General features: G+C 49.7%; 1 protein-coding gene across 1 annotated transcript; it reads left to right on the top strand.

Annotated features, from left to right (window-relative positions):
* Positions 1-24,001: 24,001 nt before the first annotated feature.
* On the top strand, positions 24,002-27,257 carry FAM241B (family with sequence similarity 241 member B). The gene is made up of 3 exons (XM_059170057.1): positions 24,002-24,096; positions 25,348-25,496; positions 26,454-27,257. Exons 2-3 carry the CDS (start codon positions 25,404-25,406, stop codon positions 26,721-26,723), a joined length of 363 nt encoding a protein of 120 aa, XP_059026040.1. The 5' UTR covers positions 24,002-24,096; positions 25,348-25,403; the 3' UTR covers positions 26,724-27,257.
* The last annotated feature ends 43,912 nt before the right edge of the window (positions 27,258-71,169 follow it).

The following is a 71,169-nucleotide window of genomic DNA, read 5'->3' as shown; positions in this document are numbered from 1 at the left end:
GAGATGAGGAAGGACACTATATCATACTCAAAGGGTCTGTCCAACAAGAAGATTTAACAATTTTAAATATCTATGCCCCCAATGTGGGAGCAGCCAACTATATAAACCAATTAATAACAAAATCAAAGAAACACATCAACAATAATACAATAATAGTAGGGGACTTTAACACTCCCCTGACTGAAATGGACAGGTCATCCAAGCAAAAGATCAGCAAGGAAATAAAGGCCTTAAACGACACACTGGACCAGATGGACATCACAGATATATTCAGAACATTTCATCCCAAAGCAACAGAATACACATTCTTCTCTAGTGCACATGGAACATTCTCCAGAATAGATCACATCCTCGGTCCTAAATCAGGACTCAACCGGTATCAAAAGATTGGGATCATTCCCTGCATATTTTCAGACCACAATGCTCTAAAGCTAGAACTCAACCACAAAAGGAAGTTTGGAAAGAACCCAAATACATGGAGACTAAACAGTATCCTTCTAAAGAATGAATGGGTCAACCGGGAAATTAAAGAAGAATTGAAAAAAATCATGGAAACAAATGATAATGAAAATACAACGGTTCAAAATTTGTGGGACACAACAAAGGCAGTCCTGAGAGGAAAATATATAGCGGTACAAGCCTTTCTCAAGAAACAAGAAAGGTCTCAGGTACACAACCTAACCCTACACCTAAAGGAGCTGGAGAAAGAACAAGAAAGAAACCCTAAGCCCAGCAGGAGAAGAGAAATCATAAAGATCAGAGCAGAAATCAATGAAATAGAAACCAAAAAAACAATAGAACAAATAAACGAAACTAGGAGCTGGTTCTTTGAAAGAATTAATAAAATTGATAAACCCCTGGCCCGACTTATCAAAAAGAAAAGAGAAAGGACCCAAATAAATAAAATCATGAATGAAAGAGGAGAGATCACAACTAACACCAAAGAAATACAAACTATTATAAGAACATACTATGAGCAACTCTACGGCAATAAATTTGACAATCTGGAAGAAATGGATGCATTCCTAGAAACATATAAACTACCACAACTGAACCAGGAAGAAATAGAAAGCCTGAACAGACCCATAACCAGTAAGGAGATTGAAACAGTCATTAAAAATCTCCAAACAAACAAAAGCCCAGGGCCAGACGGCTTCCCGGGGGAATTCTACCAAACATTTAAAGAAGAACTAATTCCTATTCTCCTGAAACTGTTCCAAAAAATAGAAATGGAAGGAAAACTTCCAAACTCATTTTATGAAGCCAGCATCACCTTGATCCCAAAACCAGACAAGGATCCCACCAAAAAAGAGAGCTATAGACCGATATCCTTGATGAACACAGATGCGAAAATACTCAACAAAATACTAGCCAATAGGATTCAACAGTACATTAAAAAGATTATTCACCACGACCAAGTGGGATTTATTCCAGGGCTGCAAGGTTGGTTCAACATCCGCAAATCAGTCAATGTGATACAACACATCAATAAAAGAAAGAACAAGAACCATATGATACTCTCAATAGATGCTGAAAAAGCATTTGACAAAGTACAACATCCCTTCCTGATCAAAACTCTTCAAAGTGTAGGGATAGAGGGCACATACCTCAATATCATCAAAGCCATCTATGAAAAACCCACCGCAAATATCATTCTCAATGGAGAAAAACTGAAAGCTTTTCCTCTAAGGTCAGGAACACGGCAGGGATGTCCATTATCACCACTGCTATTCAACATCGTACTAGAGGTCCTAGCCTCAGCAATCAGACAACAAAAGGAAATTAAAGGCATCCAAATCGGCAAAGAAGAAGTCAAATTATCACTCTTCGCAGATGATATGATACTATATGTGGAAAACCCAAAAGACTCCACTCCAAAACTGCTAGAACTTGTACAGGAATTCAGTAAACTGTCAGGATATACAATCATGCACAGAAATCAGTTGCATTTCTCTACACCAACAGCAAGACAGAAGAAAGAGATATTAAGGAGTCAATCCCATTTACAATTGCATCCAAAACCATAAGATACCTAGGAATAAACCTAACCAAAGAGACACAGAATCTATACTCAGAAAACTATAAAGTACTCATGAAAGAAATTGAGGAAGACACAAAGAAATGGAAAAATGTTCCATGCTCCTGGATTGGAAAAATAAATATTGTGAAAATGTCTATGCTACCTAAAGCAATCTACACATTTAATGCAATTCCTATCAAAGTACCATCCATCTTTTTCAAAGAAATGGAACAAATAATGCTAAAATTTATATGGAACCAGAAAAGACCTCGAATAGCCAAAGGGATATTGAAAAAGAAAGCCAACGTTGGTGGCATCACAATTCCGGACTTCAAGCTCTATTACAAAGCTGTCATCATCAAGACAGCATGGTACTGGCACAAAAACAGATACATAGATCAATGGAACAGAATAGAGAGCCCAGAAACAGACCCTCAAATCTATGGTCAACTAATCTTCGACAAAGCAGGAAAGAATGTCCAATGGAAAAAAGACAGCCTTTTCAATAAATGGTGCTGGGAAAATTGGACAGCCACATGCAGAAAAATGAAATTGGACCATTTCCTTACACCACACACAAAAATAGACTCAAAATGGATGCAGGACCTCAATGTACGAAAGGAATCCATCAAAATCCTTGAGGAGAACACGGGCAGCAACCTCTTCGACCTCTGCCGCAGCAACATCTTCCTAGGAACAACGCAAAAGGCAAGGGAAGCAAGGGAAAAAATGAACTACTGGGATTTCATCAAGATCAAAAGCTTTTGCACAGCAAAGGAAACAGTTAACAAAATCAAAAGACAACTGACAGAATGGGAGAAGATATTTGCAAACGACATATCAGATAAAGGACTAGTGTCCAGAATCTATAAAGAACTTAGCAAACTCAACACCCAAAGAACAAATAATCCAATCAAGAAATGGGCAGAGGACATGAACAGACATTTCTGCCAAGAAGACATCCAGATGGCGAACAGACACATGAAAAAGTGCTCCATATCACTCGGCATCAGGGAAATACAAATCAAAACCACAATGAGATATCACCTCACACCAGTCAGAATGGCTAAAATCAACAAGTCAGGAAATGACAGATGCTGGCGAGGATGCGGAGAAAGGGGAACCCTCCTACACTGTTGGTGGGAATGCAAGCTGGTGCAGCCACTCTGGAAAACAGCATGGAGGTTCCTCAAAATGTTGAAAATAGAACTGCCCTATGACCCAGCAATTGCACTATTGGGTATTTACCCTAAAGATACAAATGTAGTGATCCAAAGGGGCACATGCACCCGAATGTTTATAGCAGCAATGTCCACAATAGCCAAACTATGGAAAGAACCTAGATGTCCATCAACAGATGAATGGATCAAGAAGATGTGGTATATATACACAATGGAATACTATGCAGCCATCAAAAGAAATGAAATCTTGCCATTTGCAACAACATGGATGGAACTAGAGCGTATCATGCTTAGCGAAATAAGTCAAGCAGAGAAAGACAACTATCATATGATCTCCCTGATATGAGGAAGTGGTGATGCAACATGGGGGCTTAAGTGGGTAGAAGAAGAATAAATGAAACAAGATGGGATTGGGAGGGAGACAAACCATAAGTGACTTTTAATCTCACAAAACAAACTGAGGGTTGCCGAGGGGAGGGGGTTTGGGAGAAGGGGTTGGGATTATGGACATTGGGGAGGGCATGTGATTTGGTGAGTGCTGTGAAGTGTGTAAACCTGGTGATTCACAGACCTGTACCCCTGGGGATAAAAATATATGTTTATAAAAAATAAAAAAATTATAAAAAAAAAAAGAAAAGAAAATATTACATATGAAAATATGTGGGATGCAGCTAAAGCAATCCTAAGAGGTAAATTTATAAGATTAAATGGTTATATTGGAAAAGAGTAAAAGTTCTCAAACCAACAACCTACATTCCTACCTCAATAAACTATAAAACAAAATAAAAATGAGCCCAAAGCAAGAAGACGAGAGGAGATAATAAAGAACAGAGTGGAAAGCAATAAAATTGAAAAAAGGAAAATGGTTAAGAAAATCAATAAAAAATTTAAAAATCAATTAAAAGGTTGGATCTACATCTAGCAGTACTGATAAAGGTAAGAGGAGAGAAGAATATAATAACCAATGTGAGGAATAAAAAAAAAAGATATGTCTATACATGGTACAAGCATTAAAAGTTAATAAAGCAATATCACAAACAATGTCATGCTCATGTATTCTACTATTTAGAAGATACGTTTCAATCCTTAAAAACAAAAAGCTACCAGAACTCAGCCAAGAGAAATACATAATCTGAATGTTCTACAATAATTTAAAAATAAAAAAATAAAAATTAAAAACAATAATTTAAAAATAATTTAAAAAGTTGAAGTTATAAATAAGAACCTTCTGAAAATGAAATCTCCAGGTTGAATGATTTCACTGGAGAATTCTATCAAACATTTTTAAAAAAGATTTTATTTATTTATTTGACAGAGATCACAAGTAGGTAGAGAGAGAGAGAGATAGAGAGAGAGGAGGAAGCAGGCTCCCTGCTGAGAGGAGGGCTCGATCCCAGGACCCTGGGATCATGACCTGAGCCGAAGGCAGAGGCCTTAACCCACTGAGCCTCCCAGGCGCCTCTCTATCAAACATTTTGAGAAATAACACCAACTTAACACAATTTTTTCTTGAGAATACAAAAAGGACCATTTCCCAACTCAATTTAGAGGTTGGCATTACTCTGATAACAAAGCCAGAAAAGATTATAAAACTAAAACAAAACTATAGACCTGTATCTCTCATGACTTAGTGTCAAACAACTTAAAATAATTTGGCAAATTAATTCCAACAATGTATAAGAAAATTATACACCATGACCAAATATACAAGAGTGGTTTAGCATTTGAAAATTAATCAATATAATACTCCATGTCAACAGACCGAAGAATAAAAATCATATGATAACATCAATCAAGGCAGAAAAATCACTGTACAAAATCCAACAGGCCAGCATGACAAGAACTTCCAGGAAACTAAGATGGATGAGAACTTCATTAAGTTGAAAGAGAGCATCTATGAAAAACCTACAGCTAATGATGAAAAGTTAAATGATGAAAGACATAATGGTGATAAACTAAATGCCTTCCCATGTTTTCACCACTCTATGTAGTATTGGAAGTTCTAGCCAGTGCAATAAGGCAAGTGGAGAAAAGGCATGCAGATTGGAGAGGAAGAATAAAACTGTCCTTATTTGCAGAAGACATAACTGTTTACACAGAAAAAGCCTAAGAAATATGCAAAAACTTGCTAAAACTAATATGTGAATTCAGCAAGTTGCAGGATCTGAGATAAACATACAAAATCAATTGTATTTCTATATATTGGCAATGAACACGTGGGTGCTGAAATTAAAAGTACGATACCGTTTACAATGACACACACCAGACAAATCAAATACTTAGGTAAAAATCTAATAGAATATGTACAGGACTTGTATTTTGAAAACTACAAAATGCTGACGAAAGAAACCAAAGAAGATCTAAATAAATGTAGAGACATATACTGTGTTTATGGATCAGAAAATTCAACATAGTAATGTCAGTGGTTCCCAAATTGATTGACAGGCTTAACACAACTCCCACCAAAACTCCAGCAGGGGTATCTGGCTGGGTTGGTAGGTAGAGTGTGCAAATTTTGATCCTGGGACTGGAAGTTTGAGCCCCATGTTGGGCATGGGGATTACTTTAAAAAAATATTTAAATAAGGAGCAAGATTTTTTGCAGGTACAGACAAGATTATTCTAAAATTAAATGCAAAGGCAAAGGAACTGGAATAGCTAAAACAATTTTGAAAAGGGAAACTGATACTAAGTCTACTTGATTTCCGGATATATTATATAGCTACAGTAACCAAAACTGTGCAGTACCAGTGGATGGAAAGATGCACAAATCAGAGACACATGGAACAGAATAGAGAACACAGTAAACCTGTATGAATATGTCTAGCTGATTTTTAAAAAAAAATTTATTTATTTATTTGACAGACAGAGATCACAAGTAGGCAGAGAGGCAGGCAGAGAGAGAGGAGGAAGCAGGCTCCCTGCTGAGCAGAGAGCCTGATGTGGGGCTTGACCCCAGGACCCTGGGATCATGACCTGAGCCGAAGGCAGAGGCTTTAACCCACTGAGCCACCCAGGCGCCCCTGTCAAGCTGATTTTTGATAAAGGTGTAAAAACAATTCAATAGAGGAAGGGTAGCCATTTCAACAAATGGTGCTGGTACAAGTAGACATCCATAGGCAAACAAAACCAAGCAAATAAACAAAAACTCTCCACCTAAATCTCATGTCTTATACAGAAATTAATTCAAGATGAATTTTGGACTTCCATGTAAACACCGAATTATAAAATTTACAGAAAAAATAATTCCCCAGTCTCAAGGTTCAGAATCCAGACAGAAGCTTTTAGATCTGACCCTAAAGCAAGACTCCTAAGAGGAAAAAGATGGTAAATTGGACTTTATCAAAATGTAAAACTTTCGCTCTATGAAAGGTTCTCTTAAAAAGATGAAAAGACAAACTATAGAGTGAGGAAATATTTGCAAAGCCTAGCCAACAAAAGACTAGAATCTGGAATATGTACAGTACTCAAAACTAGACAGAAAAAAAAAAGAGCAAACAATCCAATTAGAAAGTGGACAAAAGTGGGTGGCTCAGTCGGTTAAGCTCAGGTCATGATCCCAGGGTCCTGGGATTGAGTCGGACATCAGGTTCCCCGCTCGGCGGGGAGTGTGTCTCTCCCTCTTCCTTTGCCCCTCACCCCCAACCATGTGCTCTCTCTCTGTCTCTCAAATGAATAAATAAAATCTTTAAAAAAAAAGAAAATAGATAAAAGACATGAACAGATATTTCATTGAAGAATGTATATACAGATGGCACATATGATATGAAAAGATGTTCAACATTATTGACCATCAGGAAACACAAATTTAAACCACAATGAAATATACCTACACCCCTGTCAGAATGAGTAAAAAATGGCAACAATGCTAAATTTCTGCCAGCAGGTAGAGATAACTTGTCTCTCATACATTTCTGGTGGGAATCTAAAATGGGATAGTCACTTAGGAAAACCGTTTGTCAGTTTCCTATAAAACTATCATGCAACCACAATGCAATCCAGCCACTGCTCTCCTGGCATTCATCCCAGAGAAATGAAGACTTTGTTTACTCAAAAATCTGTACGTGAATCCTTAAAGTGGTGTATGGGAAAACTCTTCTGTTTTCTCTCTCCCCACAGAACACTGTCCTCCACATTTGATACTTCTGGTCACCAAATGTGTGTGTGGGTTTTCCCACACCAAGCAATTCCGTGACTCCCGCTCACCCAATGCGGGACACGATCCCAGGACCCTGGGGTCATGACCTGAGCCAAAAGCAGATTGCTTAACCGACTGAGAAATCCAGGCACCTTGTCTTTTGGATTTTTTAGGAAGCTTCATTACGTGAGCACTATTGATCAAATCATTGGCCATTGGTGACTGTTTCAACCTCCAGCCCATCCCCCTTCCCTGGATAGGGAGGGGTTGGGGCTAATGTACCAATCTTCTGGAGTGGAAAAAGCCAATTCCAAAAGACTATGTACTGTACAATTCCATTTATATAAGATTTTTGACATGATGAAATTGTGGCCATGGCAAACAGACTAGTGGTTGCTAGGGATGAAGGTGGAGGTATGATTCTAAAAGTGCAACATGAGAAATCCTTGAGGTGACATGTTTCGTATCTTGACTGTGTCCATGTCAGTATCCTGAGGTGATATTTATTTGTACCCGATTTCTGCAAAATGTTGTCATTAGAGAAAACTGGATAAAGTATGTAAGAGATATCTTTGCATTATTTCTTACTACAGAATATTGATCTACGATTACTTGAAATATAAGGTTTAATTTAGAAAATACAATATCTGCTTGAATTTACTGGGGATCTAGCAGGAGAGTTATGGTGGATTATAAAATCATTACAAAGTCCTACCATGCACACCTTTTTACTTGGTGACAAGAGTAAATCCATTATTACAAATGTTTCCTGGTGGGTTCTACGTGTCTCACTGAATTCTGACAGATACCAAAGAAATCAATGACTTATTTTAAGAAAATAACTAATGAATTTATGGATGGAACTTCTTTTTAAAAAATTTTTAAGAAGATTTTATTTATTTATTTGACAGAGAGAAAGTTCACAAGTAGGCAGAGCAGCAGGCAGAGGGGGGGGGGGAGGCAGGTCCCCTGCTGAGCAGAGAGCCCAATGCAGGGCTCGATCCCAGGACCCTGAGATCATGACCAGAGCCGAAGGCAGAGGCTCAACCCACTCAGCCACCCAGGTGCCCCTCGATGGAACTTCTGATTTCAGTTTCAACATGTAAAGGGCCTGGAAGTCACCATTCCGTACTTAAAATGAGGGGCGGGGGGGGGGGGGAGATGAACAAATCGAAAACCTTTAGTTCTTCGACCCATGGCGGCACGGAGGTCCCAGGGCAGACCACCACCCTGGTATCTGGGGAGATGGGTGAATGGAAAGAATCACAGTCAGAATCAGCTTCTCTGGAATTGAAGCTGCTAGAGCCACAAACCGGTAGTTGTGTCGAAGTGGTCATTTTGAGCAATTGCTAAAGGCTAAGTACGGATTAGCTTGAGAGTAAGACACTCTAAGTGGCTGCGGGGGTGGGGGGTGGTCCAGGATGAGGGGAGTCCGCATACTCTCATGGGTTTTACCTTCATGAATCCCAGTGAACTGAGAAGATTTCCAAGGGAATTTTTCATAGATCCTTCCCTTGAGAGTCCAGAGGCTTCTCCAGACCAAAGGTCTGCATTCTTGTCCCTACTACATATGTCTGTGCTTTAAAATCACTTGAAATAAGTCTCTGTGGTTAAGCCACAACCTTGATAGATAGTTAAGATCATATACTTCATTTTGTATTTTATTTTTAGCTACTACTTTTAGATGTACTGATTTATTTTGTTTTATAATGATGTCAGACATCTAGATGGCTCCAGACCCAATACCATCAAATAGGGTACTTTCAGTGACGTCTGATTTCCAATCCTGTCTCCTCCTTCCCCTTATTGGAAACCATTTTTATTAGTTTTGGTTTATCCTTTCATTGTTCAACACATAAGCAAATTTATTTATATACTTGGCCATATGTATATTCTTCCTTTCTTAGATGGGAGACGCCATCTGATGCCTTATTCTGTGTTCTGCACTTTGCTTTTTCTCACTTGGCAATCATCATGCCATAGCTGTTATCTGGACCTTGACTTTGAATGAGCTGGATTTGTGCTAAGTTGCAAACAGAAAGCAGCTATACCATTTCTCCCCTCTGTCCTTTCCTTTTTTTTTTTTTTTAAAGAATTTATTTATTTGACAGAGAAAGATCACAAGTAGGCTGAGAGGCAGACAGAGAGAGAGAGGGAAGCAGGCTCTCCGCCGAGCAAAGAGCCTGATGTGGGACTCGATCCCAGGACCCCAAGATCATGACCTGAGCCGAAGGCAGTGGCTTAACCCACTGAGCCACCCAGGGGCCCCTCCCCTCTGTCCTTTCTAACTGGCTGTCCCATCTTAGTCCTCATTTGCCCTGGGTGAAATCTTTGGCCATTCTCGGGGCTTTCGCCAATCACTAATGGGTAATGAACAGCATCAATTTCCAGGGGAATATAAAAACTCCAACTCTATTTAGGGCTTCTCCCTTCCTGCAGCTCACACCCCAGAGTCTTGGGACCCCCTGCAGGGGTGTGATGCACTTCTCTCTTCATTTCCTCCTCCTGCCCACCTGCCCCAGGGTGGGAAGAATCAGAGAAGTTCTTGCTTAACCGCTGTAGCTGTCACTTGGTGCTGAGGCTTTCTGGGCAGGGCTCTTGCCAAATGCTGCCGGTCTTACTCTAGGAACAGCTTTCTGGGTTCTTTCAGACCATCCCTATCCTTCAGGATTTCTCATTTAGAGTTGCCTTGCCACAGATATCACCTCTGTTTGCTGGTTCTGTGTAAGCCATTCTCCGTCCCTCAATTTCTTGGGACCCACCTGGTCCTTCCACACTCTTAAGGTGACCCAGCCTGGCCTCCTTCTTCAGGCTCTGCATCTGACCCTGTCCACACTCTACTCTTCTTCCCTTGGCCAGTGCCCTTGGGACAGAAGCTTACTAATAGACTGAGATTTAATCCTAAGGTTATAGAGTCCTGGCTTGTCTGCATAGCTTATGTTCTACATTCTGACCCAAACAACCCTCGAAGTGTCCTGTCCCACCAGGTGACTCTGGGAGATGGTATTGGTCTAGTAAGCCTTAGGGACAGTTCCCCCCTTCCCGGCTGCCTCTCCTACCCCCCTCCCCAGCCGGCCATAGGGCCAGCGCCATTGAAATCTCATTCCCAAACCTCAGCCAGGCCCTGAACATATGTTTCACCATGAAAGGAACAATAGGACCTCCCGGCTTAATTAAGACCCCACAAAAAGCATTCTGCTGGGCAGGCCTCATTCTCTGCTTTTGGTTCCTTTTTCTGCTCACCCCGCCCCCCTACTCCTTTCTGCTGCTCCCTCTGTGGATGGGATGAAAGGCCTCCCAGACCCCCAGCTCTAGCTTTCTCCGGTTCCTCTTTTCTCATAGTCTGACCTCTCTCTACTCTTCCGAGCCCTGGAGGAAGAGAGGCTGCCTGGGTCCTGGTGCCAGACTGCCCAAAGCCCCAGGTCCAGCTGGGAAAGCAGGCGGCCAGCAAGGACTTGCTTGACTCCCAGTCCTCCTAGGGCTGCCATAGCCCGGACTGCGTGCATAAACTGTGGGCTCACCTAGCCTAGGCTTGCCGTCCGACATGCATTTTAGTGGGAGGCGGCTGCACTGACTCTAAGGGGGAGCCCCAGCTTTAAAAGCTCTGTAGTTCACTCTCAGGCCCAAGTCCACGAGTTCGTGAAGACTTACCAAAGGGCTCAACACCATACAAGCACACAAAGAATTTTTATGTTACCTGAATCTATGAATTTTTATGTATTTAACAAAGCTCACGTGCTATGTACTGTGTGCCTAAGAGCTATCTTCATGTTAGGTAGTATTATCATCCCTATTTCACATATAAGACCACCAAGGCACAGAGAGGTTAAGTAGATTGCACAGGTCACACAGCAAGCAGGTATTGGGCAATAATTTCTTTGCTTCTCTTTATATTTTTATCACCTAAATATTTATCCCTAAACGATATCATTCAATTTTGCCTTCTTCTGCTCTTTATAGAAATGGGACTGTGCAGTAAGATTTATTTTGCTCTGGCTTCTTTTGTTCAATAGAGTATTTTTTTTGTTCATTGACATAGAATTGATGCACAATGTTACATTAGTCTCAGGTGTACAACATAGTGATTCAACCAATGGTGTTCACTGAAATTATAGCCACCGCCTGTCACCATGAAATGCTATTGCAATACCAGCGACTATGTTCTTTATGCTGTGCCTTTTCAATGTAGCATTTGTAAAATTCAGTTACATTGCAGGTGGTTAGAGTTCATAATCTTTACTACTGTATAGTATTCCACTCGATGACACTACTATCATTAGTTTTTCCATTTTAGTTTGATAGACACTTGATTCATTTCCCAGTTTTATTATGAAAAATGCTGTGCACATGACCAGGTGCCTGAGCTTTCACTTTTGTGTCCTGGATCATAAAGAATGTAAAGGTTCACATTTCTTAGGGAATTCTAAATGGTTTTCCAAAATGGCTGTACCAATCTGCAAATCAACCGACTGTGGGTGGGAACTGTCATTGCTGCCCATCGTCACTGATGCTTGGTGTTGTTAGACTTAATTACAGCCTGTCTGATGGGTATGTGGCCCTTTCTCATTATGGTTTTAATTTACATTACCCAGAGTGTCGATGACATTGATAACATCTTCAAAAGTTTATTGGCCACTCGGATTTCTTCTTTTGTAATGTGCTCATTCAAATCCTTTGCCTATATTTTATTGATTGTCTTATTATTTATTTGTAAAGGCTTTTTATATATTCTGGATATTCTGGAAGTGAGTCCTTTGTTGGCTATATGTACTGCAGAAAATTTTTCTTGCGTACTAGACATTTTACTTTTTAAAAAATAGTATCTTGAGGGGCACCTGGGTGGCTCAGTCATTGAGTGTCTGCCTTTGTCTTGGGTCATGATCCCAGGGACCTGGGATTGAGCCCTGGATTGGGCTACCTGCTCGGCGGGAAGCCTGCTTCTCCCTCTCCCACTTCCCCTGCCTGTGTTCCCTCTCTCGCTGTGTCTCTCTCTGTCAAATAAATATATAAAATCTTTAAAAAAATAAAAAAATAGTATCTTGATCAATAGGAGTTCTTACTTTTAATGTAAATCTAGTATAGTAAAAATTATCAACCATTTTCTTTATTGTTGTCACTTGTTATAACACATTAAGAAAATTTCCCCTTCTCTGAGGTCTAGAACCTGTGTATATGTATATATATGTGTATATATATATATATATATATATATATTCACAGATTCTTTATCATTTTGCTTTTCATACTTAGGTCTATAATACACCTAGAATTTCTTTTTGGTTCATGTATAAATATGTGAGGTAAGGGTCCAATTTCATTTTATTCTTCTATGGATACCCAGTTACCACAGCATGACTTAACTAAAAAGATTTTCTTTTCCCGGGGCGCCTGGGTGGCTCAGTGGGTTAAGCCGCTGCCTTCGGCTCGGGTCATGATCTCAGGGTCCTGGGACATTATGTATAAATCAACATAAGGAGTCTTTGAAAGATGGAGACGAGAAGGCAGACTGGCTGGGGACTTTGGGATCTGAGGAATGAGACAGCACAGGGGTAAATTCGCTGCATTTTCCTTTTGTCTTATATATCCCAGATAAGGGATACAGAGGCTGGAGACCTGGAAACAGCTAAAGGTACAGACTGTAAGATCCCTGAAGGAGACTGCTCTTTCTAGCAAAGTACTAGGAAAGGTACTTAGTAGGAGAGAAAACTTTTAGACAAAAACTGCACTGTTCTAGACAAATACCTCAGAAAAAAACTGTGGCTCCATCCACACCTGCAAGAGCCAATGGGGAGCTTAGACCTCTGTCCTCATGATGCTGTAAAAAAGGAGGAGGCCAAGTAGGGAGTCACTTTCATCTTTATTAGCTGGTAATGGGTCCCCCCACCTCCAACCCCTGCTATCTGTGGAGACAGTTTGAGGAATAGAAACTCCCATCCTCACCCAGCAGTGATATAGAATGTTGCTCCTCCATCCTCAGGCCCCTACTTGGGTGCCAGTGAAGGGTGAGTGGGAAACATGGAATTCTACTTCCCTCCTGTCATTAATGAGGCAATGTCCCTCCTTCTCCTGCTGGAGTAGTGTCAGAGAAAGCCAGCTAAAACAGAAAGTTTAAATAAGAGGCAGAGTCTCATACCATAATGCGAAAATGTCCAGATTTCATTTGAAAATCACTTAAAACCAAGAACCAGGAAGATAACAAATGAAAAAAATCTACATTGTAGATGGACAGCAGAATGGAATCAGTAAACTGGGAGGTAGAACAATAGAAATTATCCAATCTGAACAGAAACTACTGGGGGAAAAAAGAGGGGGAAAGAGAGAGAACAGAGCCTCAGGGACCTGTAGGGATTATAATAAAAGATCTAATATATATATATATCATTGAAGTCACAGAAGGAGAAAAGAAAGGAAGTGGGGCTGCAAAAGTACTTGAAGAAATAATGGCTGAAAACTTCCCAAACTTGACCAGAGATGTAAATCTAAAGATTCAAGAAGCAGAATGAATTCCTAAGAGGATAAATCCAAAGAAGTCCATCCAACACACATCATAATTAAACTTCTGAAAACTAAAGACAAAGGAAAAAAAACCCTGAAAGCAGCCAGAAGTAAAACAATACCTGACTCACAGGGCATAATGATTCTAACAACAGCAGATTTCTCACCAAAAAACCATGAGGCCAGGAGGAAATGGCACAATATTGTTTTAAGTGTTGAAAGAAAGCCCTGTCAACCCAGAATCCTATATCCTTCAGGAAACAAGAGGATATGAAGATACTCTAGGGAAAAAAAATTAAAATAAATTGTCACCAGGAAACCTACTCTATAGCAACTTCGTGGCTATACAAAGTTCTCCAAACAGAAAGGAAAAAATAAAAGAAACTTGAAAAATCAAACCTTGAACCTTTCAAGGTTCAACCTTGAACCTTGGAAGAATCTTGAAACCTTCCTTCTAAGAAGGAAGAAATAACATGGTAAGCAAAAATATGGGTAAATAAAATGGGCTTTCCTTTTTCCCTTGACTTTTCTAAATTATCTTTGACAGTTGAAAATAAAATAATAACATTGTTTGATGTGGTTCCAAATATATGTAGAGGAAATATTTAAGACAATTACACTATAATTGGGAGGTTAAAGGGACATAAAGGGAAGTAGATTCTTATACTTCACTCAAACTAGTAAAATGATGCCACCAGTCAGTTATGATAAGATATGTACATGTCATGTAATACTTACAGAAACCACTAAATAAGTTATATAAAGAGATATAACAATATACTATAAATAAGTAAGAATGCTCAAGTAACCCATAGGAGGGCAGAAAAACAAAAACAGAGCAATGAAAAACAGAAAACAAAATAAAATTGGTAGGCATAAGCCCTAACATACCAATAATTACATTAAATGTAAGTGATCTAAATATATCACATAATAAAAGATCAGCAGAGTAGTCTTAAAAATATGTCATCTATAACAAACTCACTTCAAATATAATAATATAGGCAAGCTGAGAGTAAAATTATGGGGAAAAGACATTGTGTAAACATTAATAAAAAGAACAGGATAAGGTAGACTTCAGAGTACGGAATATTATCAGATGACATTATAGATGACAAAACAGCCAATCTATCAAAAAGATACAAAAACCTAAAAATGTACACACCAAATAACAGAGCTTCAAATTTGTGAAACAAAAACTGGTAGGACTGAAAGGAGAAAGTAGACAAATCCACAATTATAGTTAGAAACTTCAATACCTCTTTCCCAATAACTGATAGGAAATCAGCAATAATATAGAAGGACTCAACACCACCAGCAGCCAACTGTACATAATTGAGATTTATAGAACAGTCCATCTGGAAGCTGCAGAACACACGTTCTTTTCAGTCACCTATGGAATATCTACCAAGATAGCTTCCCTGGCAGAAAAGCTGGGGATCAGTAACATCATTTTCCTGGAGGGCAAGCCTTTGTGAGCCTCCTCCATCCCCCTGTTTGGGGCATCTGGCAGCTTCAGACAGGTCCATAAAGGTTGCAGGCTGCCCCCTTCCTGCCAGACTAGAATGGCTGAGAGGGATCTCAGCAGGCAGAGGGTAATCCCTTGACCCTAGTTCTCAAACATCCCTCTCACCCCCTGGACTCTCCTCCTTCCATGATAGTTCTGGCCTTCCCAAACCACCTTTGAGCTTTTGATTCCTCTTGGATTGAGGCAGAACTAGTTCTCTCCAGGCACCCCAAATCTCCACCTGGTCCTCCCCTTTCTCATGCTGCCAACCTCTAACTACACTAGTGAAAAAAAAAAAAGTTTGTTTTTGACTATAAATCAAACCTCAACAAGTCTTTAAGAACTGAACTCAAACAGAGAGTGTTTTCTGATCCCAGTGGAATCAAACAAAACCAGTAATAGGTAACAAGAAAAGTTCCAAACACCTAAAGATTCACTGGCAGCTTCAGACTGCATCAAAGGGGGAATAACAAAGAAATTTAAAAATTCATTGAACTAAATGAAATGAAAATGAGAATACAACATATCAAAATTTGTAGGGCAGAGCTAAAGCTGAGAGGGAAATATAAACCAATAAATGTTTACATTAGAAAACAGGAAAAGCCTCAGACAAATCATCTAAGCTCTTACCTTAAGAACTTAGAAAATGAAGAACAAAATAATTCCAAAGCAAACAGAAGGAAGGCAATAACAAAGCACAGAAGTCAGTGAAATTGAAAACAAAAGATCAATAGAACAGTCAATGAAATAAAAGCAGATTCTTTGAAAAGAACACTAAAATTGACAAATCTTCAGCAAGAGTGAAGGGGAAAAGAAAGAAGGCACAAATAGCAGTATCAGGAATGAAGCATGGGCTATCATAGCAGATCCAGCAGACACTACAAAGATAATAAGAGAAGGGCGCCTGGGTGGCTCAGTGGGTTAAGCCGCTGCCTTCGGCTCAGGTCATGATCTCAGGGTCCTGGGATCGAGTCCCACATCGGGCTCTCTGCTCAGCAGGGAGCCTGTTTCCCTCTCTCTCTCTCTGCCTGCCTCTCCATCTACTTGTGATTTCTCTCTGTCAAATAAATAAATAAAATCTTTAAAAAAAAAAAGATAATAAGAGAATATTACAAACAACTCCACAAATATATATTGCCAATGTAGACAAAATGGACCAATTCCTCGAAAACACATCATTACGATTCACTCAATAGGAAATAGATAATTTGAACAACTCTATAGCCATCAAAGAAGTTGAATTCATAATTTTAAAACTCCCCCCCTCCAATAAATCTCCATGTCTAGATGGATTCACTGGTGAATTCTACCAAACATTTTTTTTTAAGATTGTTTGATTAATTGATTTGGTGGGGGAGGGGCAGAGGGAGAGGGAGAGAGAATCCCAAGCAGACTCCATGACGTGGGGATTCTATCTCACGACCATGAGATTACAACCCTGAGATCACGACTTGAGCCTATACCAAGAGTTGGATGCTCAACTTCCTCTACCACCCAGGCACCCCTTTACCAAACATTTAAAGAATTAATGCTAATTCTGTACAAACTTTTCCAGAAAATAAGAAGGAACACTTACTAATTCATTCTATAAAGGTAGTATTGCCCTGACAATAAAATTAGACAGAGATAGTCTGCCCCCCCCAAAAAAAAAATCCCCAGGAAAACAATCCTCAATATCCTCCATGAAAATAGATGTAAAACCCTAAACAAAATACTGGCAAATACAATTCAGCAATTTATAAAAAGAATTATATAGCATGACTATGCTAGACATGCAAGTCTGATTTAGTATTTGAACATCACTTAATATAATCTAACACACTGACATATTAAAGAAGAAGAATCACACCATCATATCAATCGATACAGAAAAAGCATTTGACAAAATTCAATACCCTATCCATGCTAAAAATGCTCAGAAAAATAGAAATAGAATATTCTTCAGTTTGATGAAGAGCATCTGTGTGTGTGTGTGTGTATGTGTGTGTGTATACACATATTCATACCCTACAATTAATATATTTCATGGGGAAAAACAGTGATTTTCCCCTTAAGTTTGGGAACGAGCAAGGATGTCTACTTTCACCATTATTATTCAATGTAGTATCGGAAGTTCTAGCCAGTGCATTAAGGCAAGAAAAAGAAATAAAAGACATAAAGATTGGAAAGGAAGAAATAAAATGGACTCTATTTGCAAATGACCTGATTGTTTACACAGAAAATTCCAATACATCTACAAAAATACGTAGTACTAGTAAGAGAGTTCAGCTAGGTCATGGAATATAAGACAAATATACAATAATTAATTGTAGTTTACTATACTAGCAATTAACATATGGACACTGAAATGTAAAATATAATATCATTTGCAATCATTTAAAAATGAAATATTTTGGTGTAAATTTAGCAAAACATGTATAGCACTGATATGCTGAAAACTATACTGTGCTGACAGAAGAAACAGAAAAAGATCTAAATAAGCCAAGGGACAAATTGTGTACACAAATTGTGGGAGATACCACAGAGTGAAAAGATGCCAATTTCTCCCAAATTGAGAGACAGGTTTAACACAATTCCTATCAAAATCCCAGTAAGAATTTTTGTAGATATAGACAAATTATTCTAAATTTTATATGGAAAGACAAAGGAGCTATAAAAACTAAAACAATTTTGAAGAAAAAGAATAAAGGGGGAAAGAATCATTCTTACCCAATATCAAGAATTATGATATAGCTACATAATCAAGACTCTGTGATATTAGCAGAAGGATAAACACATAGATGGGTGGAACAGAATAGAGGACCCCATGCACATCTTTAATCTTAGATTACTCCTAGCAGATGTATATATATATATATATATATATATATATATATATATATACACACACACACACATATGTGTATATATACATATATACATATATATACATATGTGTATATATATGTGTGTATATATATATATATATATATATATATATTAAGATTTTATTTATTTGACAGACAGAGATCACAAGCAGGCAGAGAGTCCGGCAGAGAGAGAGGAGGAGGAAGCAGTCTCCTTGTTGAGCAGAGAGCCCGATGCGGGGCTCGATCCCAGGACGCTGGGATCATGACCTGAGCCAAAGGCAGAGGCTTTAACCCACTGAGCCACCCAGGCGCCTCTTGTAATTTTAATTTTTTAACTCTGCTGCCTGTATTTAAGAATATGACCAATTTATAAACAATAATCTTATACTAAAATGTCTTCTAAATTCTCATCATTTATTTTGGATTTTCCAGCTACCTAGATGGATGTCTAGTTACCTGCCAAACCTTAGTGGAGGGGGGGCTCGGTAATGAAAAAACTAAAGGGGGCTATGAATCTGAAGGACATTTGGCTGTGCTTGCTGCGTCAGAGGCAGTGGCTATCTTGCAGTAAATGAGATTAAACTTTCTCCCACTCCAGCAAAATGGGGACTTGTTCTCTTTTGGGTTCTCCAGGAAGCATACTCTTGAGACAGAATTGGGAGTTCAGTAGATTGTTGAGGGAGACAGAGCACAGAGGGTTGAGAAGACGGGAAAACTAAGTTATGATAAAAACCTGACCCCCTCAGCCAACCTCAGGAGAATCTCTGAAGCTGACACAGCCCGCGCATATCTTCTATGTCCCTCATTCATGGACTGTGGGAGGACTTGACCCTGGGGGGAGGGTCCCTCCGCAGCAAAGCAACTTGTGTGAAGGGGTTGACAGCTAAAGGTTCCAGATGCTCTTGCAGAAGTTAGAACAACAAGTCCTTCCCTGGAGGGGGGTCTGGCAAGCTTATCTTCATGTCTCCTATAGCCCATCCATCACACCATTCGAGATCTACTCTCTCAGGATTCCGATGGATCGGTCTTCCGGAGAAATACTAGGGGGACCAACTACAGTCTCCTCCATTGTAGCTGTAAATGATCATCGTCCCTCCCCACCCCTCCCCCTCACCTGGCATCTCTATTGGCCTCAGTGACTCACCTGGAAGTGTGACCCAGACACTTATCCCTGAGGGCTCTGAGCTTCTGGTCACATGGCCTTGTGAGGACAGAGTTGTTGCACTGCCCTTTACCACTACACTCGGGTAAAGGACAACCAAGAGGCATCCAAGTGGACCATCTGGGGGCCGGATATGGTTGTCCTGTCTGCATTAATGTAAGAGCAGCCCTCCCTCCTCCCAGTGACAAGGACGAGTCACTCTTGGACAAGGGCAATGGCTCCTCTTCTTGCCTGCTAATTTCCAGAAACAAGAACCCGAAGTATTCAGGCTGCACCCTTAGCATTTTGTTTGAAAGAACTCCTGTTGTGTTCTCTGGTACTGGTGCTCCCTTTTGGGGTGCAGGACTTCCATCTTTGCAGATCCCAGAGTTGTGGGGATGGAAGACACACATTCCCGAAGAGGGTCGTTGGGCACGATAGTAAGCGGGGCCACTGCTGCTTCCACTTCTGAGTTCCTGAATCCAAGTGTTTTCCAACTGGAGACACACAGCTTGTCTAGGCCTTTGGTTTAAGGTAGAGAATGCATCCCTTGCGGATGGCACAGCATTCTTGCTGAGTATTGTCTCTGAGCTGGCACTGAGCTGGGTCTTCAGGGTGCCATTCGAACACTGTATTAGGCCAGCTGGTGTAGTATGTGATGTAACCTGTGGATCCTATGGTTATGGGTACCCTCTTGCACCTGCTTGGCTGTGATGCCATGGGTCTGATGCCATGTTACATGGGATCCTGGACCAGGAGATTAAACACTTTGTAACATGTGTGATTTGGGCTGAGGCCTTCCAGGCAGGAATGGCAAACATATACCTGGAATGGGTGTCTCTCCCTGCTAGAATGAATTTCTGGCCCTTGGGGTGGAAGGGGCTCAATGAAGTCAACTTGCCACCAGTGAATCAGAGGGTTTCTTTGAGGATTGGTGCCATATTGGAGGCTCGGGGTTGGTCTTTCTTCCTGGCGTTTGGATAGTCAGTGGAGGCAAGGGACTGCCATTGTGGTGTTGTGCTCTGGGCAGTGTTTCCTCTTTGGGGCTTGGGTCTTATTACACAAGCTTATCTTTGTTAGCCTCGTGGAACTTACTGCTTTGTATCTGAAGGAACTCTAAGTTTAGGGGCAGCCGTCCATCCCGGAGGAACGTCTACAGCAGTGTTTTTAAACCGCACATTAGTATCTACAAGCTTGAGTGCTTATTAAGTAACCGGGCATGGAGATGTCCATGCTTCACCTCCTGGAGATTCTGATCCAACTGGTTTGGGCACCAATAGTTGATGAAATTTCCCTTTGGTGATTCTAACATGCAATCAGGGTTGAGAACCACTATATTCATGGATAGCAAAATAGTGTGAGAAATTGATTAGCACTTTTTCCCTTAAAAAATAGAAAACATCACGGTATATTTCATGTAGAAAGGGTAAATACTGTTGTTGAAACTTCTTCACATGAGTGTGGCTACTAGGTCATGATGTAAAATGTACTGGACCAAAAGTGTTTGCAAAGCCACTGGTCTAAAGCAGGGTGGCCCAAACTTTAGCAAGAGTGTGCGATGACAACCAGCAGAGCCAAAAGCATGCTTTAATGGGACACCTGCTGGGATTAAGGCATGATGGCGGGGGCGGGGGGGGGGGCGGCGTTGGCAGTCTCATGCTCATGGCATTGGGTGTGGGAAGCACAAAATAAAGAGGCAGCAGAGAGGGGATGGGCCTGAGGGGGAGGGGAGAACCTGGGCTCATTTGAATCCTGGCACTAACACTGACCTGGAGCTGGCTATGTGCCATGTCTCTGAGTCTCAGTTTCTTTTCTTTTTTCCTTTCTTTCTTTCTTTTTTTTTTTTAAAGATTTTATTTATCTATCTGAGAGAAGAGAGATCACAAGTAGGCAGAGAGAGAGGGGGAAGCAGGCTCCCCGCTGAGCAGAGAGCCTGATGCAGGACTCCATCCCAGGACCCTGAGATCTTGACCTGAGCCGAAGGTAGAGGTTTAACCCACTGAGCCACCCAGGCACCCCTGAGTCTCAGTTTCTTATTAGCAAAATGGAACAATAATACCTATGCTTCCTATGTCATAATCCAAAGAAGAATGATATGGTCTGGAAAAGCACTTTGGAAAGCATAGGGACTCTGCACACACAGGGGTTATTATTATTACATGGAACACTCAGAACTGAAGTTTGTGTTGTTGGTATAAAAGCATGGGAGGATTTAGATTGGGTAGAGAGGACCTTCAGGCCAACTTTCTAGGCCCAAGCCAAGTAGGACTCTGGGTGACATACTTCGGGACCAGGTGGGTGGAGCTGAGTCAGGGAGTTGGTAAGAGTGTGCTAGGGCCAGATTTGGAAGGTTGTCAGAGCCCGCCAATGAGCTGGGTCTTTTTGGAGCAGACAATAGGGAGCCATTGCAGGTTCTTGAGCAGGGGAGACACCTGAAGGGAGTGGAGAGGTGGGAACCTCTCCAGCCTTTTGAGGCTGTTTTAATTGGTACTGATAGGTCTTTTCAAAGTCTAGTCAAACATTACTGCCCCCTAAGGCTGTTCCTGACCTTCTCTAGAGAGACATTCTCCTCTGGGCTCTCATGGTTATCTCTGGTGGGACCAGGTCTCTTTGGCAGCAGTTGCACTGGCGCAAGACCTCCTGGGTACAGAACTTATCTCCTCCCTGGTTCCCCCAGCCCACTAAAGTCTCTCTGTCCTTGGTGATCTCGGGTTGTGAGCCCCACTTGAGTGGATCTCTTCATGGAAGGCAGTGGTTCTCAGCTCAGGCTGCTCATTAGAATCACCTGGAATTCATTTTTGTTTGTTTGTTTTTGTTTTATTTTATTAACACATAATGTATTATTTGCCCCAGGGGTACAGGTCTGTGAATCATCAGGCTTAATCAAAGCACTCACCATAGCACATACCCTCCTCAGTATCCATCACCCAGTAGAATTAGTTTTTTAAAATGTCTCCATACATAGGTTGCATTCCAGATCCAGAGTACTGTCACCTCTGGGGTGGGACTTAGGCATTGGGATTGTTTTTAAACATCCCAGGTAATTCTAATGTCCAGCCACTTTTGAGAGCAGCAGACCACCCCTTCGAATCAGGAATCCTGTCCTAGGGGCATCTGCATGGCTCTGGACCTTATCCCAGGGTCCTGGGAGCCAGCCGCCCCTCCCACTGCCCCTAGTCCCCGCCCCCCCCTTTTCAGCAGGAAGCCTGCTTCTCCCTCTCCCACTCCCCAAGTTGGTGTTTCCTTTCCTGCCTTCTCTCTCTCTCTGTCAAATAAATAAATGAATAAAATATTTTTTTAAAAAAAGGAATCCTGCCCTGGAATCACCCCTTCCACACTAACCCCTGCTTCTGAGTGCAGGAAGAAAGCATTAGGATTTCAGTTTTGTATCTATCTGATATCCTAGTCTTGTGTAGAGTCCATGGGTTACAACTGACTTACCGTAGCAGAGCAGTGGTAATCATCGTGAGCATCAGCAGCCCTGGGCACTTACAGTGACCAGGCTGTACCCCAAGTGCTCAGTGTTCCATGAAGATCCGATGACAAAAGTACTGGTGTTATCCTCATTTTACAGACGAAGGAACTCAAACCAGAAAGGCTGAATAATGGGCCCATCGCACCACTAGAAAGCAGCTGTGCCAGGTTCAAGCCAGGTTGGCTCTAGCAGCTGCTTTTTATCCACAAGCCAATAAATAATACACAAATGAGATATAGATATCAGGGGGACCTGCTTAACATTTTTCACTGATGAGGTTTCATAATCAAAGAATTAAACCATGATAGCAGGTGATGAGTCCTTAGGGCAAGGCCAACATTTCATCCTCCTTTCTGCTTCCCTCACTAGGGGCCAGCGGGCATCTTACTACGGTGTATGTACCCAGTGGGTCTTACTATATACTGGACAAATAACTGCCTCCTTCCAGAAGCATCTATTCCCTGATAGTCACAGCCAATGTTTATCAACACTTGCCATGTGTCGGCAATTCTCATTCTTAATCTTGGCAACAGTCCTGTGAAGTGTGATTATCCCCATTTTGCAAACGAGGAGAGTGAGCAGCCCAGTAACTTGCCAGAGCCTGAAGCCCAAGCTGTGAGACTACAGAACTCATTCTTTCCCACTGGTGAATGGGTTCAAAGGGACCAGCTTATGAAAGTCGGCAGGAGGGTGGAGACACGAAAACATCAGGAAAGAGGCTGAGATTGACTGTTCAGTCCCTTAAGGCGTGGCACTCTTCCCTATTTATCCTAGTTAAACTTCTGGCCCCAACTCAAAGACCACCTCCTCCAGGAAGCCTGCCTTCCTTCAAGTTACAGTTATTTGCACTTGCCTTGTGGTTCACGCCTTATCTTCCCCACTGGAGCTGGAGATCCTTGAGAGGTAGGGTTGGGTCCTACTCGAGAGGCATCCCCGCAGGGGCTCAGCAAACTCTCATCTGTGGGTTTAGTGTGTGCCATCTTTCCACCCAGGGCAGAGGGTTCCTCCATGGGGTCCATTTCCCTTTCTCCCTCCTTTCTCTCCTCCTTCTTCTTTTCTTTCTCCCTTCTCTATCCTCTTTTCTCCCTCCCCCCTCCCTTCCTGGTGGCGCCCCCTTTCTCCCTCCTCCCCGCCCTGCGCCGCCCGGGGGCCCGGCAGCTGCAGTTTCCCCTGCGGCCTGCAGAGGGGGCCGCGCCGCTGCGGCGCGCGCTTCCTGTGAGGTCAGGTGGGAGGAAGCGGCCTGGGAGCCGCCGGGAGTGGACGCCGCTGAGGCCGGGAGCCGCGACCGCAGGTGGGTGTCTCGGCCCTGGGCGAGGGCCAGCGAGCTCGCATGCCTCCCTTCTCCAGGGTCGGGCTCGGCAGCTGGGGCGGCGCCCCCTCCCCGGATCCCCCCGCCCCTGCCCGCAGCACGCCCCCTGCGATCGCCCGCGCGCCCCCCTCCCGGAGTCAGGTGTCCCGCGGCTGGCTGCGGCCTCAGCCCACCCAGCGGGCGCGGGGGCGCAAAGCACCGAGGGGCTGCGGAGCTGCGGACCCGCTTGGCCTTCTGCAGGGAACAGCGGGCTTCAGAAGGGGGACCCGCCTGGCCCAGGCTCTAGCCCAAGGGCAACAGAACAGGGGCTCTAAATCCCTTTTGGCGTGGGTGTCCCAGATGCTTTTCAGAATTTAGGTGAAAACGGTGGCTCGTCTCCTGAGAAAAAATGGCTTTGACACAGACTCGGGGAAAGCCGTGGTAGGACCCCCACCCCCACCTCCAGCGCATGGACACCCTTGCGGTCTCCGGAGTGGAGTCCTCCCAGAGCCACAGCAGCATCCCCCATTCCCAATTTTGGGCAAGTTGGCTCTGCCCGCGATGGCAGAGAAGGCTGGTGTTATCTGAGAGGTGAGGGGCAGGCGAGGGGTGTGCCCTCTGCCAGAAGGGTCTGCCCCTCCAGCCAGCTCCCGGGGCCCTGTGGCCCTGAGTGGGGTCAGCTGCCAGGCCGTGGACCTAAAGTGGCTCCAAAGTGGGCCCAGATCCTCTCTGGGGAGAAGGCCCGGGTCCTTGGCATTTACTCCCAATGGGCCCTTTTTTAACGGATGGGAAATGGAGACACTGGGGAGCTGGGTGCCCTGGACTCCCTGTTCAGATCCCAGAAAAGGGCCTAGCGCCAGAGTTCCCAGCTTCACGTTCTGACTCTGCTGCCTCTAGAAGAGTGGTGCTGGGCAAGCCTGTTACACCCCTGGGGTTCTCTAACTGTCCCTTGCTCCGGAGAGTGTTGGGGGGTGTGAGATGGGGCGCAGCAAGGGCTCTCCTCCCTGTGGTTGCTACGCAGCAGGGTCACGGAGCTTCCATCACCCCGGCTCCCTTTGGTAGTTTTCCCAGTGGCCTCGATGTCTGAAAGGTTTTCATTTAACAAATAACTCACATTTATTTCTCTCCTTGGAATTAATCAGACGCAGGGCCTGCTCTGTCTGGGTAACCAGCGTGGGCACCCAGAATTGCCATTGTTCCCACGGAAGGTGGAAGGCGAGCGTCCCTTTATCTCTGATAAATTGTTTCTTTCAGGTTTTTGAGGTCTGGGGACAGGCACAGCCCAGCAGGGACCCATCGTTCCTGGGAGGATGGTGCGGATCTTGGCCAATGGGGAGATAGTGCAGGACGACGACCCCCGCGTGAGGAACACTCTCCCAGCACGCAGTAGCGCCCCTCGACAGGTGTGTGCCCAGCACCCGTGGCAGGGGAAAAGCTGGGCTCCTGCCCTCCGTGTCAGTTACCCCTTAGCAAGCAGAAGCTCTCTTGCTAGTCATTAGCCTTCTCTAGTCAGAAGCCCTCTTTGCGGAGAGCCGGGCTAAGGAGCATGAGGTGAGGGTCAAGACTTGGGGGAAATTTGCATTCTTGCAATCTGCAATAGGATCCGCCTGCCTCCCCAGTTCTCACTCTTCCCAGCAACCTCCCCAGACCTGGAATCCAAGAGGCTCTCTCCCTTGACCAGGCTAACCCCGCTGGAGCCAGCATCTTTCTTTGAAGAGCCGGCTGGCTGAGAGAGAAGTGGAGAAGGTGGGGAAGAGGAACCCACGGCCACCCAGGAATGGTGTTAAAGGGAGGACCGGGGAGGATTAGAAATGGCTGTTCCCTTGGGGCGCCTGGGTGGCTCAGTGGGTTAAAGCCTCCGCCTTCGGCTCAGGTCATGATCTCAGGGTCCTGGGGTGGAGCCCCGCTGAGCAGAGGGCCTGCTTCCCTTCTTCTCTCTCTCTGCCTATTTGTGATCTTTGTCAAATAAATAAAATCTTAAAAAAGAAAGAAAGAAAGAAAGAAAGAAAGAAAGAAAGAAAGAAAGAAAGAAAGAAATGGCTGTTCCCAAGCTCTGCCCTAGAATCTAGTCCTCCTTGCTCATTTTTCTCTTCTCTGGTCTGGGCACCTTCTCCCTGGCAAGACGTGGGGAGTATAGACTGGCATTTTTTGTATTCTGAGAGCTTGTGACTCAGTGAGGGGGATTCCTGTGGGCTGGCATCCGGGGGATAGCTGAGAAAGGAAGGTGTGGCCCTGGGAGGCGGAGCCTGGACGGAGTGGGGGCGGGGCCTGGCCCAGAAGATTCCCAGGTTGCCTCATACTTCAACTCCCAGGATGCTTTCTCTAAGATTCATTTCTCTCTCTCTGTCTCCACCTTCCAGAGCTTTCTCAATAGGGGCCATGGCGCCCCCCTGGGGGGTTCTGGCCCTCGCCAGCAGCAAGCCGGGGCTCGGCTGGGGGCCGCCCCGTCCCCCTTCAATGACCTCAACCGGCAGCTGGTGAACATGGGCTTCCCCCAGTGGCATCTGGGCAACCACGCCGTGGAGCCCGTGACCTCCATCCTGCTCCTCTTCCTGCTGATGATGCTGGGTGTGCGTGGACTGCTGCTGGTGGGCCTCGTCTACCTGGTATCCCACCTGAGTCAGCGGTGACCTCTGGGAGCGAGCGGGGCAGGCATGCGGGAGAGGGAGTTGGGGAGGCCTTGCTGTGAGGACAGGCACACGGGGCAGGGTCTGGTTGTGCCGGGAAGGTGTGTTCATAGGAGGCCCTCTGCGGTGCGTTGAGCACGAGAAAGAAGAGGCCTCTAGTCCTGCATTTCCAAAGTGTGGGTGGTTGCCTACATTCCCTTGAGATGATTTTAGGTAGTACTGGGCCTGCATTAAGCACAGAGTCAGAGCAAGAAAGGGATTCCCTTTCCAATTCTTTTCCGGTCCTTTTATGCCAAGAAGAAAGTCTCAGCTGGGTGTCAGTATGTTCTCATGTCTCTGAACTCATGCCTGACTTCCCCTGTTACTAGGGAGAAGGCCTCGGGTGTAGGGCCATTGGGAAAAGTTTCCAGACTTTTATAGCTCTGTTTTGTTTTCATGGTATATTTTTAATGGGCTACCTTTTTATTTATGACAAGTCGTACTGGCCTCTACTTACTGTGGTGACATTTTCAATAAATAAATTTAACTAAAAATGAATCCACGTAAAGACATTCATAAGTGATTGTATGACTGTGTGTACCTCTGGAAGACAGGAGGAAGGTGGTTGGGAGTGATTGGGACTGGGAACAGGGTAGAGGTGGGCAGTTGAGCCTGGATGAGCCAACTCATCAATGAGGCTCAACGGTTGAGCCTCCCATTTCCCTTTGTCTGATGCTTGGATGGCTTCTGGCTGACCTGAGATGTCAGCCTGTGGAGGGGATGGGGTGCTCTGGCCAGAATGGCCGATGAGGCTATGGGGTAAGGACAGCTCAAGTGCAGGGCTCCTTTGCCCAGGGGCTCTGCCTAGAGGCTGCTCAGCCTCCCTGCCCTGCCATACTCTGCTTGAAAGCCAGCAGGCCTTGGCAATGTCTCCTCAGTGTGTGTGGATGAGTGGAAGCCTGGAGCTGTGGCTGGCAAGCCGGGGGTCTGTGTGAGGCCCTGCTGGGGGCTGATGAGGGCTCTGGGCCCGCAGTGGTCAGAGGGAGGCTGGGTGAGCCTGAGGCCTTCCCTTGTCTGCAGACCGGATTTTCCATCCTACTCTTAGGATTCTTCTAGAGAGTTGGGAGAGGAAGGCAGGTTTGGGAAGTGCTCCTTGAAGGCCAGGGCTCTGGAGCAAACCATCATGGGGTGTGTGTGGGGAGGATGGGGTGAGTTTGAGATCCAGACTGATTCTGTCCCTCCTCCTGAGAGCCTGGGCGCCTTGCCCAGGAACAGGACGCCGCCTCCCCTCTCCCCCATATACACCCCCATGCTCCTGTGCTTGCCACTGCCCTTGGGCAGGCTGGTGGCCTTTATCACAGACATTCCTGAAGGAACTTCGTGGTGTTGGAACAGGACTCCTTTCTCTGTGTTTTCCTTGTCTTGATTTTTTCCGCAGCTGCTGGAACATGGCTTCCCTTAATGATGGACATATGGAGGGGAGGGTGCTGGGGACTGGGGGGCGTTGCAGACAGGGAAAGGAGGGAAAGGAATGGCTTCTATGGGGCCTGGGCAAGGGGAGGTAGTACCCAGATCTGCCTGGTGTCCCTGCTGTTCCTGTGCTGCTCCCCAGCATCTCTGCCACACACTCACCCAGCCCCCGCATTCCTGTGGCTCCAGCCCCACAGCCATGGGGAAGGAAGGGCCCCGCCCTGTGCTTCCCATTTCATCAAACACCCCCACCCCCACCCCCGCATGGCCCTCTGGGGCCAGGCTCTCCCTTTCTTTTTCCTTTGCAAACCAGTGGGATTCTGAAGAAATAAATCTTGAGTGAACCCTCACTATATAAAGTTTCTTTAAGGGGTAGGAATCTGGGTCCTCAAATTCAGAGCTGAGTGGTCTTTTTTCTAGAATTTAGTTTCTGTTCCCAAAGCCTGAGCCTTCTGAGGAGAACTGAGGGAAAATTCCTCCGGGCCCCTGACTAGAGGGAGACCGGGTGCGGCAGGCCCTGGGAGGTGTGAGGAGCTGGGGCACCGGGTCCACACCTATCCCAGGGCAGAGGCCCCTTAACAGGCTTGTTAGCCTGAGAGACAGGGTTGGGGGCTTGAAGTGGGTCATTTCAGGAAGAAATGCTGTTCCTTGTCCAACACACAGCACAGACCCAGCAGAGCTATTCTGGTTGAATGAGGAGCGCCCCCCGCTCCCCGGCCCTGCTTTCTTCCCTGTGCCCCTGGGCTCTGGGCCGAGTTGGCTACCTGTTGCTCTGCTTCCCTTCTTAAGCCCGGGGTCTGAAACACGCTGCACCAGCCCAGCCCCGGGCAAGGGGAAGGGGGTCCCTGGGTTGTGCAGCCTGGGTAGCAGGAAGTGTCCCCCGCCTTTTGTCTGAATGGCCTTCGGTGAGGCTTTCATCTGCATACACCGAGAGGTCAGGAGAAATCCCTGTGTGAGCAAGTTCTGAGCAGGGAGAGGCTTGTTGCTCCCAGTGGCTCAGTGCAGAGCCCTGTGAGCCTTGGCTGGTCCTGGTCCTAGTCCTCCCGTCTGAGGTGGGTGGGCCTTCTTCTGTGGCCCGCCACACCCCCGCCCTGCCTGCTGTGTGACAGGATCCCCCACACTGGGCAGCTTGGAGGGCAGATTTCAGCAAAGGTTTCCATTAATCTCCAGGGATAATCCTCGAAGCCCTGTGTCTCCCTGTCAGGTTGGATTTTCTGCCTGGCTGCCTTGGGGAGAGCTGCCCTCACAGCACGTGAGCCCCAGCTTGGATCTCACCAGGCCTTTGCTGCCTCTGTGGGGCTGGAAAGGGGAGCCCCCCCTCCCCCTGTGGAGTTATTTTGACTCCCTTGTTGGGGCTACCTGGTGAGGGGAGCTCCCCGGGTCTGACTGCCTGTTCCCACTCCATCTTCCCGATTGTCTGGTCTCCTGGGCCCTCCTTCCATAAGTTCCAAGGCCTTCACTCTCCAGGCCCTACCTCACTTTACCATCTAGCTAGCCTGCAGGTGGAGGCCACATTTCTATCTTCCCACAAGAGACATCAAGCCTGAGACCAGGCAGAATGGCGGCTCCAGTCCTGCCAGCTTCCCCAGCACCTCCCGTTCTTCTGGGGCTGGGACCAGAACCCGGCCCTTTGGCAGAAGTCTCTGACTGGGGACTCTGGCTCTGTGAGTTGAGGAAGAAGCCTCTGTTCTCAGATACGTGACCTTGTGGGCAGGGCAGGCTACCCCACCCCGGCCGCCTGGGCCCCTGAAGAAGCCTGTGCGGGTGCAGGCCTGCTCTGCTTGGTGGGTCTGTGACCTTGGATGGTTCACTTAACCTCTCCAGAGCCTTGTCCTCAACTCTAAGAGGGGATGATCATCTGAGTCTGTCCTGTCCCCGGGAGCCTTGCATTGTGGCTGTGGCCAAGAGATGGGGGCATGGAAAGCGGCGGCGGGGGGGTGGGGGGGAGGAAGGGTTGGGTAGCGAGGATCAAACAGAGGCCAGAGCCCACATTCTGGACCCTTCCTCTATTGTCCCTTTATCCATCAGAATCACCTACGGCCTTGTTGCCAACGCAGATCCCCAGGCCTCCCCACAGGCTCCATCAGGCATGCTGAGGGACATGGCCTGGAGCCCGCCTCTTACAAAGCAGGAGGTTTTGATGTGAGGTTTGGGGGAGCAGAGGGACCCCAGACTGCACAGCGGGTGCCTGAGGCCCAGAGAGAAGAGGGAAACCACCTCAGCTCGCTCACAGAGGAGGGAGGCAAGGTAGGTGCAGGCCTCACTACCTGCTGGGACCCACTGTGACCATCAGATCAGCTCTGCGGGGGCAGAGGGCACAGGGTGGGTGTGAGGACACTGGCCACAGCTGCCCAGCTGGGTGGCCTGGGAAGCTCCAGCTCTGGGTTGCCATCACTGACTGGGGTAGCCCTCTTTCTTGCATTCCTGAATCCATTGCAAACTGGATCCATTGCAAAATCCATTGCAATTTCATTGCCAACTGACAAGAGGGAGAATCCAGTTACCTCACACAAGGTCCCTGAGGGGCTGCGCAAGGGTGGTGAGGGTGGGGGAGGGATGGCAGAGGGCTTTGGGGCCCAAACCAGATGGAGTGAGAAGCCTTGGGCTGGTCCAGCCAGGCACGATGGTGGCAGAAGCAAAGCTTACCCTTCCTTGTGCTGCTGCTCAGGGTCCAAAAGAACAGTGAGAGAAAGTTCAAGAAGCAGATTGAGTGAGTACTTCAAGTGGAATGGCAGTGTCTGTGTGCGTGTGTGTGTCCCTCTGGCTTGGGGGTGAGGGGAGAGCTGAAACCATTTGGCTTTAGGGCAACTTCAAGTGTTGGGGCCGGGCTGGGCTCTGGGCTGGAGGCAGGAGGGCTGGTCTGCATTCACTGGGCCACCAGCTTTTTAAAATTAAATTAAATTAATTTATTTGACAGAGAGAGCACGCACATGCAGGGTGAGCGGCAGGTAGAGGGAGAGGGACAATCAGGTGCCCTGTGGAGCACAGAGATCAATGCGGGGCTTCATCCCAGGACCCTGGGATCCTGACCTGAGCCAACAGCAGACGCTTCTCCAACTGAGCCACCCAGGCGCCCCTGGGCCACTAGCTTTGGTCCCTCTGGTGCAGGGGGCCCTGCAAGAGGCTGAATGCTTGAGTTCAAATTCCCAGCTCCTCCTCCGAGTATCCAGTGACCTTGGACACAGTCCACGTTCTCTTTGCCCCACTGTCCTCTGCACCTCATAGCAGCAGGAGGATTAAGGATGAATTCATGGGAAGCATTTGGCAATTTCTGGCACGAGGTTAGCATAAAACAATGGCATCGGGGTTTACCTAGTATTTTTTTTCCTAAGATTTTATTTATTTATTTGACAGAAAGAGAGAGAGAGTTCATAAGTAGGCAGAGAGGCAGACAGAGAGAGAGGGGGAAACAGGCTCCCTGCTGAGCAGAGAGTCCAATTGGGGGCTCCATCCCAGGACCCTGAGACCATGACCTGAGCCGAAAGCAGAGGCTTTAACCCACTGAGCCACCCAGGTGACCCCTAGTATTTTTGTTTAGAGCAATTCACATTTCACTTCCATCTCTTTTGAAAAAGAAGGTTCCTGTTACCCGTGTAAATGGAGAGCCAGTATTACTTACCATTCATAGTAGAAATACCTACTTGAAACAAGTAAATTCAGAGTTGAGAAAATAACGTTTCATTTTAGCTAGCCACTGCTTTGGGCCAAGCCTGGAAGCCTGATGCCTGCTTTCTTTGTTAAAAAGGCAGTTTACTAGGATTTAGAGAGATGTAACCCTGTAACATCTCACTGAAACATTCTCCTTGGTGGAGACAGAGATCGAACAGAAATGAAGGGTTTTCTCCCTGCCTAACTGGGTGCTGTGTTTGTGAATTGTTTACAGTCCTCTTGTACGCTAATCCTAATCACTTTATATGCGGCCAGTAAAAGCATCCTAGGACTGTGGGAAACACTGTACAATCTTGAGGAAGCAATTTTGAAAGATTAGTCTTTGAAAGGTAATACATTTGCATGGTTTGAAGATCAAGCAATGTTCCAATGCATACAGAGGAAAGTCTCAGCTCCCTCTCCTGTCCTTGTCCGTACATCTGTCCATCCTTCTTTCATCCACCCTTCCTTCCTTCCATCATTCCTTCTTCCTTCTATCCATCCATCCATCCATCCATCCATCCATCTTTCTATCCCCCTCCACTCCATATTGTTCTTAGTAGGCTTTCAATCCTTCCAGGATTTATTGACCTAAGTATAAGCAACACAAATATGCTAATTTTTCTTTTCTTTTTAATGCAAATAATGGAAAGACAGACCCATTCCTGCCCTTACTTTTTTACTTCACAATACATCTTGACCAAACACATTTCATATTAGTGCCTAGAGAGCATCTTCATTCCATAGCATTTTGGTATTTGGGTGAGTTGGTGACTGCCTTTGGCTCCCATGGAGTGATCTGGACCATAATGTATTGACAGAATTGACCCCCTTGTAGTTCTGACCCCGAACTACTCCATGGGGCTGTTTCCCTGAAATGTGGGAGCTCTGAGAGAATGGTCCCCCTTCTGCAGGGCCTGAGAGGTGAAGCTCCTTGGGGAGGTCTAACTTAGTCCTAGGTCCTATGTGAGTTCTGCAAACATTCAGGGAGAGTATCTTGTGTGCCAGGAGAGGTCGGTGCAGGAAAAGCCCTCCTCTGGATTTACACTTGATTGATTTTCTTGGTTCTGTTTGCAGTTGGCCATGGTGCCTTTCCTGCCTTCGCCTGGCTTTGTCTGGCTCAGGGATGGGGTGTTGTGGTTGCTGCTGACCTGTCGTCCCCGTCTATACCCCCAGTAGCCCCAGCCTCTTCTGGCTCCTACTGCCCCATCCCTGCCCCATATTTTATGAAGATCTAGATTAAGGAGATTGAGGAAAGTCATGAAGAGTGACACAGCCTCAGGCTTTCTTTAGCTCTGAACTGGATAATAAAGTTCCATCCCCTTGTGCAAGAAGACCCTGGAAACGCCAGCATCCCCATGTTTTGGCCTGAAGGGCTGTGAATTTTGTCCCCTGGCGCCATCTGGTGGAATGTTCATGCAGGAGCAAGACCTCTGTCTGTAAACCACCCATCCTCCCGCCTCACCCAGCCAGGGCTCACCATTGCTTTCTATCTCTCTGATTAGGAGAACTCAGGTTTCTGGTGGAGCGGGCATGCAATTCATTGGAATTCATTTAGTATGGGCTCGTTCTGGGCTAAGCCCTATGTCAAGAGCTTTGTCTCATTTCATCCTCCCCCAGAGAAAAATAGATGTCAGTCCCTTAGCACAGATGGTGAACCTGAAGTTCAAGGAGTCAGGAGCAGGTGGAGGGAGACGGATGCCCCGGGGAGAGGCTTGGTCATGAAGCAGATACCGCCTCCCCCACAGCCATTTTCTAAGGCTGGACTCTCTCTAGGTTGGAGGCACTGTGTCTAGCCAGCACCCCTCCCCCGCCCCGTGCCCTGCCCACCTGTGCATTCATCTGTCTGCACTCAGCCCGGTTTCTATTGATTAACATGATACTGTGACCTGGCTGGCGTTCAAGACACCATGTCCCTGTCCTCCTTGTCCTTTTCAGAGGAAGCAAGGAGCAGGGGAGTCAGATCTCCCACATGCTAGCTGTGTGTCTCTGGGCAAGTTACTTACCATGCCTCAGTTTCTTCATCTGTGAAATGGGGCTCAGGTGCCCCAGCACGGTTGTGAGGTCCAGATGGCAGGCGTGTGCACAGTCCGGGGGTGTGGAACAGGATGCCAGGGATGAGAGCTTGTACCACATCACCTCCCGCAGCGTCGTTGGTGAAAATCAGCCATGCTAAGGTGAGAATATTTAAAATGTAACTTTCTTTTGAAATTCTGGGAGAACAAAATTGAAAAACCTAGTATGGCTGCTACCTGGTATAAACAGTTAGGAAATTTCCCTCTGAGGTACGGGCCTGGGCTAGAGCCCTCAGTGGCCTGGGGAGGGCATTCCTTTGCAACTCTGAGCTCAGCTAATCCCAAGAAACTGCTTTTTGCTGCCGGTGGAAGACAGGGGTTGGTAAGGAAAGGAAGTGGGATGGAGGGAGGAAGAAAAAATGGAAGAAGCTGGTTGAAATTGTAAATGCAGTCCAAGTTAGGGATATCTGCCTGCCTCCCTGCATTTCTTAGGGGAAGTAGCAAGCCTCCTCTGGAGACCATCACAGGAGCACTCTCCTGTTCCCCAGGCCCCATAACTGCCCCTGCTGCAGGAACTGAGGGGGTCACCTCTAAGGCTGTAGTCCTGGTGTGTCCCTCCCTTCTTTGCTGTATGTGAGATCGGGCCATCAGACCAGGCCCAGCCCTGGGTTACAGAGAGTGCAGTGACCCTGGAGTACACAGATGTCATGGAAGTCATGCATGGTGGCATCCCAGCTCAGGAAGGGTGTGCAGCATGGCCCCTGGAGAGCTGGCTGCCTCCTTCCTTAGCTTTATTCCCAGGAGAACTCGGCTCTGCCCTTTGCTCTCAAGTCCTTGGGGAAACAGGGCTCTACCTCTCAGTGCCTCGGTTCTGGGGGGTTAGAGGCTCGTATGCCCTCAGGAGTGAGGCGTGTGGAGCAGCTGGGTAGGGGGCAATAGGGAGGGGTTGGGTCTGTGGAGGGCTCGGCAGAGCACACCTTCCCAAAGGTCTTCATGCTGGGACACAGCAAGGGGAAGGCTAAGGCTAAGGCTCTTCATCACGCAGCCTCTGGAGCCTTTGTCCCCTGCCTCCTGTCATTGTGTGGCCTCAGGCAATTCTGTCCATAAATGGGGGTAATCATACCACCTCTGAGGGTTGATGTGCAGACAAAATGAAGATGTTTCTCTTAAATAGTCCATAAAATATTCTTGATATAACACTTATATTTGCTCTCTGCACTGTGGGACAAACGACCCCAAACTCAGCAGCTTAAAACAACACGCATGTATTAAGGCATGGTTTCTGGGCATGGCTTAGCCCGGGTCCTCTACAAGAAACTCTGCTGAGTTTCTCTGTTCCATCCTTCTTTAGCTCTGCCCCCAGGCATCTCTGGAAATAGTTCATATGTCTTACCCCAGATTTATCTCCACCTTGACTTTTCTGTCCCATGATTCTTTTGTCACATCCTTCCCACTCATACTAATGTTTCGATGGCTGCTGAGACTCCCTCCTATGAGGAAAGTCCAGTGCTGGGCACTGCATTCCCTCTGCCCCCAAGATTCTTATGGTCTAATACAGAGGCAGCACATTCATTACTAACTCCGGTCTGGTGGTTCAGAGCTTATTGGGGATAAGAACAGAAAAAAACTAAAGCACGACTTTTCTTAAAGAAAAGTAATTTTCTCTCAAGGAGATGATAAAGAAGTCAGGAGTAGGCAACACAGAAGGGATACAGCATGTTGACAGAATCATCAGGGATGCAGGCCCCTCCTATCCAGCAGCTCTGTCTCATGGTCCAAAATGGCTGCTAAGTTCCAGCCATCATGCCCTCTTTCCAGTTAGCAGAAAGGAGGAAGAGGCAAAGATTAATCCTTCCTAGCCACCCAGATCTGGTGATTTCCTTAGTCACATGCTCCCTGGGACAACTTGGCTTCCTGTTCAAAATGGAGAGTAATCCACTCTTTGTGTCATTATTTGATGTCCGTCCAGCACGTTCCTTTGCCTCTCGCCAGACTAGAAGCTTCATGAAGTCTTGCATTGTATCTGTCTTCTCTGTTCCTCTAGCTCTGCTGTCTAGCACAGTGCCTGGCCCAGAGTAGGTTCTCAATGAATAGTTATTGATGGAAGAGACACTTTGTACATGTTCTTGGTATTATAAGTCAGAGTTAGCCTGACCCAAATCCAGAGTCTTCTGAATTGAGTCTATGATGATGAGGCCTTCATATGTACTATCTCATCTAATCCTCCCCAGAACTGTGAGAGATGGATAGAGCTATTATCTCTAATTAGCAAATGGGAAAGCAGCAAAGGTCATGGGTCTACTGAATGGGAAAGCTGTGATTTGAACTTGGCTCTCCTGACTCAAATCTCCTGCTCATTTACTTCCTGCCTTGCTGGGCCAGCAGGGTGCCCACAATCCCCTCCAGACCTCTGCAGCCCTGGTCAGCTCCTTGATTGTGAGCAGATGGCTCGGCAGTCACAGATACAATCACAGGTACTCGGGAAACGTCATCCATTCAGACTGTCCCAAAGTGGCATCTCCCTGCAGGAAGTGGAGGAATCCTCTGTGTTCAGAGGTCGTGGGCGCCAATGTCCATTGGAAATCTGGTTCCTCAGTTCTTCTCTAGCACATTTCTAAGAACCACTATGGCCCCAAGCTCTTTTTCAGACTGTAAAGGAGGGGCAGGTGGGGCTGCAGTGGCCTGGGGTACATCTTTCAGTGAGTGCTGTGTGGGCTGCTGCTTAAGCTTCTGCCTCCCTCTTGGTGGGGCCCACCTGGTAGAGAAGGTGGCAGGGAAACTCTGCCAGGTGGCCCTTGAGCCATGTGGGCCTCACAGAGCCCCCAGTCCAAGGAGCAGTACCGAGAGAGTACTGGGGGGGTATGGTTCTAGTCTTTCCCCTCACACCCAAGAGATTACTCCAGGGAGGAACTAAATTTTAACTTGAGTCAAAGACTCAGAATCTCCAAGCTGTCACGGGAACTGACTTGCCAAGGTCCCATGCAGAATGAATTCTGTGACTCACATGACTGAGGAGTTCATCTGGCCCACAGGCCATCTGAGGCGGGGTTAGAGGAGGATCCAGATTTGACGCTTGCCTTGAAGAGGTCTCTAAGATTCAGCGGGGGAGGACACGGGAGGACCCCCCCATTCTGGTCACCGCTGCCGTGCTTCCAGTGATCACCAGCAGGTGGCGCTAGGCACCCGGTGGCCCTGAACTCCCAGAAGAAGGGAGCCACAAACCCCAGTGTGGGAGTAATTAGGGCAGGAGGCTCGCTTTGGGGCCCAGCTTCCAGTCATCTTCCCTCTGGAGCCCTTGTGCTTGGGCATCGTGGGGCAAGGGGAGTACAGGTAGCCCCAAACTGGGTTCCTCTGGTTCTAGACCCTTTGGGGGGTTGTTCTGAGGTCAATGAAGGGCACCCTGGGCTGTGCTCCATTTATTCATCTTGAATAATGAGGGGACGGGTGCGGCGAGGGCAGGTGGGTGCCGTGGCTCCAGCTGGCATGAGACTCAGCCTGGGGCTCCAGCTCAGGCCTCTTCGGTCAACCCTCTGGCACATGTCCACACATGCCCACACTGAGCACTTCCTTCTCCACCGGGCAAAGTCCAGAGAACTCCCGATGCCCCTGAGAGAGGCTGTCTGCTTCCTGGACCTGTCCTTTCCTCCTCTCTCCCTCCTCCTGTCTCCTCCTGTCTCCTTTCCTGCGCCTCCTCTTTTCCCTTTTTCCTTCCTCTCTCCCTCATCCCGTTTCCCCCGAGGGACCCAGCAGGTCTAGTCCCAGCTTCCAGCACTCATCTGCAAAGGCAATCAGGAACCAATACCAGTGGGTTTCTAAGATGTGGTTTCCATGGCAACAGTTGCCGTGGAGACTCTCACCTCATTGAAGAGTGATTTGTGGGACTGGGTGTTTTTTGTTTTGTTTTGTTTTCCCCCCTTAACTTTATCTCCTTCCTTTTTCCAGAAATTCTGCCTTTGCCACTCACAGCCAGCAATGAGAGCTTTCTCCAGAGGCCTTCCCCACCGAGGGCCACTAAGACCTAGAAAGCATTTTGTTCCCATGAGGTTCCCCCCTCTCACAGGACAAATAAGGTACCCTTAATGGCCGGCTGAGAAGGCCTCACAGAGGAGCAGGCCCAAAGCTGACCTGGGTCCCCACCTTTTCTGCCCAGCACGCCCGTCAGACCCCTTGCCTTGCCGTATGCAGCCAGTGGCTGTGAGCCCTTCAGGGTCTGCTCGGCAGCCATTTTCCCTAAGAGTCCTCGAGTCTGTGGCGAGGAGAGAGACGGCAAGAGTGGGGTGGTGGGGACATGAGGGAGGTGAGCAGGGCTGAGAGGTGGAGAGAGGTGGAGAGAGGGAGGAGTCTGGGGAAAAGGGAGAAAGTGAGGCAAGGAGACCCAGGTCTTCCAGGGAGAGGAAGAGAGGGAGGGCCACCTTGCATCTGTAGCGGGAGCATCTCCTTATAAATCACGCCGCAGCCCCAGCCCCACACAGGCCTCTTCCTCTGCCAAGCAGAGAATGTGTTTGTCGACATGAAAACATATTAGGCACATGGCACCCCTCTCTCCCCCACGTTGAAAGCCATTACAATAATTAATGAAGGCAGGAGATTAATTAAAGAGTCATTTTCCCCCATTCTCCCCAAATAGATCAGGGCAGTGGGTGGGGAACTTGTGCTGCACTGCAGACAGAAGACGGGGGCCGGGGCGGGCAGAGGGGCCTTCACAGACACAGCTGGAGACGAAGGACATTACTAGACTGGGCAGAGGGGCTGGGGGCTGGGAGAGGCCCGTGGGGAGGCCCCAGCGGGGAGCAGGGCTACTGGGCTTCCAGGAACCTGGGATCAGCTTCCCCTCCTGGTTGATGCAGCCGAGGGGTTCCGTCACCATGGGAACAGGCCTGGGGGCCTGGAAGGAGTATGGGTGGCCCCTGCTCCTGGACTGGCCTCTGTGAGCCTGTGGCCCAGGTGGGCAGGGTCAGGAGGCCTTTTTGCCATGTGGTGTGAAGGCTGGTGGCCAGCTCCAGTCCCCCAATCTAAAGGCAACCCACCGCATGACCCACCCACGTACTGGTCACCACGTGACCCAGCCTGAAAGTTCTATTTGTCAGCTGTACCCCGCTGCTGGTGTGATGGGCCCGGTTTAGCCCAGCTGACAATCATTGCCTTTTTCATTTTGCCAAATTTGGAGCTCTTTCGATTGCTTCCTTTCTTCCCTCCCTCCTCCTTTCTCTCTTCTTCCTTTGGCCAACCTAGTTTCCAGCTTGATTTTGTACTTTGAAGAAATAGTCATATAATGCCATGTGTTTCATATGTGACATAAGGGATTCAACTCATTCCATTCTGTGTTTTTGTTGTTGTTTTGGGTTTTTTTTTTTTTTTTTTTTTTTTTTTAGATTTTATTGTTAAGTCATCTCTGCACCTAACGTGGGGCTCGAACCCACAACCCCTACTAAGATCAAGAGTTGCATGCTCCACCGACTGAGCCAGCCAGGTGCCCCTCCACTCTGTGTTTGTCTTGCTTGCTTCTGAGTCTTCCAGACGTTCTGGATTGTTCAAGAGCACTGCTTCTGTGTTTTCGTATTTTGAATGATATTTTTCATATTTTTAATAAACATTATAGAGAAGAGATGACTTGCTATGTAGATGGTTTCACATCACCAACCCTTGGTATCTTTTCCTCCTTTCTGTTGTCATGTTTTAGGTTTTCTGTCTCTTCGTGCACTGAGTGTACTTAGCAGGTGGTTAACCCTTCCAGTTGAGAGACGGTAACTCGGCAGGCGTGAGAGACGCGGGGGCAGCTCCCAGAGCCCCTTGATGCTTTATACTCAGAACCCTGCTCAGTGCCACACAAAGGAGCACACAGTTCACACACCCTGTTATGACAGATAGGGGCCTAGACTTTGCGGACACACGGCAGACAAGACAGATATGCTCCCCCACTTCTGGGGAAAGGACAGTTTGCTGGAGAGACGGACCAATCAATATACACACACACAAATATAGCTACAAATTGTGAAAAACAGGAAACAGAGCGAAGAGCTAGGCTCTATGGAAGAAAATGGCAAGGCCCTATTTTAGGTTTGAGGCTCGGAGGAAATGACTTTTACGTGGCTGAAGTCAGCCAGGCGAAGCGAAGGGTGCAGGCCTCCAGCAGAGGCTGGACCACAACAATCTGAGGAGGCTTCAACCCCCAGGCCCTGGGTGTTCTGGAGCTGTCCAGAGCCCTGGGGGTTGGAGGGGGAGACCTGGCAGAGATCACGTGTCTTTGTAAAAATCACATATAAAATACTTCTGCTGTATTCTGTTAAGGCCACTGGCTTCTCCCTCCACTGTCCCTGGGAGTGGTCAAGAGAAGAGAACACCTAGCCGGAGAGCACGTGCTGGGGTTTAAGGAGATGCACTTATGTGGCTGCTGAGTTCCACGTGTGGCTGAAGTTCAACTGGCTGACTTGGGATGGCTCACCTTGGCTCCTAGGTGCCTTCTCCTCTGCCAAGCAAAGAGGGGCAGTACCTGGGTGAACAAGAGAGGCCCCACGATGCGTGGGGAGTGGAAGGGAAATGAAGTTTGCACTAGCCAGACCAAAGCTGGTCTGGAGGGGCATGTTGGATTTTGTGACCTCTGTGGAATTTGTCAACTTTTAAAAATGTGTGATTTTGTTTTGATTTTTCTCTTTCTATGTGCATGTTCACTTTTGTACCTAATTTTGGTTTTGGATCTCTTCGTTGTTTTATTTTCTTTTAAGGAACCCTGGTCCTGCACCAGTAGATCTGGGATCTGCCCATGGTGGAGGAGGCCATCTGTCTCCTCCTCCAGGGCCAGAGCTGAACGGGAGACCGAGAGGGCATCCTCAGGTTCAGAACAGTGACTGGCTGCTTTTCCCTGAGCTTCTCCTCCATCTGCGGGCAGGTAGTGCAGGAAGGCGGCAGAGCTGGCCCTGGGCTTAGGACGGGGTCTCACTGCTCTTCCGGGTACGTGGGTCTGATACCTAACGATTTGCAGGAAACAGCCTTTTCAGGCCTCTCTCTCCCCCTACCCCTCCCTCCTGCCAGGTCACAGTGCCTGGAATGGTCCCATTTAAGAGTCGCTCAGAGCGAAGGCATCGCCTACTCCACTCGTTCTCTTAAAATACCTGGCACTATGAAATGATGTTTGCCCCTAACCACCTTCGTGTGATCTATTCGATGGACAGGACTGAATAAAATGCTGACGTAATTTTTATGCATAGTACGTAAACTGGTCTGAAAGGGAATGTGTGTAGGCTAGAAAGGATGCAAGGAAGCCACGGAGGTATACAGAAGGCCTGTCGTGTATGATGATTGTGCTTGGTGAGAGTGTGTGTCCATGCGTGTGTCCGTGTGTGTGTGTTGGCGGGGGCACACGGCATGTGGGGCTCAGTGCAGTGTAGCCTGCAGAGTTTTCCCAAGAAATCCTGGTTGTGGGGGGTTCTGAAGGTGGGCCCTGCAGGGGAAGGGGTCTGCTTGGACTCTGGAGAGGGGGGTGAGCTGGAAGCCTGGTCCCACCCGGAATCTCCAGCCAAAGCCCCAACGGACCCCAACCCCACAGGCCAAAGCCCAGAATTGGCTTTGATAAGCAGGCTTTGACCATAGTTAACAATACTGTATTATATATTTGACAGTTGCTAAGAGAATAGATATTAAAAGTGCTTGCCAAGAGAAAGACCATTTTTGTAACTCTGCGTGGCGATGGATGTTCATGTTGTGATACACACAAATATGGAATCCCCATGTTGTACAGCTGAACCCAAGCTGTGTTAGATGTCAGTTACAGCCAAACAAGCAGGCGGGGTCTGTACACAGCCTCCTCCACCACGGCGCCCAGAATCTGGCCCGAGGGCTTCTCTGCCGTCTGCTGTTGCCCGGTGCCAAGCGCTCCCAGGATGGGGCCTGTGGGGAGAGGCTCTGCCCCTCAGTCTTTCTGGAGGCTTTGTCTGGCCATACCCTTCACCCCGCAATATCCCCCTCCAGTCACTGTGAGAGTCCGGGGGCCTCCAGAGCAGAGGGGTCCCTAGGATGCTCTCAAGGGGTTTTGCAAGCACTCCGGATTCCCAGCAGACACCTTTCTTTCCTCTCCTCGTTCAGGAGCCCCGTGTAGCTGCTGTGGCCTTGCTAGGTCTTGGTCAAGGGAGGGCGCCCGCAGCCTTGTCCCTTGACCTCTACTTCCACTCAGAGTCAGTCCTAGAGCTCGGACCTTCCTCCCACTTACGGGGGCTCTGTCTTAAACCCTGGAATGCAGAAAGCTTCCCTCTCCTTCCAGCCAGCTCCTGCCCCCGCTGCCCATGGAAGGGAGTAGAAGGTGTGGAAGAGTGAGGCCGCCCGCCAGGCCTCTGACTCCAGGACTTGCTTGCTTTTCTCCCTCAGGACACACTGCTATGTTCTTTGCTGTCTGATCTTTCCAAATGGAGTTTGGGGAACATCAAGTGGAGCTTTTAGCTTCCTTCAGGAAGCTCGGGAGTGTGTCTTGGGGTGCCATACTGCTCAATTCTTACTGCTTCCTCGTGCTCTGACCTGGCTTCCTAGCCCCAGCTGGCTCCAGAGCGGTGGGATCCCACAGCAGCTTTACTCTAGTGAGGTCTGGGGAGTGGCCCGTCCCAAGCTCCTGGTCCCCTTGGACACATGGCTGAGGCTCCTTGCTGGCATGTGGGAGCCTTGCTTGATGGGCTGGCCAAGGCTGGGAGCCTGACACGGGGCCTTTGCCCGGTTCTGGGCCCCACAGCCGGCCTGGTGAGCCTGGAGGACAGGAGAAGGCTGTCGGCCTCCTGTCACGATGAGAACCACCCCCGGGTTAGACAAAGAACGTAAATAAGAAGACAGGACAGTTTGGCCAACCAGGCTGCCTCCCATCTGGACGTTAGCATCCTTCTGGGAACAGCGTGTGATGACCTCATGTGCCAGAGGGTTTCCTCCAAAGGGGGGGGAAGAAGTCTTTGATCCATGGTGGCTCGTTTTTCTGAGGCCATTTTTAGCCCCTCATCTAGGCTCGTGATGCAGAGAACCATGAGCGCTTGGGTTTCCTGTGACTGTTCCAGTGCCTCTGTGGAGCGGGTGTCGTGCCTGGGCCAGGGTGTGGCCGCATCCACGTCCACCTTCTCACGCTGAGGGGGTGGCAGGCACCTGGAGGACCTGCACGCCCCTGGCTCCGCAGGAAGTGCGGCAAAATGGCACACGCAGCCCGGCTTCCGGGAGGGACAGGCTCTACCCTTCCAGATGGAAGAGATAAAGTTAAGAAATCATGCTAGGAAAAGACGACACATACTTATTTTAAAACAAACAGGAAGTTACATTACGGCTCTTTGGGCAGAAAAAGATGTCTATTCCACGCGAGCCCTGCTCTGGGAGCTTTGTCACTGAGGAGACATGAGCTGAGCGCGGGGGAGTACCCAGCCCTAACCGGGGTCCTGAGACACAGGGGACCCAGGAGTGGAAAAGACGTGGTCTGGGCTTTCAAGAAGTTCAGTCTAATGTGGTAAACAAACAGGTAATCACCTACATTATAATCTCGGGTGAAAAGGACACAGATAAAATAGGAAACACGGGACTTGGGAGCTCAGAATCGGGGTGACCAGAGTTAAGGAAGGTGTGGGAGGCTTGTGCTGTTGCCTCTGACTGCCCTTCTGCTTTCCAGACAGGCCGCCATCTTTGACGGGTCCTCCATGACTCCTGCACAGAGAACATTTACGCTGTGGACACGTGGACTCAGCCACCTTGCTGGGTGTGAGTGAGCCAGAACATTCCATCCCTGGGCCACAGGATGTATGTGGACGGGGGAGATTCTGGAAGCCACCTTGAGCTCACAAAGGAAAGCAGCTTTAGAGGAAAGATATGGAAAGTGAAGAGGTGGATGGAAGCAAATAGGTCCTTGGTGACATTTTGGGGCCATCGGGTCAGACCAGTCCTAAGACTGACGCCATGACTGAACTTGACCACCTTCTGTGAGTAGTGTGTTCCTTTTTTGGTTTGAGCCATTTCAGATGGCTTCTGTGGTTATTTCTTCCAACACCAAGTCCTAAACGATGCGGGCTCTTGCTCCTTGAAGAAGCTGACCCTTGAGATGAATCCTGAACACTATGTGTAGAACGTTCCAAAGCACTTCTGTCCTGAGGCCTCTGATTTAAGCCGTCCTTCAGCGCCCGTGTGAGGCGTGGTGACTGTGTGAGGCCAGGTCCTCACAGCACTCTGGAGACTCGATTGAGACGGGGTTCCTCTGGAGAAACTCAGCCCTTGTAGGGGATCCAGATGAGCCCGTCTGCCGTGCTGTGACGGAGGGCTACTTAAATGGCTCGGTGCCCCTAGAGAGGAAGGGGTGCCCCTTTGTGGGGGTCAGTGTGGCTCCCCAGAGCAGGTGTTGGTTGCCACGATGACCCAACCCAGCTTTCCTTTTGAGCGCTGCCCCTCCCCGACAGCCAACTGTCACTACTGTCATTTGTGGGGCGGGCAGGCCCGGTTAGCCAGAATATTCCTTCCCTCTGCCCACACTGATCACTCAAGGGCTGGCTTCTGACCCCAAGGTAGATGTACGTTATGAAAGAGTCACCTGAGCCTTTGCCAGAGTCTCGGAGTTGCTGAGATGATAGGATGGTCGTAGAGGCTGAGGATCATCTCAGGCTTTCCTCCCAACCAGAAGAACCCCAGTCTTAGCGTGCTGGCTTTAAAAGAAACACCGAGAGCTACTACTTGGGTTGGAATATGTTCATCTTTGTGAGTTCTCAAACCATTGAATCTCAGAGTGAGGAGGGACCTCAAAGAAAGCCCTTCAGGACCTGTCTGCTAATGTTCCCGATTAGAACACAGGCCCAGAGAGTGGCTCATGTGTTCATGTTTCCCTGTGTGCAGCACAGAGCTGGGATGGAGTCTCGGGATCTCGCCTGTCCCTGCCGCCTGTCCACGTGCCCAGGACTTCCCCTTGTCCCATGCAGCTTCTCAGCTTCAGCAGGAGTGAAACTGGTCCAGAAGATGGAGCAGAACGGCAGAGCTCCCAAAGCCTCACCTCCCAGCTGTCCTGGGGGCCAGGCCCAGGACACTGAGACCTCCAGGGGCTCTCTGGAGACACCCATGGGAGCTAGAGAAGACCAAGCAAAGTCAGGGAACAGGAAGGGGTGGGCAGACAGAGCCCAGGAGCCAGCTTTCCTTTCAGAGAATGGCTTCCCTTCCTGGGCCCGGCTGTACAATTTGTGGAACCCAGCGCAAAATACAAAATCCCTTAGAATGTCATGGTGGCCACTGCAGAACATAAACTCAGTGTGGACACAGTGTCACCACGGTGGCTCCCCCATGAAGCCAGCTCTGTCGGTACTGTCTCGGGCTGTTAGATGGTACATGAGTGGCACAGGGGCGTGCCGGGAGAAGTCTCTGGAACCAGCCTGGCTTAGCTGCCAGGGTCTCTGCAAGGTAAGCCCTTTAATCTCTCAGGACTTTGGTTCCCTGATCTATAAGATGGGGATGATAACAGGACCATTGTGGAAATTAAGTCAGTTCATGTGCGCATGGCTTGGAACCAGTCATGGAAAGATTTGCTATTGGTGTTTACCTACACCCTCTTCTAGGGTGAAAATTGGTCTCCAGCTTCCCAGCTCTCATCAGGGCCTCCCCAGCTGTGCCTTCCAGGCTCTCGCTGCTCAAGAGGTCTGCCACGGTGGAAACCCGGGCTGGGTGTCCTCTACCTCATCTCCTCTGAGAACAGACAGGCCAGGGAATGGGGGCTGAGGGAGAGGAACCCACGCCTGTCGGGAGCACAGAGCTGTGGTTGCCGGGAACTCGGCCTCATAAACTTGCTGGTCTGACCACTAAGCCCTTCTCCCTGGAGTCTGAGGTGGGGAAGGCTGCCAAGGCAGTCAGAGAGAGGGTCAAAGGGCAAGGGTGGAGGCTGCCCCCCACCTCCCAAGTGGGGATGGAGGGAGTGGAGGGGGAGGAGGGCACCAGGGCAGTGGGAAGGGCGATGCCTCCCAGAGCTGTGGCTGGCGGACACAGAGGCACTAGGTGGTCCCCACGGCCCCCTCCAGGCCGTCTCATGTGGGGTGGGGAGTTGGAGTGCTCAACCCACTTGGGACCCCCAAGCCCCAGAATCACAGTCTGGTTTTGCCCCTTGCTGACCCCTCGCTGGTCTCTCAGTGGTCCCTCAGTGGGTCCCCCCATCACCTGTCAGGGGACTAAGGCACTTTTAATTTCACAGAGGTTCTCTGGGAAGCAAAAGTGTGAGAGAGAAGGAGAGCAAGAGTGTGTGTGCATGTGTGTGTGTGTGTGTGTGAGAGAGAGAGAGAGAGACAGAGAGAAACAGAGGTAGAAACAGCTGCAGAGGGAGAGACAGAAACAGAGAGAGCTGGGGGAGCCGAGAGAGGGCGGACATCGAAAGGCAAGGAGCCAGGGCACAGCTGTGGTACACCATCTGGCCCTCCCAGCACACCAGCTTCAGGACAGGGGAGCGCTGGGCTCCACACGCTGAAGAGGACATGTGTCCCCCTGCCACCCCCAGGACCTGGTAACCCCAGGCCAGCAAACCTTGTGTCTGGGCCCATTGTCACCCCTTGATGTAAGGCCTCTCTTACATCTCTCACATGTGGGTCTCTCTGCCTCCAGACTGTGAAGACACATCCCCCGAGTTTGTCCTCTGAGCCTCCCTGGGGGCCTGGGTGCTATCAGGGGCTTGGGTGGCCCAGGATGGGCTGTTTCTTAAGGACCCACCGGGTGTGATTCTCAGCTGTGGCCCCCGGCTGACCTGTGCTCAAGGCCCCCCGACTCAGGCACCTTGAGGAAGAATAGCAAACAGGCCTGGATTCCAGGAGGCACGGGGCCAATGTATGACCTTGGAGTGTTTGCTTTTTTTAACAAAAAAATATACAATTTTAATTTTCATCCCGACAACAATTGTGTTCTTAAAACTTCCAGGCGGCCCCTGACTTGGCCAGCTCCTCATTTAGGCTGCCTCTCAGGAGGGAACATGCAAAATACAATTACCGAGGAAACAATGGGCTGTGGATATATTTAACGCAGGCAGGCCGGGCTCAGGGGCCCTGCGCACCACCTCAAGGGCCCCTCTCCCTCCCATCTTAGCCTGAGCCTTCCTGTCCTTTTGTGCTCCCTCAGGCTCCCTGCCCCCCCAGCTCACTGTCTCCAGCTGTCTGCACCCTGAAGCTGTTACTGATGAAGACTGAGACCAGTCCCTCCCAGGAAGGCAACAAATCCCTTCCCCCCAGCCCTCCCCAGATCCTTCCAGCATCTCCATGCCCCCTGACTTCGGTCAGTGCTGAGTCAGAGGTATCACAGAGTGGGGCCAGCGTCTCTGAGGGCGGAGCCACCTGAGAGAAAACCATCCCAGCCCCTATCTGCCGCCTTCAGACCTCGAAAACACTACATCTGGGACGCCCCCAGCTCATAAGGGGACCTTCACTGCCCTTGTCTTGCTTTAACCTCCTAACAAATAGTCAGAGGTAGGCCCATTCCACAGATGAAAACACTGAAGCTTAGAGGGGTAAAGGGAGTGAGTCAGCGTTCCTGTGATGCAAAGGGAGTCTGTTCCTTTTCTGTTCATGCTGGACAAGTCAGCGCTGGGGCTCCTTTCCCGCCCGGGCAGCAGGCTGCTGAGGTCTCTTCCAGTGGTGAGGTCTGAGGGGAGGTCTCAGGAGGTCTGAGGGGAGTGGGGTCTGGAAGCTGGGTGGGGAGGCCTCTGCCACAGTGGGCATCCTCCTAGAAGACGGTGCCTGAAGGAGCCACGAGTTCAGACAAGGGTCGGGGCCCTGGGGATGGGAGAGGGGACACCTGGGGCAGGCAGCCCTCACTCTCTCTCAGACAAGCCTTCCCACACGGTGAGGTCAGATCCCCTCATTCCTGTCTCGCACAGCCTCTCCATCCAAGGTTGTACTTTTTCTTGTGGTGATTCCTTTTTACTCTTGGGAGAGACTCTGAGCCCCTTGTGGACAGGGCTTCCTTCCGGGCTTGTGACTCTTCCCACTGCTCTGCCTCTTGGACGACACAGGGCAACTCAAAATGCAGACGGGCTGGGTGGGGATGTTCATGGGTCAGTCAGGGCAGCCTTTGCCCACCGTTGGGCTGAGTTCATTCCACCTGCAGACGAGGCCGGTTCCGCCCAGCACCCTCGGCAGAGCCCGAGTCCCTTCACAGGGTCGCCTTGCAGTTTCTCGACCCCGGTGCTTTTCCCGGAGTCTTCCTGACCGGGGCCCGTGGGCAGCGTCTTGGGCAGTTTCTGAGAGTGGACGTTTGGAGGGGAGTGATGAGGGGTTGGGGGAGTATGGTGGAGTGTGGGGGTGCCGGCGGTGATGCGGGGATGGGGGTCGGGTGGCACGGGCGGTGATCAGATAGAGGAGGGCTGATTATCTGAGAGACCTCCCACTCAGTGCTGGTGACCTGCGGCGGGACCACTGCTGTCCGTGTTTACCCGATGACAAGGTGGATTAGCCATCCTACCATGGCTGTGGCTTACCCCCTGCTGCCATGGCTGTGGGCCCCAGAGTGGGGACCCAGAACCCCAGGAATAAGAAGCTACACTGATCTTGACAGGCTGGTACGGGAAGAGACGAGAGATGAGGCCTGTGGCTCCCTCTTGTCCTGGGAGGGTGTCATCAAAGGGGAGAGGGGACAAGCGGAGGGGGCCGGACAGCACTCAGAGACCTTGATCTGCCCAGCTGCGGGGGCCCGTTCCAGCCTGTGGAGGCTTTTAGCTCTGAGTCCAGAGCATCCCGTGCCCTTCTGAGAAAGGGTCTCAGAGAACAGACCCCAAATAAGCACAAACGAGTGAGAACAAGGAGGACCTCAACCTTTAAGTTAATTTTTTTTTTTTAAAGAGAGACTGAGAGAGTGCACCTGCACATGTGCAGGGGCGAGGGGGCAACAGAGAAATAGAGAGAATCTTAAGCAGGCTCCATGCCCAGTGCGGAGCAACCCCGAGATCATGACCTGAGCCGGAATCAAGAGTTGGACCCTTAGTCGACGGCGCAGCCCAGGCACCCCTGAAATATAAAATCTAGAAGTGGCTCAGCTGAACGTGCCCTGGGCTTATTCCAACCCACAAATACTAGACTAATATAGCCCCAAGGACTCAGCAAGCTCAGATCTCTGCCAACACTACCCTCCCTGGTTTCTCATAATCCCGAGGAGCCCACAGCCCCCATCACTTTGGACTAGTAGCACAGGGGCCATGAGACGCCTTGCTCAGGTCAGCTGGTGCAGACCCTCCTGCCCGGAGCCCTTGTCCCTCGCCTGGCTCCTTGGCAGCTCCCTCAACCTGGATCTAATAGAAACGCCTTGTATTTATGGTGCACTTAGCTCTGGGGGGCTTTACAGACATAATCTAATTGAGGGGGGACTGAGGGGTAGGGTTGCAGGGAGGCAGGACCGTGTTTTTAACCAGGACAGATGCTAGGTGGGAGAGTCAGGCATGTCGCTGAGCACCTCCTGTGTACCCTGCCTGCTTTGGAGCTCCAAGTTCAGAGGCATGGGGCTTGGGCTCTGAATCTGTCCAGCTGTGCCACCTTGCCCGCCCTGTCTGCCCCATGCCTGCCACAGCTCTCTGCACAGATAGGATGATTCTAAAGCAGCCCTGAATGACCGGACTGCTGAGGTTACACGGAGCTTGGGAAGACTTTGATTTTAACCGAAGGATTGCTAAATACACAGCGAACATCCCGGACACTCCCAGCGGGTCTGTGTGGCTTCTGCATGTCCCAGAACCAGGATAACACAAGTAGACACTCTTTATTATTCATTTTCCAGGCACTAGGCACTATGCCAGGAACTTCACAAACCATTATTTTAGCTTAATCCTTAGAACTGTCCTACGAGGTAGGCTCAGAGAGGGTAGGTATGTTTCTTAAGGTCACACTCCTTAGAAAATCATGGATGCATTTTTAAGGGGATCCTCACAAGGAGAGAGGCTTTCAAAAGCTCCCACCACAGAGTAGCCGATGGAAACATATTTCGTGACTTAGAGATTGGAACTGAATTGGGTCTTGGAGGGTGGGTGGGGTTGTACATGGGGAGAGGAGGTAGCCTGGCCCTGGGAGCTCTGGGGCTCGGGGCTGATGGGAGTGAAGGTAGGGAGGAGGCCATGAGTGGGTGTGCAGGGAGGGAGAGGGGACACCTGCTCACGAGGCTGGGGGTGGCTCTGCTCGGGGGCGGGAGACAAGGTCAAACTGGGGACTGGGTCGTGCTGCTGACTTTGGACATGAGGGACGGGGGGGAACCCTTGTAGCTTCTGGGGCGAGGCTGAAACTAGGGGGAAGCTGAAACTGAAGTGGGAGACAGAGAAAGGGGGGAGACAGAGAAAGGAGGAAGGCGGGGATGAGGCTCAGGGAGAGGAAGACACACCCGTAAGCGGTGAGTGCTACCATTTGTACACCATATTTCACCAAACCATTGCACACACATTATCTCCTTGGACTTAATCCTCGAAACAGGCCTACGAAGTATGAGAACTCCTGCTTACCGAGCCCTGTTCTCTGCCAGGTCCTTGATGTACTTTCCCTGTAGCGCTGTCAACAGCCACAGAGGGGGAGCCCTGCTCCTCCGGTGATGCAGCTGCATTATGGATAGGTTAGGGAACTCACCCAAGATCTCGGCCCAGAGCTGGGCTTTCAATCCAGGCCTGTCTGACTCCACCGGCGAGGTCTGTCCCACCGTTCTGGACCCTCTCCCATTTGTAGAGGAGGAAACCGAGGCTCAGGAGGTCCCGAGATGCTGCCTGCCGGCACGTGGACATCACGGCTGGAGCTATTTCATCTGGTCCTGGGCCAGCCACACTTGGCCCCAGGGGCATGGGGTGGGTACCACGTGTCCTCCCCTGCGGGGTCCCCTGCCGAGTCCCCTGGCGAGGGGCAGGGCGGGGGCAGGGTTCCATTCCTATTGGTCTTCGTGATTCCTTAAGTGGGTGCAGCCCTGCTAACCACTCTGGGAGACCCCTCTTCCAGATGCCCGGAATCTGGTTGCCAGGCCGGGAATAAAGGCTTGGAGGCAGTGGAAGCCGGTCCTCCAAGGGACACAGACTCTGGATCGCCTTTTGCCTTGCAAATCAGCCTCAGAACTCAGCACTGGGATGGATGGAGGGCTCTTCAGGGCGGTTCGGGCCCAAAAGGGCAAACAGCTCTGGGTGCTTAAAGATGTAAGAGGGACCAAGACAGGGTGGAGGCAGGTGGTCAGAGCAGGCAAGGGCTGGTCAAGGGAGAAGGAATGGGTAGAGTGTTGCCCAAAGACCTCACGGGGTTGGCAGCCCTGGGCCTCCTGAGGGGCTGTGTCCAGGACTGAGCGGTATGCCCACCTGGACGGGCATGCCCAGATGTCAGCCCCGCACAGCTCTCAGTTGCTTGTGTGCAGCTTAGCCAGCTCTCCCAGCTGCCTCTCTTGGCTGGAGGGTTGGGATTCTAGAGCTTTCCAGGGCCCGCAGAAGGTGGAAGCCTGTAGGTTCCAAAACCACCTTCTCTGCAGGTGGCTTGTGGGAAGACTCAGAAAAGTGGGCCCAGGGTTCCTGGGGTGGGTAGGTCGACAAACCCCTGCCAAAAAGACTAGCCCGCTGGCCATTTGGAGGAGCTCCATCAATATTTGTTGACTGACTAACAGAAAGGAAGGCCAGTCTGAATTAGAAAATGTCCTGCAGAAAGAAAATGCAGATAGGATATATTCAGAGAAGACACTAGAAGTCTCAGAGGCACCTGGTGAGGAAATAGAGAGACTGTCCTTGTCATTGTAAAGATCCCACCAGAAGGTACACTGAGCTTTTTTTTCCCTGGGGTCTGTTCTCCTTAGTATCTCCAAGTAACTTCCTTTGAGGATCTTGTCTGTAAGGATCTGGGATCTCAGCAGAAAATGTTTGGTCCTCAGAGGAACGCTTCTGTTGTGCTCTCCTTGAAAGAGCTCCAGGTCCCAGTCCGCGGGGTCTGGGTTCATAGAAGGAACCGCAGGCCCCCTCCCACTATGTGTTCACATGTCCTGCCTTGAGCTGCCAGGCTGCCTGGAAACAGACCCCAGTCATCCAATGTGGGGCTCTCCTGGGGCCTCGGATGAGCTTGACCCTTCTGTCTGCTGTGTCTGCCTGTCCAGCCAGGTACAGTGGAGGAGGTGAAGACAGACAGTGTACCCCCCCCACACCGCATCCCCCCAGCAGGGCTGGTCACCCCTCCTACCCCGAAGGACATAATTTGTGTGTCAAAGGGGCTGGGCTGCATTTTCACCCCTATTCCTGGAATGTGGCTCCTTATACCCCTCCCTCCTGCACCTGACCAGGCCAGGGACCGATCGCTGATGGCCTTGAGCTCACAGTGAGACACAGGGGAAGGGGGACTTGTCATCCCTTATTTGTCTTCATTCCCTTAGGCTTGGGAGAGCTTGCCCCAAATAGCTGAGCAACTCAACTCTGGCCTGATTAGAGGCTGGGTCCTGAGGAGGACGAGAAGGAGGAAGAGGCAGGGTCTTTTGGGTGCTGCGGCCAGAAGGCCAGTCCAGCCCCGCCCCAGGCTCTCCAGCACAGGGACGCCAGGGCCATGAGGAAGCCTTGTCAGGAGCATGTGGGGGGCCACTGGGATGTCTAAGAGGGGGTCAGGTGGTGACACCCCTCCCCATCTCCCTTTCCTCAGTGCCCCATTATTGTCAACTCTCCGTCCTCAGAGTCTGCGAACTCGGTTTTTCTGGAGTCCCAGGCTGGTGCAGGGAGCTGAACCTCAGGTCATTCTGCAAAGGCCCAGGGCTTGGGGCAGATTGGGGTAGGAGAATCGTCCCTTAGGGCTAAAGGAGACTTTCTTTGACCCGGGGTGGGGCAGGAGGGTTGGGAGGGTGGGGGGGGGGGGGACCAACCGTCCTGTGTCTGGGGGCAGTCCTTGCTGGAAGGCCATGGAAAACAAAGGTTTCCAGAGAGAATATAGCTCAGTGGGGGATCTGGGATGTGGAGAGATGACACTCCCTTATCCAGGGCCATCGAGGTGGGGGGCAGCTTCATGGCCTGAATCGTAAGGAGGGACAACCCCGAGAGCCTGCGTGTCTGGAACCATCCGTGTGGTGGACGCAGCTCCTAGGGAGCTGGAAGTTCTCATTGCAGCTCCCCTCCCCCGTGCTCTCCCCCTTCTGGGGCCTCGGGTAAGTGGTGTCACCTCTGTTAAACCGAATGTCACAGCAGCTCACTCCCTAGGTTGTTGTGCGGCTCAGAGGAGGTTACACATAATGATAGCTCACATTTGTTTTATTGATTACCGGCCATCCCTGTCCGATCAAACGTCTGCTCCTGAAGAAAAATGGTGTTGTAAGGCCTGCAGGCTGGGTTCTGCACCCGGTATGACCCCGGGGCCATGTCAGGGCCTCCAGGAGTCAGTAGGAGTTGGGAGGACCCAGAGGAGCTGTGTCCAGCGTCCGGTAGGAGTTGTGGATGCTGCATGTGCGGGTCCAGAGGAGGCAGGAGGCCGGGAGGCCGGCAGGGCACATGCGTGGGGTTAGGGGTATCGGTTAGGCAAGTTCCAGGGTTCAAAGGCCAGCGAGGACCTTGGGCACATCGCTCACTCTTTCCCAGCCTTGGTCTCCTCGTCTGTATAAAGCAGGCGTGGTTGTACTTCGGTTCCGGCGTCCGTGGGGTATCTACCATTCACCATGGACCATTTTGAAAAATGGACTGTTTTTTTTGTCCCCACCGTATTTCCTTCCTTCCCCACCCAGCCACCATTCCGGCAGCCAGCCTCGTGCAGGCTCATTGCCTCAGGGAGAGGATGTGGCTGAAGGAGGCAAACGGGATAGAAGGAGTCTCTTCCGGACTTTTGTGTGCAAAAGGGGAAATGGCAAAGGGAGCAGAGGTAGGAGAAAAACATCCTGAGTGAGTAAGGATGCCCCACCCCCACCCACTAGAAAGCGCTCCCCAGCAGGGAGGAAGAGGATGGTGGCAGAGGGTCCAGGAGGAGGAGGCAGTGAGCGCAGTATCGTGGCTGGGTCCTGGGGAAGGGCCATGGCTCCACCGGAGGTCCGGGTTCTAGGAGCAGAGAAGACTAGGCCTTCCCTCCGGGGGAGAGCCCACAGAAAGGAAAGTGCAGCACGTGGGTCTTCCATGCAGCCATGGCCCAATAGTGGAGACCTCCATCCCCCTTCCAGATCAGAGGGATCGTGCAGATAGGATCACAGGGCCCCTTTGTGGTGACCAAGAGGACTCATGGCATCAGGGGTCTCACTTGATGCCTTGTCTCTACGGACAATCCCACTCCCACCCATGGGAATGGGGACGTCTTCCTGGGGAAGATGGCGTGAACCTTGTGGCCGTTTAAGACATGGCCGCCATTGGCATAGGGATCCAAAATGAAAATAAGGCTGAGTCATAGAAAGTAAAGAAAGTCCTATTTCTTACACACGAATCGCAGACCGTGTGAGATAGGTGTCTGCTGCACGTGCATGCAAGGGGTTAGCACAGAGCCTGGTGCGTGCGTGGCAAGGTCCGGCTGCCATGGCCAGTGTGGATACACCGTGCATGGCCAGAGTGTTCGACTCGAGGCAGGCGGGCTGTGGAGCCTGGCCCTGGCTGTGAGGCTCATAGTCACCCTCCCTGCGGAGGACACTCAGGTGGGCAGCTGCGACCACAGCGATCCCTTCCCTCCACATACGAGGAGCATGTCTCCGACCCTTCCCAAGCTCTCCCCACCCCACCCTTCGTATCCCCAAGGTGCTTCCGAGGTGACCCTATGCTTCTTCAGAGCACAATTTTAAAACCCCTGCTCTCTTCTAATCCCTTCCATATCGGGTTGAAGCCGAACCCTGAGCGTCAGCGTTGTCCTTGGTCCCATGGCTAGAAGGTGGCAGGGAGCCCAGACTCCCACTCCAGTGCTCCTTTGAGAGGAACCAGCAGACATCTCTTCTGGTGAAGGGCAGTTGAGGCCTGCTTAGGAAGCAACATCAATCCGACAACTATTACTGTCCTGCTGTCCACTCATGAACTTCTTGTAGCTTATTTTCATAGGACCCAGAGGAACTGGGCTGAGCCTGATTAAGCAGAAAGAATGGCAGCCGGTCACAGTTGTTACATGGGTTCAGGACAACTAAGAAAGACAAGCCACCTGTGCTTGCTAACTGCTAAAATGCACGTGAAGTGCTTTAGCACAGAGGACGCCCTCGACCTGTCTCTGTCCTTTAGTCGCTTTGTGACCCTGAGCATTCTCCCATCCAAGTACTAACCAGGCCTGACCCTGCTTAGCTTCCGAGATCAGACGAGATCAGGCGCGTTCGGGGTGGTATGGCCGTAGACGTAACCCTGAGCATTCTCATCTCAGCTTCTCGTCTGTGCATACGCCATCCCCTGGGGGTATTTTGAAGACCAAACTAAATAATGGATATAAAACTTCTTCGAAAAACATAAAAGCCAGCCAGCAGTATTATTACTTGGCAAATAGTTGGATTTTCTTGCATTTAACACATCAAGCCAAACACAGTTCCACCTCTAACGTTTGTGACCGTGATCATTCTTGATGGAAACTTGCGTGTGAATTTTACAGCCCGTTCTTCAACCCAAGGGAGAGCATTTTATTTGCTTTCACAGGCTAATCCCTGTGATCAAGGAAGAAAATGAATTTAAAGAAAATAAAGCTTCAGATTGGAAACTGGAACATAAATACAATAATGTAGCAATTTGTGATTGTTTTTCAGAAGATTACCAGAGTTTGGTGACATAAAACTGAAACATAGGACTCCATGGTTTTTCATGAACAACTTTGTATTTTAAAGAGAGTTTGATGGTAAATTGTCAGAAAAAAACAACATGATTAACTAAAAATGGATCATAGATATAAATGCAAAATGCAGAAGTATTAAACTTCTAGAAGAGACCAAAGGGAGAAAATCTAGATGACCTTAGGTATTGACAATGACTTTTTGTTTTTTTAATTTATTTTTTAAAAAAGATTTTATTTATTTGTTTGACAGGGAGATCACAAGTAGGCAGAGAAGCAGGCAGAGAGAGAGGGGGAAGCAGTCTCCCTGCTGAGCAGAGAGCCTGATTCAGGGCTTGATCCCAGCACCCTGGGATCATGATCTGAACCAAAGGCAGAGGCTTAACCCACTGAACCACCCAGGTGCCTGGCGATGACTTTTTAGACACATCACCAAAAGTGTGATCGATGACAGAAATAATTAATAACCTGGATTTCGCTAAAGTTAAAAACTCCCACTCTGCAAAAGGCTGACAAGAGAATTAGAAGGCGATTCACAGACAAGGAGAAAAAAATTCCCAGACGGCTCTGATGAAGGATGGTTTATAGTCTGAAATCTCTCTACTTTCTGCTCAACTTTGCCATGAACTTAAAATTGCCCTCCCAATGAAACCGCTTAAGAAAATCAATGTGAGACAAATATTGTCTTCTAATACCAGACTGTCCTTCTAAAGACTTCCTCTTGTTTTACACTTTAAATTGTGGTCAAAGTCACTGTTTACTCGAAACTCTGCTCCTTGGATTAAAACAAGAGATTTGAGCTCTAGTCTATTTAAACCACTAAGTGCCCCATTTGGGGGATTACATCGTCCTGTCCTTCCTGCCTTCTTTGTGTACAGCGGTGGTGGTGTTTGCTGTGCTGCAGGCAGTGTGTCAGGGTTGACCATGGTAGTGGTGGTGGTTGTAGACACTGGTGATGATGGTGCTGGGCGTGGTGGTGCTGGAGTTAGTTTGGACGTGATGGTTGTGGAGGTGGTGGAGACAGTGGTGACGGAGGAAGGGTTGATCTAGATGGTTCTCTAGATTCCTTTAAGATCTCCTGTTCTACGGTCTTTGATTTCTGCTGCCATTTGTGTGGGCAGTCGTTGTCTACTGAGGCTACCAGTGGAATAAAGGGGACAGGAAGAAGGGATACGCATTAGCATTGCCAACTGGTTTCATTCACTTGAACTCTTTGCACGTTCTGTATGCATTCGGGGGGATCCTTTTCTGTTCTGCAGTATTTATGGAGTAGGAAAAAAGGTTAGAATTAGAGAGGTTATGCTGGGTCAAGCATCCACAAGACATCTCCATCTTCCACCAAATCCCCAGAATTGCGATGACAAGGACAGTGCTGTATTTGAATTTTGCTACAAGAAATACGAAGTTGGGGAATGTGGCAGGGGGAGTCTCAAAAAGGAACAGAAGGCACATTCAAATTAGGAGAATTCGAGAAGGTTGAATTTACCAAAGAGATATTTCCAGTGGCGTGGCCAGGTTGGAGGAGAACCATAATGGATGGTGCGGGGACTGGAGTGGCCCATCCCTAGTCTTGCTTACAAGAGGGAGAGGTTGCCAGCACCCAGGGAGATCATGTTATGTAACATGATGTTACAGAGGCTTCCTCGACAGGAACTTCTGGGGAGGGCCCAGCCCACAGAGGACAGCTTGTAGGGAGGGAACCGTGTGCCTGGACCTCACTGTCCTCCCTCCAGTTTCCTGCCCTGGCTCCCCATTGGGCAAACCTTAGGATGCCAGAGGGCAGGAGACCCCGCTGAGGTAGTTTCTGCCTGAGCGTCTCCTGGGCAGAGAGCATGGTGGAGACAAAAGGAGAGTGGACCTGGAGGGGCAGACAGAAGGCACCAGACATGATTTAATTACCATTAATTTCTCCATTCAGTGCATCTTTTTTGAGCGTCTAGGATGTTCCAACTCACGTTCGAACGCAGCAGACAAAGTTCTTACCTTCTTGGAATTCACATTCAGTGGGCTTTGGTATTAGAGGTGTGACATCAGGGCTATTGGGCCCAAAGCTGGAATGGCCATTTAGCCTGGAATATCTGCCCTCCCTGACCTCCCTCAGCCCCCAAAGCACAGTCTCGTGATGAGTCAAGTGGGCCAAGTCAAAGGTCACCATACCTGCGCCCCTTTCTCTGTGACCCTGATTATGATGCATTCCCACCGCTCTGCACTCTGAAGCTTTTCTTGAGCATGGGGAGACAGGGAAACGGAAGGCCTCCATAAAAAGCTGCTCTTTGCTCCTTTTCCTGCCTCTGTTCCTACAAGGATCTGCACCCTGCCTTGCTCATGCCTCAGAGTACAACAAATAAATGTCTTCCTGGTAAGGGCCAAAGAGTTAGTGATTTCTTTGGAGTTCCTAGAACAATAGGAGTGGCTAAGGAGTGACAAGGCAAGGCTATCCTCACCATGGGTCTTGGTCCCAATACTCCCTAGCTCCAAGGAATAAGTGACATATGGACCCTCGTCCTCGTTCTGACTGGTTCCTGGATGCCCGAGAGGACATGTACAGCAGACCACAATCTGCAGTAAAAACACTGGGCCCCGAACAAAAAGGAGACTGTCTCCTTTCCTTTCCTTTCTGACACTCTGTCCATACCGACACTCTCTCTGCATATTCTTTTTCTTCTTCTTCTTTTGGAAGATTTTATTTGTTTATTTGAAAGAGAGAACAAGGGTGTGTGTGAGAGAGCACGAGAGAGAGCATGAGCAGAAGGGAGGGGCAGAGAGAGAGGGAGAAGCAGGCTCCCTGCTGAGCAGAGAGCCCGACACGGGGCTCCATCTCAGGACCCTGAGATCATGACCTGAGCCAAAAGCAGACTCTTAACTGACTGAGCCACCCAGGTGCCCCTCTCTATGTCTTCAATAAACCCTGCTTCTCACTCCCTCCTGGCTTGTTTTTGACCTGTACTCTGCACAAAGCCAAGGACCCTCCTGGCTGGTTGTGTAGGACCTCCTGCAAGTCCTCGACTCTGGCCTGCCTACACCAGCACCCGTGTTGTAGCATCCTTGGTGCAGACTCTGTCCCGCCAGCCAGGGAAGGAGGAGCTCTGCATTCTGTACCTTACAGGCTGCCCGGCACCCTTCCATTACTGCTTGCCTCGGGAGCTGCTCGTTAGGTATTTGAGGCCTTGATGGTAAAGAGTTTTATGCAGTCACAAAACTCTGTGCCCCCTACTTTTCCTGCCCTGTGGACCCCCTTCTGCACTGACAACACATAGTTCCAGCCCTGCACAGTCGCCTCCTATGTGCCTTCCAGGGTCTCCTCTCGGTGAGCCATGAGCACAGCTTCAAATCCACAATGTAAACCCCAGGGCCACATCCCCCCCTTCTTTGTGGCCCCAATCCACCACTGCCCAGCCTCATCTCATGGTGGACGACAAGAGCACACTGCTAACAGTGGTGACAGGAGTGCTCTGAGCTACACTCAGGGCTCAGGACACACGAGCCCCTCTAGAACAGACCTGGGCATGCAGAAGGTGCTTAATACATGCACGTGGCCTGATTGTTAGATGAGGTGCCAGGTGACAGCTCAGTACTCATGAGACCCTAGCATTTCTGGTAATACGGCAGCTGTAGGTAAACATCTGCAGCCAGATGTGGCCTCTGGGACATCGTCCTCTAATAGCCCGACACCCCGTAACCCCACACGAAGGGGCCTGGCTGGGTTTCTCGCTGGCCCAGGACATCACTGTGCCTGACAAGCGTCCTTCACTTCCAGGGCAGAAACAACATGTGGAAAGCCCAGGTCCTTCTTTCAAGCGCTCTGAGTCGGAGCAACAGGGGCCCGTAAAGTTCGGGTTATGAAGTGTCACGGCGTCTGAAACCACCACTTCTTTATTGCCTAAGCACACACCAGCAATCTGTTCATTTCTGGGCAGGGGCTGATGGAAAAAGAGAGAAACTTTCCATGTATTTATTATGTGAAACATAACATGCGGGGGGATATGCACAGCGATATGTAATTAGACAAAAAAAAAAAATGAGCCAGACTTGAGGAACTGCCAAAAATCTGCGGCAGGAGAATGAAACCACTGTACGAGGCTCCGACCGACCTGTGTTGCCACTTTCGCCATCCGTCCCCGCGCCCCCCCTGCCTGGTAATCCGCTGCACCGTGGGACCCTGGAGCTAAGAGCTCATGCAGGGGGATGCCTGGCCAGGCCCCGTCTTTGATGAGGTCCTGTGTCTTTCCCAAGACAAAGATCTATTCCTCTTGAGGCTCTGACTGCAAAAGGAGCAGGATGAAGAGAGGGCAGGTGTGGAGGGGACGAGGCCCATCCTGGGCAGAGGGTGATGGAAGTAAGTTCCCCATGGGGACTGAGTCAGCCCATTATCTGTCACGACAGCTCCTAGTCTCAGCCCTGTGGCTGTCTTGCTTTGCAGTCTTCCCCCAAACCGCTGCGTTCCCCAGGCCTCAGTTTCCTTCTCCACAGAACTGAGAAGGTGACTCATGCAAGAAGCCCATTGGTGACTGCGAGATGTGGAGAAGGTCCTGCTTTCTTGGCCGTCCCACGGTCACCTGCCTAGGAGATCATTTGTCACTATGGGTTGATCTCAAGTTTTGCATTTAAATCCTGCCAGAACACGTCCTCATGGTTTGTTTTGTTCTGGTTTGGGTTGTTGTTGTTGTTGTTGTTAAGATAGTTGCTCTGCCGTGGGTACCCCCAGCACCTAGCAGCCTAACAGCAGCCCAACAGCAGCCCTTCCTTGCTTTGTGGATAAGCACTTGACAAATTCTGCCGATCTTCCTGCCTTAAACTCCTGCAACACCTCAACATCTCCCTTTCCCCCGGCAACGGCCCTAGGTCAGCGTCTCAGTGTCTCTTTCCCAAAGCATTACAACAGCTTCGAAATCTGGTCCGGACTGCGGAGTCGTCTCTCTCTCTCTCTCTCCTTCCCTTCCCCAACCCATTCTCTTTCTAGAGTCCTCTGTTCTGATCTGTGTCCCTAGACAGCAACCCCTGCAATCCTTCATGGAGACTTTCCTGTTTTCTGGCTTCTGGCCGCAGAAAGCCCCAGGGGGAGATCTGAGGGATGCCCTGTCCCTGCTCTAGCCACGTTTTTGGCTGTCACTACAGCCTCTCTAGAGTTCCATGCCTCTGACTCTCCCCGGGTCCGCAGGCAGTTTTTTGTCTTTGCCTGGCAGGCCTAATGCTGCTTAAAGCTTCTTTCTGCCCATTTCTGGGGGCCTTTCTGCAGCCCCTCATTGGCTCTGCCCACCCTTCCATGAGCAGTGGTCTCATTCCCCCATCGACTGAGCCCCTAAGCTGTACTGTCTCCAGCCAGAGCCCTGAGTGGCTCCTTCTTGCTGTCTCTCCCCTCCTTGCTTCTGTCCACTGCACGAGATCCCCAAAGCACAGTCCTGGCTGTGCCTCTCCCTTCACAAACACATTCATCTCTCCATCATCTTCGTTCAGTGGAAGAGGGGCATTTCCAACCCTCTGTGGCTTGGCTGGTGTTCTCTTCTCTGATCTGCCTCTTTCCCATGTCACCTGTCCTTCCCCGGCAGAGCCAGGGACTCTCCCTAAGTCCAGTCCCCGCTGTTCCTCCTCCCCAAATCTCTGAGGCTCCAAATCCTATCTGTCCTTCAAGGCTCCACTAAAACATTCCCTCCTCCCTAAAACCTCCCTCTCCTGGCAGCTGGAAGCAATGTTCCCTCATCAGAACTCCCAGGGGATATCATCTGTTGCTCTCTGGGTCGCTTATGACTTCCCAAACTAAAATAAGAAGAATTTACGTCCAAGCCCTAGCTTCTCTTTGGGCCGGCCCTCGTTCACCTGGTTGTGGCCCTGTGGTGTGGTTGCTGAATGCGTATGCTCTGGTGACAGCCGCCATGCCCTCTGAAGAGCGGGGCTCGGCTGCTTTTTAGCTACGCGAGCCTGGCTCCCAGTGATCCTTCTGTGAGCTCACGCTGCTCATCTGTAAGACGGAGGAGGTCCGTAGTGACCGTCACACCTGTTTCACAGGCTTGTTGGAGAATTACATGGGTTCGCACACAGAGAACACACTTAGAAGGGGTTTGGCACATGGTAAGCGGTTCATAAACGTCAGCTCTCCTCCTCCTCATCTTCTTGTTGCTCTAAGCTGCATTCGGATAATTCATCCCATGTGTTGCCAGAGATAATGTGAACGTAGAGAATGAGAGACTAGTGCCTTGAAGACAAAGCTTTCTCATCAGAATGGTTTTCCTAGATGGGTCATGTTAAAGCACGTGATTCTTTCCAAAGCCAGAATTGTATTCAGAGACAAAGTCCAGCCCTCTCCTTAGCACCGTGGGTAAACTGATGCCCAGAGTCCCTGGCGATGTGGCCTTGGCCACACAATGAGTGGGCAGACCAAAGGCTTGAGTTCAGGTTTTCTTACTGCAACTATTTTTCTTCTATGGTCCTCCAGTTTCTGAATAATTAGATTTCCCAGACTTCCAAGTCCCAAGAGAAGGGGCAAGGACCCACGGTCTTGGGGGTTCCCTGGAGCTCCCCTGATGTCTTATACTTTGGGGGTGGAATTCAGGGGTCTGGAAACCCCGCCCCGTGTTTGCCTCTCGGTCATTCACATGCTGCTTCCGGTGGGCAGTTTCTCCCCTGACTACGTCGGAGAACACTGGGAGAGTCCTTAGCTCTGAGTGAGAGACATGAGCGCTCCAGGGACTGAGCTGACATGGAACTGGTAGAAAGAGGTAGACTTCTCCAGAAGCAGGCTTGGTTTGGCCAGTCTGAACACTGAAAATAGATCTGATCTGATGACGTTTGGGCAGCTATTGACCTTGTCATGGAGCCCAAAGCGCTCAGCTGGATGGGCGGGGTTAAAGCCAGAGTGATTTCAGAAAGAATGCTTCTCTGCTTCAGCCACGAGGAATGCTGGGTCATTCCTTCCCTGGGGGAGGGAGCCAGGGGGAGACGAGCCCCAAGCGGTCGGCCGTTGGCCAGGCTCATCTAGCTGGCAGGGCTGATGCCTCACAAGCCAGTCGAGGTGGACGACTGTTTTCATTCCTCAGAGTCTGTCTCCTGCCTGTCATGGCATCCTCTGTGGCAGGGTCTGGGTAGCAGGCCAGGGTTATGGGGCAAAACCAGACAGAGTGGGCACTCTAGATGGGCTCAGATCCAGGAGCAGCATGATGGGAAGTGTTCTGTGCTGGGGCACATGGATGTTGGAGTCAGGCTGGCTTTCCCACCCTGGGCGTCAGGGAGGGAGGGTGTGTGAGTCATCTGAGAGAGGTGGATTGAGGTTCTGAAGCTACTACTTAGCACTGTGTGTCCTTATGAAATGGACAGTCTCGTGTCTTTATCTTTACAAACCAAACAGTGATGCCTGTAGAGGGCTCAGCATTGTGCCTATTCAGGTTTTTATTGGTGAGGTACAATGCGAGGCACAAAGTAGGGTCTCAACAAATGGTAATTGAGGGGACGATGTGTGGACATTTCCTTGGAAATGACAAAGGCCTGCATGGATGCCAGACTACTATCATCATAAAACAATGGGGCACTTCAGGTAGCATGTGGGGCCTCTGCACCTGGGGGACCTTCTCTTTGCCTCTTAGCCTCTCAGGTTGGGGCTCACCTGGGACTAGACAAGCCATGTGACTGACAATTCCCAGGACAGGAAAGGCTTCAACTGGGGTGAGCTTCTAGACAGAAATTAACCTGTGATCCAACCTTATGTCTCTGTCCCAAACATTCAGTGGTCAGGACTCTTGGGTACACTTGGTACCTTTCCACCAAGCTCCAGTTGTAGGCTGGAGTAGTAGAGGGCTCTTTCAAGAATGGAGGGATTTTTTGGGGGGGGGACATACATTTAGGGCATCAGGAGGAGGGTCCCTTTGGTAGAGGTGGGTTGGCTGTCTCTGGTGGGCTCCTGAAGGAGGAGCTCAGCAGCCAGGCTGAGCTGGTGGTGAGGAAGGCACCGATGGAGGCTGACATATTGGTATCTCATAGCTCAGCCCCATTCCCTGACACACCTCCGACCCATTCTCCCAGGATCAATTTTTTAGCTTCTAAACACCAAGGAGCCCACCATCTCCCTTGTCTACATGGTGAGGAGACCCAAGAACTCCCCTTCACCTCCCTGGCCCATGACTACCATGTCCTCATCTATAGACGTGGTCTCACGTATATACATGCATATACTTGTGGATCCAACACACGTATATATGAACAGATATTTCTTAAACCCCTGCAGGACCCTGGAAAGTTCCTTGATGCTCTCTCTTGTCTGGCCCTGGTGGGACTCAGTGTCCCAGACCTGGGATCCCTGACACTCCATGTGTGTCCATCACTAGGAACCACTGAGGCAGGGATTGTGTCTTCGTGCTCCAGCTCCTGAACCAGGTCTAACATAGGGAAGATTTTCAATAAATGTTGAATAAGTACATAAAGGAGGATGAAGAGACATGGGGCAGAGAACAGCCTGAGGAAAGTCATGGAAGACAGGAGATGAAGGGGAATCAAGGCATCTATCTGGACAGAGTCCAGAGGAAAGCAAGCTAAGACAGAGATGGAAGACAGCAGCCCCAGCCCCACTCACCAGCTCTTTCTGCTAAAGAAGAACTTCCTTTCCAGTGAGGAATGAATACTTATTCATACAACCTCCTGAGTGCCTGGGTCCAGTGTCTCCACCATCACTCTCCCCAGCTCACAGCCCATGGCTGGCAAATGCGAGCTCACACCAAGGATGGGTGAAGGCTCTGCCAATCCGGTTCCCATTAAGGTGCCCGTAAAGAAACTCGGGAGGTCCTCATGATGACCAGAGGTGAGTAGAATGACAAAGGCCCCCTGAAAACAGAACCAGCCCCCTGGTTCTGACCTGCCTGAAGGGTTTGAAAATACTCACGACTCCCTTGGTGTTGGGGTGAGGGCTGGGGAGGGGGCAGCCGGGAAGACCCTTCCACGATGGTGTTCCCGAAAGAACATCAAGCAACACCATCGAATGACAAATGTCTCACCAACGTTGGAGCCAGAGAGCAGCCTAATCTCCCAACAAGAAACAGGTCACTGATAATAGTATCACGGTTATGGTGACAAGGAAGACCGCGCTGGCTAACGCTCACTGGAGCGATCGCAGAGTGGTAGAGGGCAGTCACTTGGATGGTGCCGGTCCTTCTGCTTACTAGACTTTCAAGCTTTGGTGAGGATTCTGCGGGGATCCTAAGGCCATGTGCAGCCTTTGAACAGAGCCTGGCTCAGAGTCCATGCCCCACAGCATTAACCATCTTTAGCATTCTTGGTAAAAACCCCCAAACAAACTCAAGAGATAAGGAGGAGAATCACACCCAACATTCAGAAAAGGTTCAGACATCAACATTCAGAAAAGTTCATTAACACGTCCCCGGGACACGCAACACAGCTAGAACTGGGAGTGAGCCCTGAGCCCAGGCAGGCTGACCCAGAACCCTCCCTCTTGAGCTCTGTTTTATAGGACCTTCTGGTAAGAAAAGGGAGTTAGGTCAGAGGCACTCAGAAACGGTGTTGCTTAGGGCTGCCAAAGCCCGTCCCTGAGAGCTTGGCAATGCTGGAAACAAGAGGTGAGGCAAAAAGTGATGGAAATGCAACAAACAGGCGCTGGAACATTAGAAGATTCCAGAACGTTGGAAGCCAGGCACCGCCTGCCCCATGCCTACTTCAGGTGTGCAGGCTGGCTCTGGGCGAGGCGAGCGTGAGGCCAGGGTGGGCCAAGGGCCAGCCAGGCGAGGCTCCCCGAACCACTTCCTGTTATTCAGTCTCATTCCAAGAGTCCCCCATCATCTGGCCAACTCAGGGCAACAGAATCCAGAGAGCTCAGTCCAACACTTGGGAAGTTTTGTTTTTAAAATAACAAATCCATGAAATCGGTTAAAACTTTTCAGTCAAACAAGTGAGAAATCCAGTCAGGTGGGTTGAAAATTCGGGAAACCCAGGCCACGCTACTCACAGGCAAGTTTCGTCGTAACTTCTGCAAAATCCATCAGAAACTCGGTCCGTTCATCCCGAAGCCCTGGGAGTCTAGACAGAAGTTCAGGCAGGCTGCTCACGTACCAAGGTGGTGAGTTGGAAATTTGGTGAGGTTGGTCCAAAACCCAGCAAGGTCAGTCCAAATCCAGATCAGTTCTGAGTTCCAGGCGGTGAGGTCGAAGTCCACATGGTGTCGCCGCACGGGTCATAACGTCTGCGGGACCACTTGGCCTCACGCAGGCCCGACATCCTATTGTGGGACTGGGTTAGTAATGGGTAAACAGACAGAGATGGGCTGTGTGCATAGACAGGGGAGCTAAGCCGGAAACAAAATGGTACTGTCTGAGGGTTTCCGGAATCATCTCCACCAGGAGCCAGGCGGAGGAAATGGCAGGGCTGAACCGCTGTGCTGTTTCCAGACAGCCCCTGAGACTGTCTTGAATGGACCCCAAATGCCACTCTATTGAGCCTTGTGACCCTGGCCTAGGGCAGAGCTGTGGAACCTTCTAGAGCCAGCCTCCCATCCAGCCCCTGGGCTACCAGCCAGGGTGTCCTCACCTGGAGGACAGCCGCCCGCTGAACAAGGCAGTCCGGCAGCCTGTCTGTTCTCCCACGCTTCTTCCCCTCGCGGCCCAGAGCTGAGCAGGCATAGCCAAGAGCTGGCCTGGTGCCCCAGCGCCTGGTGTAGCCGGGCTCCAACCCAGCTCTTCAAACAGGTTCCATATGGCCCTCCCCGCCGCCTCTCATTCCCCTTCCCCACCTTGACTGTTTCTGAGATTAAAATCCCTTCCTGGTTGTCAGCAACCAGCCACAGGGAGGGGCCGCCTTGCTGCTTTGGGGGGCTGAGCTGGTGTGGAATAGTCATCAGAAGGCTGGCTGGAGGGGACAGAGTTCCTGGGATGTTGGGTGAGAGGGTGTGTGTGTGTGGGGGGGGCAGGTGGCCGGAGCGTGGGAGAGACCTCTGTGTGTCCCCTCAGCCCAGCTGCAGCCCCTGGAGCCATTCCTGAATGTCTGGCCTTGACACAGGGACCTCGAGGGAGTGCAGGGAGTAGCTCTGACTCTCTTCTGTACCCAGAATTCCTTCTGCAGCAAAGAGGGATATGATGAAAGCAGAGAAAGGGACTGAGATGGGAGCGGAGATCGTATGGGGCAGGGGGAGGCTAGTAATTGCCGGTAACACTTGGGCTGCTCCGTCAGAGGGGATGCCAAGCCTGGTTCTGGACTGGGCCTGGCATCCGTCCCTTCATTCCGGTGCTCACCCTATGGTTGCAGGCAGGGTGTGCGGAAGTCATGAGATCTCGGGCCTGGAGCATGAGGGTGGGGTGGGGTGGGGTGGGTGGCGCTCCCAGTGTTAGGACCGTGGCTAGTGTTTCTGATATTCGAGTAGTTAATAATTTAACAGCCAGTTCAACAGTCCCGGGGTTCTGGCTGGGCCCCTGCCATGGGTTAGAGCCCATCTCAACTCTGGCTCTGCCATCTTCCCCGGAAAGGCATCTATTGACTATGAAATCTGCACTTGCATTTGTGTGTGTGCGTGTATGAGAGAGAGAGCGCGCGCGTGTACGAGCTCTGGACACATGGGCTCCCAATAGCCAGGAAATCCACAAGCACGTGCTCACCCTGGAGCTTTGCCTGGCCTCGTATGCCCGCCCCAGCCCCAGTGGGTCCAGCCCAGAGGTTTGTCCGGATATAGGGGCACAGCTGATCCATCTCTGAGCTCCTGGCTGAACTGTGTCCTGGGGATTCTGAACACTTATCCCCCTCCATCCTGTCATAGACCCATGCCCAGGAGCTGGCCTGAATGTCTGGTGTGCTGAGCACTTGCAAAGCCTCCCCACCAGCCTGTCCTCCCAGCCCCACCAGCCACACCCTTGGCCTTGCGCTGGGAGCCTGTCCCAACCCCTTGCAAAATCAAAGCAGGCTCCTCGTCCACTCCCAGTGATGACATCTGGCTGTGGCAAGCGGCAATTTAGAATCTCAGCCCTGGAAGGGCCTCGGATCTCCATCCTGGCTATCCCATTCTGCACTTGGAAACTCAGAGAGGAGAAGGACCACCAGGCTGGTATCTGTGCTGGGACCGGAACCCAGGGCTTCACGACTTCCCCAGAGCATCCTCGTGGGCAAACGGAGACAGTAGGCGAGGCCCCTCAGCCAAGACAAAGCTTTCCCTCTCCTCCAGAGCACATAGGGACACAGGACGGGCAAGTCCTCCTTGGGGATGGAAGTCACAGCTTCGGTCGCCTCTCTGAATCTGCAGGGTGCGGGGACATCATGCTGTCACAGGGGGGGATCCACGGGGGTTGCAGGACAGTTTGGAGGGCATAATGGGAACATGGCCCATGAGATGCTTTGGATACTGGCACAGGGGAAGGATCCCGGAGAGAGGAGCCCAAGTTCATTCAATGCCACATTTTCGTCTTTTTAGTCCTTCCCTCTTGCTCTCTCTTTAGCTGTTCAAACTGCTGCTCTGCACAGGGAAAGAATGCAAGCTTATTTTGCTTCTCCTTTCAGGTTCTATTTGCAAGTCTAGGGTGGAGGAAAGATGCATCATGGCTCCAGCCTGCTCCGGAAGCCTGAGCCCCCTGAGTGAGTGTGTATGAGAGGGGCACGGTGGGGGATACACACCCAGTTCAGCTCCCCCCACCGTGCCCATCTGGGCCCCCTCCCTTACAGAACATCCCGGTTGGGGGTTGGGGGGCTTTCTATAACCACATAGCCACCAAACTGTCACAGCGGGCCACTTTGAATCCATCTTGCAATTTTTCCGTCTCTTGGTATCCTGGTCCTGCTCACCAGATTTTTCTCGAAAGACGTCTTAGGACTTCCCACCCTTCCAGCCCAGCTCAGACTCTGCTGGGGTCTTTGGTCCTCTGACCTTCGTGCCATTTTCCAAAAAACACTGCATTCCTCTGCTAGTGCATGACCCTCCGAATCCAGTGAATGAGGTGGGAAGCACTTGTTGGCTATGTTAACAGTTCTTCTCCTGGGAGTTCACTCTGTGCTCTGCGTTCAAGACACAGGGCCTGTGTGATTAGGAAGAGGGACGGGACAGATGTCAAATGGAAACAAAGAAGTCTGCCTGGCTTTAACCCCAAGCCCCAGATCTCAGAAAAACAAAAAAAAGAGAGACTCCAAAGGCTTCATGGAAATATGGGGGCAAGGTCTGGAGCAAGAGCAGGTGTTGACTGTTGAGGAAGGGGCTTCCCTGGAGAGCCCTGGGAGGCAGCAGGACGCTGGGATGGAGGGGCTAGGGGCAAGCGCAGGCACGGGCTGGCTTCCACACCCAGGTGAGGCCCAGACCTGAGAAAGGGTCCCTGGGCCCCAGCACCTTGCAGGCAAGCGGCAGGAATGAGGATAGTTTTGGTGGTAAGCTTTGTGGATGGATGCCTGCGTCTCCAGGACTCCACCCAGGACACCCACAGGGGACCCCAAGGGCATGCTAACTCCTTGTAGCACCCAGGCTCATATAAATAACTCCAACTTCTCCTGGCGAAAATGGAGTGCTGTCCCATACTCCCTGAGTCTGTGCCCATCCCAAGCCTGCAGGTGCTTAGAGAGCTCAAGCCAGAGATGAAATCGCTATGGAAAGATGAATTGTTTTGCCCGCCTAGCTGAGCTGGGCTCGAGCATGGTACCTGCCGAGCTGACTCCTACTTACAGGACCTGGGACAGCTCCACGCACGCGCTCTAGTTTCTCCCATTCTACAGATGAGGAACTGAGCCACAGACGCAATTTGCCCAAGGTGACAGAGTTGGTGTGCGGGTCAGAGGTGGACCCTTGTGGGTCTGACTACCAAGCCCTGGCCTCCCTCTTAGCGGGTTCCCTTCCACTCTCTGGACTTCTCCATCGGGGACTGGGGCTGTGTCCATTCTCCAGAAACCCAACCCCAAGTCTCCCTCCCCATCCAGCTTCTTGCTTTGCGTCATTACAAGTTCAGGAGCACCTCTACCCATCAGCTGTGGCTGGGAAAGAGCACATCATCGATGTTGTGATAGTCCCTTACCTTCTACAGGTCACTGTACCTCTAGGAGGGAGGCGGGGAGTGGGAAGAACTGAGGCGTGGGGCTTGACCTAGGTCCCCCTGAGGACAGGGAGGTGGAACACAAAGGCTTGTCCCTCCTTATTCCCCAAATCGGCTGGGAGATGAGAATCATCTGATGCGTTTATTCAATACTGATTCTTGGGGATTTTTTTTGTTTTTGTTTTTCCTTTTGAGTAGGCTCTGTGCCCAGTATGGGGCTTGAACTCATGACCCTGAGATCAAGATCAGTTGCTCCTCCAACTGAGCCAACCAGGGGCCCCTGATTCCTGAGTTCTAATTCAGATCTTTAAACCAGCATTTCAGAGAAGAGAGGCAGTTCACCTGCCTTTTCAGACAAAACTCTCACTAGTAATTTGCAAACTCATTTGAAGCCTAGGAAATTTTATTCCCCAAATCTTTATGCTGGAGAGAAAACCAATGACACTGATTCTCTGATCCCCTGATTGAAGGGGCTGGAAACTAGCCCCCTGTTGTCCTGAGGGGTTCCATGGAGTCTCTGGGTGCCCCCAGGACCCGGTTTAAAAACCATGAACCAGGGGCACCTGGGTGGCTCAGTGGGTTAAGCCGCTGCCTTTGGCTTAGGTCATGATCTCGGGATCCTGGAATCGAGCCCATGTCAGGCTCCCTGCTGAGGGAGCCTGCTTCTCCCTCTCCCTCTGCTTGCTGCTCCCCCTGCTCGTGCTCTCTCATTCTCTCTCTGTCAAATAAATAAAGTCTTAAAAAAAAAAAAAAAAGACACCCAAGAACCATAATCTCATTTAAAACCCAGGTCTGCCACTTACCAACTGTGGTCCTAGGAAAGTTAGTTAACGTCTCTGTGCCTCAGATTCCTCATCTGTGCATCTTTGCCACAGGGACGGTAACATTGCCCGCCAGAGAAGGACACCTGGCCCATTAAGAAAGGCTACCTGAGTCAGTGTCACTCCCAGGCCACCCAGGCTCGGCTGACTGTGTGTGGAGGACTAGCCCTACAGGACTAGTTTAAATCATGCGTCAGCTGATTTAAACAGTTGCTTTGGGCGAAGAGAAGATTCCCTGGCATCATCCTAAAGAGGCAAAAAGGAAAGCAGTCAAAGTGATTTGTAGATTTAATTGAGCTGTATGGAGCATTTTTAAAAACCACTGATGGGGTTGGGTGAGTGCTCTTGTTCTCCTCAGGGTGACCGGTCACCTCTGTGGTCCTGGCAGGCCGGGTGTGTGCCGATCCAGTTCTGGGCCCCCACCCAGGCTTCCGGGAGAAGTTCCCACGGAGGTGGGCAGACGTGGGACGGAAGACTTGCCGCCACTGTTTCCTTGATTGCTCCGGTGCCCTCAGAGTTGCCACGGGGTCAGATCCTGGAAACCCTGAGTGGTTTCCCAGATGGGACCTTTGAGCTCTGCTAATTCGTTCCACCCTGTTTTCTGGGAGAAGTTGGCAAAGGGGTTATTCACTTCCCTCCCAACCTCCCCCACAAGGCTCTTTGGAGAGGGGCAGCCTTGTCTGCTCCAGGCAGGAAGGGGCATTGGGAGGAGGTTGAAGGTTGAGGACAATGATTTCTTTCCCCGTCTCTGTTCTCTTCTGTGGTGATCCTCAGATGTGTGTGGGACATCCCGGGTTTCGGGGGTTCTAGGAGAGGCTGTTGGCTCCCGTGGAGACCCTGGCACAGGGTGGGTGGGGGCTTAGGGCAAAGCCCGTATACATCCAGGTGAGATTGGTTAAGCCTGAGTG

The sequence above is a fragment of the Mustela lutreola genome, chromosome 4, assembly GCF_030435805.1.
Source record: "Mustela lutreola isolate mMusLut2 chromosome 4, mMusLut2.pri, whole genome shotgun sequence".
NCBI lineage: Eukaryota > Metazoa > Chordata > Mammalia > Carnivora > Mustelidae > Mustela > Mustela lutreola.
Note: the sequence above shows the minus strand (reverse complement) of the source record. Positions and strands in the feature narration are given on the sequence as shown.

Bases quoted from the DNA above. Each gene is read 5' to 3' on its own strand.
- FAM241B (XM_059170057.1), top strand. From the start codon at position 25,404: ATGGTGCGGATCTTGGCCAATGGGGAGATAGTGCAGGACGACGACCCC. The intron at 25,497-26,453 runs GTGTGTGCCCAG...TCCACCTTCCAG, and splicing joins GCAGTAGCGCCCCTCGACAG to AGCTTTCTCAATAGGGGCCA.